The sequence below is a fragment of the Nicotiana tabacum genome, chromosome 2 (assembly GCF_000715075.1).
Source record: "Nicotiana tabacum cultivar K326 chromosome 2, ASM71507v2, whole genome shotgun sequence".
Taxonomy (NCBI): Eukaryota; Viridiplantae; Streptophyta; class Magnoliopsida; order Solanales; family Solanaceae; genus Nicotiana; species Nicotiana tabacum.
Window position 1 is genome coordinate 88,528,601 of NC_134081.1, and position 72,089 is coordinate 88,600,689.

The window sequence follows — 72,089 nt, forward strand, 5'->3', positions numbered from 1 at the left end:
AAAGAATGCAATTATTCTAGTCCATTAAAATGGATGATAAAAGTGTTGTTTCACACGTTTCTTCATTTAATGAAAAGCGGTTTTATACATGGATAATTTAATCCCTCACGTTTTGAGAAACTTGTTTTCGGGCAGGTTATGACTAGGGGTGACAAACGGATAAATCGAGTCGGATGTGGGCGAATGCTACCGTGCAACCCAAATTTGGGCAGTTCATTGTCAAAATGGGTCAGGTAAATATATAATTGTGCTTTACTTAGGTTAAACACGGGAAAACAATCGTGAGAATAACAAACTCTAGTTTGAATAATTTCCAATTCGCAAAGCTACTACCATCTGGCAAGGCCAAATACCAGAGCTGTCAATATGGGCGGGGCCGGGTTAGCTCAGCCCAACTCACATAGGCTTTAGCAATTGACGGGTTGGGCTGGACTAGCCCATTATTTTGATAGGTTTTATAATGGTCAGCCCATCCCAGCCCTATGTGGGTTGCGGGCTCCCACGGGTCGGCCCATTATTTTAAAAAAATATAATTTTTTATTTTTTATTTAAGTTCTAACCTAAAAAAGATAAATATTTAAAAGTTAAAAAAATCTTATTGGAAAAATTTTACAAAACTTAATAACTTTTTATACTGTTCCAATATATCACAATAAATACTAAAAAAAGTAAAAGACAAGACTTTATTTCATTCATTAAAAGTCAAAACTCAAAACAAATTATTCAAGAGAACGTCCATGACGCTTATGGGATATCTAACATATCATTTTCATCAAACACATTTGAATCCGCTTGTGAGAAGGTTGTCTTAATATCTTCACTTTCATCTACATCTACAATACGTATGCAATATTAATTAGTTAAATATTAAGAATAATTAAATTTTTAAAATTAATTAACGTTTTAAGACTTTGATCTTTTAATATGATGAGCTTAATAAACTTTAAGTTTCGGATACACTTCTTCTTATTTTTTGTGTCATATACTTTTTATATTTTATATATTTTAAATACGTATTTTTATTAGGCCCATGGACCGGCCCAACAGGGGCGGCTTAACAGTATTTGTGGCCTAAAGCCAATGTTGATAAGAGGCCCTACAAAGACACACACACACACACACACACACACACACACACACACACACACACACACACACACACACACACACACACACACACATATATATATATATATATATATATATATATATATATATATATATATATATATATATATATATATATATATTCTATTTTTCTAATATTTTGAGATACAAAATTATTAATAACTTTTTGTAATCGATCTCTCCTAAAAATATTTTGGACAATATTAAAATAGTTTTTAACTCTTTTATTTTAGTTTTGAACAACTTGATTCATATTTTTCGTGGCATATTTAAATTCTAATAAATGAATAAAAGACAATATATAACTATGAGGTAAGAATTAAATGAGATGATAATAACACTTGAAAGTTATAATAATAGAATTTAATTCAAGAAAAATGATGACTTGATTTCAAGATATCTTTTTGCTCCTTCGATAACACAAAATGCTTGAAACTTCTGGAAAAAAACAAAAAAGAATGCACGATATATGATATCAATAGTACTTTTAAGCTATGTGGGTTTTCGAATAATACTACTACTAAATTATCAGACTTAAACCCGAAAAAAGCAAGAAAGAGAATATATAAGAGTATAAAGTTATGCGAGCGATTAATTCTTGGACAAACCAAGAAAGAAAATGAATAGTGTAAAAATATGATTTAGTACTACATATTTTCTGATGAAAAAATAGGTAAAAAGTGGAATATAATAATTTCATTTGTTAGATTTTTTAATCATACAAAAAAGGTTTGAAAGAAATTCACATTTATAAAAAGTATTACGCTCACTTCAATTAGTTACACATCTATTCTTTCCTTTTATAAAAAAATATCTAATTTTCAAGGTAAAAATTACTCATTATTTTCCTAAAACACCATATAAACCTATTTTGGTATTAAAAAAATGGGGCCCCCCAAATTTGGGGGCCTCAAGCAAATGCTTCACAAACTTTACCCTATAGCCGGCCCTGCGGCCCAACCTAGCCTTAGTCAAGCCACATGGGCCACGAGCTTACTCGGGCCGGGCTTAAAAGCCTCATTTTTAAATGGGCTCCAAAAATTCTAGCCCAACCCTATTAAATCACGGGGTGGGGTGGAGTGGGGTGGGGTGGGTTGGCCAACGGGCCAAACCCATATTGACGGCTCTACCTAATACTAACTCTTGAAGTCTCGTTTTCTGCATTTTAGAGTGTCCACTTTGGTGATACCCCTCTTGATACTGAGGAGAAAGCTGCATATATGCAAAGCTACCAAAGCTCTCATTGTTTTTACAGTACTCTTTCTCATTAATAAATTTGCCACTACTGTGTATTTGAGCAGCGAAGTCGAAAAATTGTGGAAATGTTAAAGCAAGAATGCTTGGAGACAGAGGCAGAACGCTCGGAGGAGAGGAAATGACACCTCTTGGAGGAAAGGGAAAAAATATTGAGGGTAAAAGGAAGAATGTTATTACCTTGTGTATCTAGCTTGCCTTTAAACAAAAATTTCAACGATCTTTCCATAGTGCTATCCTCAAATTTGAACATAGTCCTAGTACCAGTTATTTTAGAAAATTTAAATGAGCCATGTTCAAAAACACGTAATTTTGATTCTTACATTTTATAATTATGGCAGGCAAAGCATCAAAAGCAGCAGAACATACCAGAAAGAGTGAGTTCAGGAAAGAAAAACCATTAGTGAAGGCAGTTAATGTAATGCTTGAAGAAGTAATCCTAAGGAAACTAAAGAGAGGATATGGATGTTACTGGTTGCCACTATATATTAACGTTACAATTTCTTTTTTCATGTTCATGTACACCGGAGGCGGCTCAAGTACATGTGCGGCCTAAAGCAAAAATTTAATGTGATGCCTAAAATTTTAGAAGACTGTTGAACACTTACTAATGAACTCTTGGAGAAAGAAGGTGAGTAATGAAATCTTGGATCGGAGAAAGAAGGTGAATAAGAATATCAAAGAGAAAGACAGAAAAATGTAGGGGTTTCTGAAATATGAAGAGCCCATTTGGACATAAGAATTTTTTCAATTTTTTTCGAAAAATTTTTACTTTTTTTCGAAATCAATGTTTGGCCATAAAATTTCCAATTTTCACTTGAAGATAAATTTTGGAATTTTTCAAAAATTTGAAAAACTCCAAAAAGTTATTTTTCAAAATTTTCACTCATAAAACTTCAAAAACAACCCAAAATTATATTCATGTCCAAACACAACTCTAATTTTCAAATACCATTTTCACTTGAAAAAAAAAATTATTTTTTTTTGGAATTTTACAACTTTTATGTCCAAACTCCCACGAAGAGATTAGGAAAAAGCAAAATTAACTTGGACCAATTAAGGAAGAAATTTTTTACACATTATCTAATAAAAGAGTAAAACCCGGGTGAGGACACAGGGAGGGGACTCAGACCACTTTTCAGTGTGATGGGGTTGCACCCGGGGTAAGTTCGTAGCTCGTTTTTATTTGCCTTGGCATAGGATACACTGACGCGTCACATTCAAGGGAGTGTATGTTATTTACGAATGATATTATACTGATTGACGAGATGCTACACGACGTTAACACGAGACTGGAGGTTTGTAGACAGACCCTAGAGTTTAACGTTTTCAAGTTAAGTAGGACCAAGACAGTATACTTAAAATGCAAGTTCAATGACGGGACCATTGAAGCGGACGTAGACGTAGACGTAAGGCTTGATACACAACTCATCCCCAAGAGAGATAGTGTCAAGTACTTGGGACTATTATCCAAGTAAATGGAGAGATTGGAGAGGATGTTACAAATCGTATTAGAGCGGGGTGAGTCAAATGGAGGCTCGCATTCAGTGTTTTATATGATAAGAATGTGCCACCAAAACTTAAAGGTAAGTTCTACAGAGTAGTAGTTAGACCGACTATGTTGTATGTGGCAGAGTGTTGGGTAGTTAAGAACTCCCATGTCCAGGAGATGAAAGTAACAGAAATGAGGAAGCTGAGATGGATGTACGAACATACCAGGATTGATAAGATTAGAAATTAAGATATTCGGGTTCGGGTAGGAGTGGCCCCCGTGGAGGACGAGATGGAGGAAGCTAGACTTAGATGGTTTGGACATATAAAGAGGAGAAACATGCATGCCCTAGTAAGGAGGTGAGAGGTTGATCTTAGTAGGTCTGAGGAGAGGTAAAGGTAGGCGAAAGAAGTAATGTGGAGAGGTGATTAGACAAGATATGTCATTTATTCAGCTGATCGAAGACATGATCCTTGATAGGAAAGTGTGGAGGACGATGATTAATGTAGAATGTTAGTAGGTAGTTGAGTGTATTTTTTGACAATCCATTATTATTAGAGTCAATCTTATATTCTATTATTGTTAGATTTCTATAACTATATGTTGTTCCTATCACCTTGTTTTCTTATTATCTTTTTCTCGTTACTGTTTGTTGCTATTGCTTTATTTTTATCTTCTTTCCTTATGCCGAGGGTTTATTGAAACAACCTCTTTATATTTACGGTAAGTGTAAGTTCTATGTACTCACTACCCTCCTCAGACCCTACTTATGAAAGTATACTAGATTTGTTGTTGTTGTTGTAAGCTTAGATACCCCTTTATCCTCTTACCCTTTTTCACTATCGGTTTTTCGACCTTGATAAACCTAATATTTGATATTTGAATATGTTGACTATAGATACTGCCATTTTTGGCATATTCAAATAGGTAGTATGTCATGACCCAAAATCCACTATAGGTCGTGATGGCACCTAACGCCGCCGTTAGGCAAGCCAACGGTGATCGATCAATTTAATTACTTATTTTACTACCTTCGAAATCACAAATTTTAATAAGAAAGGAAATTTACACTTTTAAATCCACGGAAATGTACAAAATTGTAGTTTATAAGAGAAATAAAAGGCGATGATAATATACAGAACCACAAGCATCAACTAGTATACCCCAAAACCCGGTATTACAAGTACATGAGCATTTACTAAGGAGTGCAATAATAATACAACATCTGTCTAGAATGTAAATGAGACAGGATAAATTAAATAATACGATTGAGACTCTGTGGACTGCGATGCGTAGCCTTGAATGCAGCTCACATAAAGTCTCCTCAACAGCTGCGCCTACGCGCCAAGATGATCACCAATGAACCTGTCAGATCCTGCACATTTAGTATAGAAGTGCAACATGAGTACGTAAATCAACGTGTATCTAGTAAGTATCTAGTCTAACCCCGGAGAAGTAGTGACGAGGGGTCGACATCGACACTTACTCTTACTAGTGGTCCAATAAATCAACGTGGTAAATCATAAACAGATAAGAGGCACACCAATAGTAGTGAGGTAAAATTGTAACTAACACAATCTTCCAAAATTTCTTTTAACGATATCAATTTCTCAATCTTGTATTCTATCTCAACAACTTGAAAATATCAAGTGCCAATAACAAACGGATAAGAAATACCATATAAAACGCAAGGCATCAGTGGAAGAAAAATCTCGCGAATATTCGGATTGCTAGCAATATGACGCACGATTATGCCGAGGTAGTACAGCCAGATCTCAGAAAGAGAATGATATTGTCGAGGCGATTCACATGATCCCATCATAACGTGTACATTGTCGAGGGTCGAGCGACACAAACTATAGATGCATCTATTATAATGCCGAGGCGAACTGCCCGTTCCCATGAGAGTGTGGTACATAATCCTGCCGAGTCGTTCGGCCCGCTCCACAAGAAAGGAAAGGAATTATCAAATTACGAGAAATGAGATTACGATACAGTATATGAACACAATGTGAGTATAACCTTTATTGTTTCTCAAATAACTTGCCAACGACTCAAGGTAATAAAGCTCGGCCTAATATATATGTATATATTTCTAAATCAAGTTTAATTAAAAATTCAATTAATTAAGCTGGCAGAATGAGTTCAAATATTTCAAATATTACATGGTGAGGTCCTAAGTCTACCCGGACATAATATGCTTTAGTTACGTACAAACTCTCGTCACCTTCCAATAGTCTTCCACTAACACATACTAATTCTAAGTAAATCTCAGGCAATTAAATAATTATAACCTCTAAATTCATGAAAATAATATCAAGTGTGTTCAGGCTCCAAGCATTAACATGCACGATTTATGTTGAGATCGTACGTACTGATCCAGAATAATGTATATACTACCGAGGGTCAAGCGGCATGAACCATAGATGCATCTATTATACTGCCGAGACGTTCGGCCCGCTCCACAAGAAGAGAGGATACTCTATGAACATCCGATTTAAAAGATATTAAAAGCGTAATACACAAGAAAACACAATTTCTATTAACAGTGAAGTAACCCGCCAAAACTCAAATTAAGTGAAATTCGGCCTTTACGAATCCTTTATCAAGTTTCAATATTATTTAGGCACTTAAATTAACAAGTGGAGTGCAAACAATATAAGTATTTCATGGTTTGGGTCCTAAAACTACCCGGACATAAGCAAAATTAGTAGCTACGCACGGACTCTCGTCACCTCGTGCGTGCATAGCCCCCACAATTAGAAGCAAATAATAATTTTAAACACCCGTAGGGTAAATTCCCTCTTACAAGGTTAGACAAGAGACTTACCTCGTCTCAAAGCTCACTTTCCGACCCACATATTCACTCTAAGGCCTCAACTTGGTGTCGAACAATCTGAAGCTAGCCAAATATTATATAAATTAGTCAATGTACACTCAAAAGTTAATAATTTAGCTATTAGAGTAGTTACCTAACCCAAATTGGAATATTCCTAATATTCACCCCGGGTCCACGTGCCCGTATTCCAAAATTTTCGAAGATAATTGTTACCAATAACCTCATAAACTCAAATATATAATTTTTACCCAATTCCATAATTATTTTCGTGGTTAAATCCCATTTTTATCAAAACTTAAGTTTTTAAACTAAACCCACAACTTTTACACTTTATATGCTAAGAATCTACCTAAAAATACATGTATTAAACTCATCTCACATAGAAATTACTTACCTCAAATAGCTAGGGGAAAACTCCTCTTCAAAGAGCTCCAAAATCGCCCAAGAGATGAAAGAAATGAGTTAAAATTGCCTAAGTCCCGACATTAAATGAACCTCACTGCCCCAACGATTTTCGCTTCTGCGAATCCTGGGGCGCATCTGCGGCGCTGCACCTGCGGAAAATCCATCGCAGGTGCGGTCCTAGCCCAGGCCACCTGCCTGTGCTTCTGCGGACGGTCTTCCACTTCTGCGGAGCTGCTTATGCGATCAAATGCTCGCACATGTGGCCAAAATCTCGCAGGTGCGGACGCACCAGAGCTGGTGCACCAGCAGTCCCCCAAGCCAATTCCAAATTCAATTTCCAATTTGATCCATACCTGGGGCCCCATCCAATAACACTCACACATACAACAACATAATACGGACCCGCTCGCTCGCTCGAAACAGAAAAATAACATCTAAAAGTATGAATCGGACGCCAAAACGCATGAATCAAATTATTAAACTCTAAAAACTTCTAGAAATACTTTCGCGCGTCCGATTCCTATCAAATTAACTCGGAATGACGTCAAATTTTGCGGGCAAGTCACAAATCACCACCCGGAATCATCTTCTGGGCTCAAAATTCCAAACGGACCTCGATAACACCAAAACCTACTCCAAACCAAATTTAAAGAAATTAAAAAAACCTTTAATGTGCCAACCTTCAATATTAAGCGTCGAAACACTCCCGGATCATCCAAAACCCGATCTGAACATACGCCCAAGTCGAAAATCATCATACGAACCTATTGGGACAGTCAAATCCCGATTCTGAGGTCGTTTACAATAAATGTTAAACAAAGTCAAACTTACCCCTTTTAAGCCAATATTAAGGAACTAAATGTTCCGATTTCAACTCGAGCCCTTTCAAACCCGAACTAACCATCCCCGCAAGTCATAAAACAGTAAAATCCATACAGAGAGTATTATTTAAGGGAACGAGGTTCTTGAAAGCAAAACGACCGGTCGGGTTGTTACACTCGATGGAGGGCAAGATGCGAGAGGCGAGGCTAAGATGGTTTGGGTATGTGAAGAGGAGAGGCACAAATACACCAGTAAGGAGGTGCGAGAGGCTGAACTTGGAGGGCCAACGCAGAGGTAGGGGCAGGCCGTAAAAGTATTGGGGGAGGTGATTAGGCAAGATATGGCGTTGTTCCAACTAACAAAGGACATGACCATGAATAGGAAAGTGCGGAGGTTGAGAATCAGGGTAGACAGTTAGGTAGTCGATCTTTGTCTTTGTTTTGTTACAACAGTTTTAGTACACCACTTAGTGTCGCGTGTGTTTTCGTTTTCCTAGACTTCTGCTATTACTTGTTGTTGCCTTCGTTTTGATTTTCTAATTGCACTACCTAGTGTTAGTTTTGTATTTTGACTTGGTTTTTAAATTGGTTTGCTTGTCATTTCTCCTCCCCTATTATCTTTCCGGAGCCGATGGTCTATCGGAAACAACCTCTCTATCTTTTAAAGGTAGGGGTAAGGTCTGCGTACACACTACCTTTCCTAGACCCCACTTGTGGGCATACACTAGGTTTGTTGTTATTGTTGACTTATTGTTGTACTATTCCTAGATAGTAGGAGATACGGGTAAACGCATGATTTCTATTTTGGTTGGATAATTCATAAAAGTTGTGATGGATTTACCGAAATCGAAACTTAGATAATCTTAACTAACAACTTGTTTGGATGGTTGTTACATGTTGTATTGTATCGTATTGTTACTTTAAATACAATGTTTGTTTTGATTGTTACTTAAATTTTATTATATCGTATCGTTAAATTCATCGTTACGTAACGATGAAAAGTGTCACTTTATGGAACAACGAATTTGGTGTGGTGGCGTCGTTTTCTTGCTTTTTTCTCTCATTTTGCCCTTCTTTATTATTAAATAATTATATTTTATCCTTTACCCTACTTTTTAATATAATAATTCTACTCTATATCTTATTTTTTCTTAGTAATGTTGCAAGTTTATTCTTCAAATAATTAGTGCATGACATCATGAAACGACGGCAAATGATACAGTCTATCCAAATGTTGTATTTATCAAACAATACAATACAAGGCAGTAAAATACAATACGATATATTATGAAACGACATGTAACAACAATCCAAACAAGCTGTAAGAGTTTTAGTACTTTTAATATAATTATAATATATAATTTTGTATATGAGTTAGAAAAAGTATAAGTAAATTATTGGGTTATTTATGTAAAGATCTTCTTTTTATGGGTAGGAAATTAAACAAACAATGGGGTCATTATTAATTATTAACTAAAAAAGAAACAGCCACGTAGCAGTTAAATAATTACAGAAGTTCACAGTTTCTCTTTCTCAAGAACAACATGTGTTAATGCTTCTCTCTTCAAGTTATCTAAGTTTTCTCTCTCTACTTTCCATTTGGAATCTCTTGATCAACCACTATTTGGTTAGTTTTTTTGGGTTATCGAATAATTAAATCTAAAGTTTCAGTTTTTATACTTATAAAAGAATATTGTAAATTTGATTGTTTAGAGCTTTCTCTTTTTAATTAATCTCGTGAAAGTGCATGCATTTAGTTCCCAGAAGGAATGCCTTTTTTGTGGGTTTTGCTGGATTTTATTTATATAATCATTGATCACCATTTTTTAATATCTGGCTCTAATTTAGGGTTTATTTTGGATATTTATGTAGGGATCTCCAGTTGGTGAAATTATATAACAAAAATTTGTGCTATAATTATCGGCGACACGGCGAAAGAATCGATTTTCCTGATGGTAAAAAGGTAAGCTTTTGGATTTATCATATACTCCATTTGTTCCAGTTTACGTGAAACTATTTTTTTTGGTCCGTTCCAAAAATAATGTACTTTACTAAATTTGGTAATAATTTAGCTTAAACTTACAATTCTAACCACAAAAATAATCTGGGCCTTTTTTTATTTGTTTAGGACCATAAATTCCAAAAGTCTTATTTTTTCTTAAACTATGTGCTCACTCAAACAATTTCACGTAAATTGGAACGGAGTTCTTCAATTAGTGAGTTGCATGTGTTTGTGTATCAGTTGCATGCTAATTTTCCCTCAATAATTCTTAAAGATTAGTTTTTTTATATGTCTATTTCTGGGTTTATGCACAAATTTAGTTTCCTTTTTGTCAATACCAAAGTTCCAATTTAGCTGTTCATATTATCGATGTTTCTAGCTGTTTGAGTGATTATAAAGGAACGTACTTCTCAATGGTGACCAGTATGGTAACCAGTTGGTCTCACATTAATGTTTCAGCTCTTTTTAATTTGTTGCTTAAAACTCTGTGGTCGCTTAAACAACATAGTCAAATTTTGCTTTAAGCTTTTTGTCCTTTTTATTTCGTAATTTTAAGTTGTTTGATGCTATATTTTTAGCCATTACAACAATTGCAAGATAGATTCTCAGCTGAGAAGAGTCTTTGTTCAACTGCTTTTGCTCGGAGATACTTAATTCCACTCCAGATTAAAAGTGGGGATTGTTGGATGATTGTCCCTGTTATCTGCATATGTACCTTACCTTCTCAGTCTTCTTTTTCTTAAGTAAATCCATATAAATCTTTGCGCGTTCCCATTCTAAACATGTTCTCTCACTGGCCACGATCGAGAGGTCTTTTCCTCATTGCTGCGTTCCCATTCTAAATATGTTCTCTCACTGGCCACGATCGAGAGGTCTTTTCCTCATTGCGTTGAGTGATATCAATTATCTTTTCAAGCAGTATCTGAGCTCCACTGGAATGATTCAATCATATTCTGAACCATGTTTGTTGTGGCAATGAGGAGACAGATGTTTGGACAGATTATTTTGGATCCAAAGGAAAATCTAATGTTCCACATCTATTCTCAAAAGCTAACTATCTTGACTTTGGACTGTGAGGACACATACTTTATAAAATGGTTCATCCATGTTTGTTGCCAAGAGCAACATTATGTAGATATAGGATTCGGCTTAATTTATGATCTTTACATTTAAGTCAATTAAGATTCTTCTCTTTTTGACAAAGTCCAAGGATAGATCACTTAAGATACTGTATGAGGATTGAAGTATTCAGGGTCGTTTGGGGGCAGGGGAATAGATTGAATATACTTAGAAGAGACAAATATTAAAAGTTCAATATTTTGCCCCCAGGTCTTAGTTCAAGTGGCAAAGGTTGAGGGGCTTGTGACTTAGGTCATAGGTTCGAGCCCTGCGCTATGCGAATTAGTATTTAAGTGGAGAAGTGTAGAGGGGCGGGCCCATTATCCCCGAGTTTCATAGGCTGCGGTGGTCCTAAGGGTTGGCCTTAGACAGATTTCCGGTCATCAAAAAAAAATGTTCAATGTTTTTCCTTATTTCTCGGGATCGTGGTTCTAATCTTGCTTACGACTATGCGGGAGAAGCCTGCTGTGCCGATTAGGAGTGGGGAAGTTAAGTCTTTTCTGCTTTCTATTACTTTTCTGTGAGTTTTCGTATCTGGTTTTTTAGTGCAGGTTGACTTTTGTAAATGATGTAAATGACATACTAGATATACTAAAAGATCTACACTATCTGTAATATCTTCTAGCACCTTCTTATTGCCGTTTTTTGTCAATATTGTCTTTCTTTAACTATAAAAACAATTCCTATCTGGTTGACTTTTCTAAAGCTTTTTGTTCAATGAGCTCAACTGGGAAAGAAAGACAAATCTTCATAGAGCTAGCTCAACTTCATGATAAAAGGTTTGAACTAAAAGACGGTCTGTATGCTACCATGGCAGCTCTTAAGCCTTTCTATGAGAGGTTGATGGAAGGAAGATAACTTTGGGGTTCCAAAGAAAGCCCTCAATGGGAGGATACTCACCTTTAGCTGACGAGTTTTTATCCCATGAATGATGGAGCACTCCTTACGTGGATGCTACTTGTTGGATCTTTTGCTACTATTTGTAGTGTTTATTAATAGCTTCGCAAATTCAGCTTAACTTGTAGAGGAGATGAGATATTTTTGGTAGCTGATAGGTACTCCTATCCTACCCAATGCTTTCTTATCACATCTGATTGATTATGCTAAAGTTTCTTATCTTCTCTTTGAGTATTTTTTTTAAGTGCAAAAGATTTTGCTGTGTGAATGCAAAGTTAGAAGTCTCCTTTTCCCTTGCTGGGGTCGCTCTCATCACTTCCATGTGGAATTTTGTAGACCTCAAGGCTCTATTAGGTTTTTGACTGGCTAAGGGAGTAAAGGTGGCCTTTTCGCAAATCGCAACGGTGAATGTGTGAAGTTTTATCTGGGTTGTCAATTTTTTCACAACTTCTACTCTAAAAGACATATGTAACCAATGAAAGAAGGTTACTCTTTCATGTTTACCTTTATCTAGTCCAGCAGGATGTCTTAAGGAAGGAGGTCTTGGCATGTTAACTTGTACTTAGGGAAAAATATCTGTCAAAAAGAGCCTATTTGCTATGAAACTTTTGCATAATATTTCGAAGTGTGATTAGGCAATAGACACTAATGTAGTTTCCATTTCTCTGTCTCTTCTTTCAGATAGATGGCAACATGTTTTGAGCGGAGACCTATATGAAATGTGTAGTTATTGACTTATTTCCCCTATTTGATTATGTTTCCTAGATCCGATTGTACTATTTTATTAAAGTATATTGCAGTTGGCTGTAAGTTAGGTATTTATGTTAGTAATTGTTGGCCATACTAGATGCATGAATGGCTGCTAATTATCGTCTCTGTAGTCTGTTTAAGGATGATACAAGTAATAATTAGTACTTTAAAAAACAAAGGATCGCAATGATTAGTATCATCTAGGCTTAGCTGGGAATTTATTGGAGATTACGTGCACATTATTTTGTCCGGAGAAAAAGCTATCTGTAGTTATTGGGGGCAGGCCGGTGCACAAAGTATCCCGCATTCACGCAGGGTCCGGGGAAGGACGCCACCCCAAGGGGTGTGATGTAGACAGCCTATTCTAATGCCAAGCATTAGTGGCTGCTTCCACGGCTCGAACCCGTGACTAATAAGTCACACAGAGATAATTTTACCGTTGCTCCAATGCTCCCCTTCATGATATGTAGTTATTGCGATGTAATAATGTCAATGATACGTTTCCAGGTCAGACATTTGGTTTCTGAGGAATTTGAATGCTTTAGAAATGTCATTCTATTCTTCTATATGACGTTACTAATAAATGCAGAATCTACACTTTTCTTTTTTTATCTGCACTCTTATTTTTGGTAAAACGGTATGATTAGTGGAAATCCTTTAATTGCATAGCTGCAAATGGGCTAGCCAGCCGTTTAAACTTTACAAGGATACTTTTTTGTAGCCACAAGGCTACATTTAGTTGAAGCCTTACGGCTGTTGCTTGAGAAATTATGCTTACTGTGATGCCATTAGTATCATGCAGCTACCTTTCCAGTTTCAATAAAATTGAAATATTTCGCCTCTAATGTAGGGGTGGCATGTGGGCCGGTACGGGCCCTAAACGGGCAAAGTGGGCCGGTCCAAATGGTACTGGTCCCGGTCCCTAACTAAACGGGCCAAACGGTCTTTTTCTAGGAACTGGCCCGAGACCGGGCCCACAAACTCATGGTCTCGGGCTAAACGGGCCGGGCCCGCGGGCTAAATGAGCCCAACGGCTAAAATATTAATTTTTTTTAAAAAAAATTAGAATTGAAATTAGAAACAAAAAGATGTAAAAAAAATATCTAAGGCAATGCCTTGTAAATTTTATTATAGAATTATGACCTAAACTTTTTAATTCAAAATTTAAAGACAAAAATATTGTAAAGAGATATTCAAAGCACCTTGTAATTTTATTATAGCATTAAAAAAATATGGCAATATCTTTCTTAGTCTTCCTCCCTTCTATGGAATGAGCACAACAAGGTGCTAATACCACCATTGAGAAGAAAAAGAAACTAATCAAGATGTGCCAAAATACAAGTTACATAATACATACTAATTTTTGTTCATACAAGTTACATGGTATCTCTTACAAACTTCATAAATCCTTCAAGGTTCGGAGGAATTTCCGTTGGTGGTGGCGGAAAAGTAGCTTGGTCATCGCCGCTTCCATTGTCGGGCGAAGCAGCATCCTCCGCAAGTTCAGCTAGCAGTTCTTCGTAAGCTTCGTCTTCCTCTGGTTGTGATTCAGCAAGTCCAAAATTTCTTCTTTCCGAACGGATCCAATCTCTAAAAAGTACTGATTTTTCCAAGCTCTCCCTCATAGACGCTCTATAATCACCGAGTTGAAGTCTTGCGTGATTGAAAACGTTCTCCGATTCCACTATTGAAGCTTGAATAGTTAAAATGTCTCGGGCCATCCTTAAAAGAACCGGAAAGTGTTTTTCTTTGTCCTTCCACCATTGCAAAAGATTAAAGGAGCCGTCGGGATTCACTTCCTCAATTTGGTGCGACAAATAAACTTCAAGCTCATTTAGTTGTGAAAAATCATTACTACTAGAACCTTGAGAACCCCTAAACCCCGCCCAAGCACTAAGTGCTCTTACTCCCGCAGTTCTTTTAGATGATTGAGAATCAGAAGGAGGAGTTGGAACATTTGGTCTAGCATGATTTAATGCAACTTGATAAGCATTATAAGTAGTTTGAGCATTTATTCTAATTGAGGCTATTGCTTACGGAAGTCCAGCCAACTCAGCATCTTCAAGTACTAAACCATTATATACAGTTTCATACCAAAATTGAGGATCTCCTAATTTCATACAAGGATTTAACAAAGCAGCAACACCATAAATAGGGGGAATAGGGAAAAAATATTTTTTAAACTTTTTTCTCATAGACTCAATAGCAAGTTTATAAATTTTTCCACCCTCTGAAAATGAGTAAACAAATTTGCAAGTTATGCAATATAAACTAAACAGTTAGAAATAGTAGGATAATATTGCCCAGAAAAATTCATTTGTAGCAATATGAAATTTTTCTAAAAAATCAACAAGCATTTTAACATTAGCCCAATCCCCATTCGTAAGATGCTCAATATCATCACTTACATGTGCATTAAACGTTGAGTTTATGGGGTTTCTATATTCATATGCAATAACCAAAACTTTCATACATGTAATTCCATCTAGTTGGACAAGGTTTAGGAACCTTTCTTTGTCTTAGGCCAAATTCATCGCATCTTTTAAAATATTCTCTAAGTCTACTTCTACGGTTTGAATAAAAAAGCCAGTTAAGAGTCATTTTAATCTTTTCAATTTCAATATTTAAAATTCTCATACCATCACCCACAATTAAATGGTAAATATGACAAATACATCTAACATGAAAAATGTTACTAAATGCAGGATTTAGCGTAGTGGTAAGCAAGTCTATATCATTTGTGTTATTAGTAGCATTATCCATTGAAACCGATATTATTTTATCACTAATGCAAAAATATCTGCAAATATCTGTAATTGTGCTAGCAATAAACTGTCATGTGTGACGTGAATTAATTATTCTATGAGCAATTATGCGCTTTTGCATTATCCATTCCTCATCAATCCAATGACTGGTAACAGTAAGGTAATCACAGTCATTGCCACTTCTACCAATATCAATTGTAATAGCAACACGACAATTTATATGAGTAAATAAATAGCGCAAATATTGTTCATATTCATGCTTATATTTATAAATATCGCTCTTTACGGTTGTGCGAGGAAAACCTTTATAAGTAAGATTAAAAACTTTTCTAATATAATGCACAAACGAAGGGTCAGAAGGAAAACTATAGGGTAAGCACATAACAGTTACCATTTTTGTTAATTCTTCCCGATCTTATTTTGGATCATAATATAAAATACCGCCAGTAACTGTTAATTCCTGGTTGAAATTGATTTGAACCGGTACTAGGGTCACCCTGACTAGGACTAGGTATACTTCTCCCCTCGGCCAAAGCTTTCAGACGTTCATATTTTATTCTATCTCTAGTATTAGAGTCTAATGGTTTACTATTGCAACAGAAACAACCTAATTGCTCTAATGAACTAAATTCCTTCTCTGACAAACGATTGCTTCTGCTCATTAGGTGCATTTTGCACATCTTCTTGTGCCTTTGCTTTCTGCCTTCCACCCATTTTATACTAGGGAAGTTGCGTAATTTAGCTACTTTAAGATTTAATCAGATTCGCGATGCATATCACTTTATCGGTGCTCACTCACCACCTTCACCCATGAAATTTCCATAACCACGTTTAACCCTCTCTCTCCTCACCACTTTCTTTTCCTCGCCATCATTCTTTTTCTCCATTTGTATCAGGTTGTAAGTATTGATCTTTGTGGCAGTGGGTACCTGAGTAGCTGTCCTGTGTATCTACCACCGGAATTTGGATTCTGTTTTCAACAAGCTGAAAATGTGGCTCTTTTACCTCAGCTTCTCTTAAGCATCCATAGAAGCGGTGTTGTACTTGATTTTGCGGAGAGAGGTTAAGTTGGGGTAGTAGATCCTCTCATTTTTGTGTTTTACTGCATCAATTGATCTCTCTCCCAGAGCCAGTTTGCTTGACCTGAATATGGATGGTTGGATTACTGTCTTTCAATGACGGGAGTGGATCTTCTTTTTCTCTTCCCCCTCCCCCCTTCCTAAAGTAAAAGAAAAGAGGGAAAGATAGTTTTCCATCTTGAAGATACTCCTTTCATGGCAAGTGAAATCGCGGTTCTTAAAACTGGAATAGTAGCTTGATGTCTATCCACGTGCCATATTCGCTTCAGTTAATTCCCGCTGCCCTTTCTCCATGGTCTGGTTGTTCTTTACCAAATGTAATAGCTGCATATTAAGAAAAAATTGATAGTGTCTGGCTCTGTGTTACTTGGTTTAATGTCTATTATGGATTGTGTTACAGAAGCAAACTCTGAATTAATGAGGTCTCTTAGTCGATGTATGTATTGGGATGTATGACAGGTTATTCTTCTCTGACCAGGCATTATCCACGACATTGTACTCGACGTCATGGGGCAAAGGAGTATGTCATACAGTAATCACATAATTGATTTGGGAGCAGATCAGCGGAGTCAAGAGTATATCCGTCCGGAGCCTTGTGTGTTGTACGGGAGCTTTACAGCTTTTCCACATCCAAATGTCCACACTATAGTACCAGCTCTAGGAAACAGTGGTAATTTCTATTTGCGCCATCTACCAGACCCTCGAGAAGGCGGTTTACTTTATGGGATGTCATCGTCCAATGGGGTTCAACCACGCCATCCTGCCACCAACATTGACGCAGCGATTGCAACATCATCAAATCACTATAACCCTTACGTGGCTATTCCATCTGCATCGACAGACTTTCCAGTTCCAGTAAATCATGGGTTACATGATCGGCGTCCATTCTCAAGCACTCATAGCATCCTTGGAATTAGTGCAGACAGTTTTGGTAGGAATGATCCTTATATAGACAGTGTCAGAGGCTCATTTAAGCAAAAGAATCATTCTGCTTTGGTGGGGCCTAGTACTTCCGTCGTCCCAGTGATCACAAGAGCACGTGAATCTGATGTTTCTTTGACGGATACTGTATCATTTACTCCATGCGCGTATGGAGGGAATGAGTCACCATCGTTCATTGAAGATGGAGTACAGAGAAGTGGTAGGAACAGATCTGCTAGTGGTCGAGATACTGTATCGCAAAACAACAACAATCACCTGCTTCAAGGAGACTATGTTGGCCAAGCCTATCAGTGTCCTGGCAATCCTTGGTTGGATCTGCCTTTCAATAGTGGTGATGGTGAGGCTGAAACTTGGGCCTGGAATCAGGCTGCTTCTTTACCATATCCACCCGGTAATTACTCCTTCCCTTTTTTTAACACACTTTTATGAGTTTTGAGTACCTACTTCAGCCTACTTTGTTGTTTGATAGGTTATCTTCTCCCCTTCATTAAAGTTTTCGACAAAGTCCTTGTTCTTCCAAGACTTGTTTTCTTATGAGCTATTAGCATGCTGCCAAGTTTAGCAATGCATCTTCAGTTGTTTTCTTTCTTCTTACATGTTTAAAAGGGACAATCCACTGGAAACACGTCTTGTTCTTTCCTTTATCCATTTTCATAGCATTATTTGTCTCTCTTATTCCAAGTTCTAAAAGTTAGCTTTTATAACCGATTGTTTGTCTCGCTTCTCTTTTTAATAATCCAGGAAAGCCTTTGTTTTTCCCTTTTCTCAAATTATCAGCAGCAATTCATGATCTTTATTCCAAGTACTAGAAGTCAACTTCATTAACTGATTGCATCTTTCTTCTGCTTTTTATCTATTACTTTAGGTGGCTGTATAGATGCTGGAAACATGGGTGTGCAAGGTTATCAAGTAACTGCCAGCAACGGAGGTTTGACTAGTTTTCTGCATCCACCCATTCCTCACGGACCACCCAACCATCATCATCTGCCACCTAATCCGCAATGTGTGGGAGGCTGCAGTATGAGTTTCTCTCCGCAGGTGACATCATCTTCACGCAGAAACCTACGAAATAGTTCGTCCAATAGCACTAATAATCCATTCCAAGGTGTTGTAGAGGGAGGGTCTAGATATATCAGACCCTTTCCACCGACTGGCTTTAGGTTTTACAGACCTCGTCGAAGGGAATTCATACTTGAAACAAATGCTCAACAGCGCAACCTCCCTGACATGAGAGTTTTGCCAGAAAATGTAAAATTTGTTCCATTTGACCGGCTCTTCTCATTCTCTTTGTTGTATTGTTGTTTCGTTCAGTTAAAGTAATGGGATTGGATGTTGATGGGTATCTCTTTCGTTGGTGATTTTACTAGGAAGTGGCAATGCTGGATGTTCCAGGGTACCATGAAGTTGGTGATGCTGTTGATCAGCACAGAGATATGCGTTTGGACATAGATCACATGTCTTATGAGGTGAGAAAGATTGTAGGTTAAGTGCATGCACCATCACATATTTTCCATGATGGTTGATGAGTAAAAGCTGTGGTAATCCTCGGTCAATTATCTGCCATAACTTCGGCTAACTTATCCTTCAATGTAAAATCCTATCCAGGAACTTCTTGCACTGGGGGAGCAAATTGGCGACGTGACAACTGGTTTATCAGAGGAAGCCATTGTTAGCAATTTGAAAACGAGAATATTTTTGTCTTCCGAGACTCCTTGCGCTCTGGAAAGTGCTACATGTTTAGATCACGAAACTGATTTCTGTGTCATATGCCAGGTATTACCCCTTTGCGGGCTTATATTCGATATAAGATTATTAAGATTTTTGTTAGGGGTCTAGTCAATTTGTGACCTATAGTTTCTATAAAATTCGAATTGATGCTATGTACTTGTTATATTTATATATTTTTAAAAATTTCCTTATTTGACTTATTCTTACAGAACTCTGCTTAATGTTTATGTTGCCATTCTCTTCGGAAATCTTAAATTCATCCAAACATTGTTGTGAATCTTTATAAGGGTTCCTTATCATGGGAATGAGATAAACTTTAGGTTGTCCGCCTGGTACAGTGCTGCCTCGGCTTCTAAGTTGTGGTCATATGATATCCTTGTACATTCTTTGAAGATTGCATCTTATTTGCTTCTGCATGATTATTATACAATTATATGATATTTAATTTGCCAAGCTTTACTTTCCAGTGGAGCTGTATCCCGTTTCTTTGAGATAGCTCTAACGGCCTGCATATGTTTAAACACGTTATTGCAGACTGATTATGGCGACCAAGAAAAGATTGGCATTCTTGAGTGCAGGCACGAGTGTCATGAAGAGTGCGTAAAGAAATGGTTGGTTGTGAAGAATACTTGTCCTATCTGCAAATCCAAAGCATTGTCTACAGAGAAACTGGGATTGTGAATACAGGGAGTCGGTTGATGGTGGTTCTATAAGTTAAAAAGAGCGGACACTTTGTTCTCTTGCTAAATATTTATTCTCCAAGAAGAGGAAAATGTTCTTGAAGCTGTATTATAAATTTGTACAGCAATCCACCTCTCCAAATACATTTATTTGTTGGCCTTATCTTTGTAGAGCTGAAGTTGTACAGACTTTGTAATTTTTGTTCAATCTTGCATGATTTCTGTATGGACCTTCTGTTAATATCTTATGTATCAAGGAATATCCACATAGTGGGATGCTAATTTCTCGTTTTTCATCTTCAAATTGACCAGCATAAAATAAATACTTACCAAAAATCGTCGTCTTAAAACCTCATTACAGGAACAGTTTTTTCTAGTACCAAAAATATACAGGCGATTGTGTTGCCTGATTTGATCAAACCATATTCATAACTAATATCAGTGTTTGGTTACTTAATAGTTTTGGGAGGCAGCAATTTTGTCGCCTGATTTAGTCAAACCATATTCATAATCGAGTATTAGTGTTTGGTGACCTCAGTTTTAGAGCTGCCTCCCGTTTGACTAACCTTTAGCACTCAGGTAAATCTATTGATTGAACGTTCCAACAAATGAATTGTCTTTGATAACCATATTATTAGCAGTAGAAAATTAGAAATGTTTTGTGCTAGATATTTTAATTGCATAATGCTAATGGAAATCTACTTATACACAAGGTTAACAATTTTCTCGAAAACAATAATAAATTCAGTATAATCTTACAAGTGGGGTCTGGGGAGGGTAGTATGTACGCAGACCTTACCCCTACCTTGAGAACGCAGAGAGGTTATTTCTGATAGACCAACAACAAGATAATAAAAAAATGAAACGAAAGAAATAACATGTTGTAATAGAATACAAGACTAACACTAATACTGCTGGTATGAAAAAGAAAAAGTCTGACTACCTATTAATCCTCTAGGCCTCTACCCTAATTCTCGACTTCCACACTCTCCTATCAAGTGTCATATCTTTGGTAAGGTAAAGCAATGTCATATCCTGCCTAATCACATCTCCCCAATACTTCCTTGTAGGGGGGAGTATCGGTCGATTCAGTTCGGTTGTAAATATTACCAGTTCCGCATATCGGTTATCGGTTTATAAATATGCCAAACCAATAACCGAAATTATAAGATATTGGTTATCGGGTATCGGTTACCATCCTTATCGGTTCAGTTATCGGTTTACCCGATAAGAATAAAAATATCCAAAATTTTATGTTTTTATTATAGAAATTGTGATTATACCGTTAAGAGAAAGGGACTAAATTTTTGTTCTTAACAAAAAAAAATGATTAAATTTCAACTTTAGAAAAGAAAACTTTCTTTGCATGTGAAAATCCCAACGAATTATCTCAATTTTCAAAGATATAATTTAGTAGGAGTAACTAATAAGATATTCAACAATTTAATTTACTAATTATTCAATACATGTGGGCATAATTTACAGAAGAGTAATAAAATCCTAATCTTATAAATGCTAAAGAATCATTATAACAAAAGAAACAAATAGAAAAAAAAATCTAAACAATTAAGTTTTTAAAGTTTAAATCTAAAAATCTTAGCCGAAGAATGAAGATGTGAAATTCAGAAAAGTTTAAAACTTACGCTAAGGATTAAGGTCTGAAGATGAAAGTAATTGTTAAGAGAATTAAGAGAATGAGAGAATGAATCCATAAGGTGGTTTATATACTTAATGGGTAAAATTATAATTTTGATAAAGTTTATTGGGTTATCGGTTAAACCGTTAATACAATTAGACAAACTGAGACCCAAACCAATAACTCAATAGTCAAATAATATTAAACTATTACTAAACCGTTTATCTAATAACCCGATATCAATAACCCAATAATATTTTATCGATTCGGGCTATCAGTTATACTCGATATATACCCAGCCATATTTCCTTGGACTACCTCTACCTCTCCTCAGACCCACCAAGGACAACCTTTCATATCTCCTTACTGGAGCAACTGTGCTTCTCCTCTTCATATGCCCTAACCATGTAAGCCTCGTTTTCCGCTTCTTGTCCTCTACCGGGCCCACTCTCTCTCCATTTTTCGAATATCTTCTTTCCTAATCTTATCAATCCTAATATGCTCTCACATCCATCTCAACATCCTCATTTGTGCTACTTCATCTTTTGGACATGGGAGTTCTTGACTGGCCCAACATTCTGAACCATACAACATAGTCGGTCTAACTAACACTCTGTAGAACTTACCCTTAAGTTGTGGTGGCACATTCTTATCACACAAAATACCGGATAGAAGCATCTATTTCACCCACCCTGCTCCAGTACAAAGTGTAACAACCTCGTCAATTTTTTCATTTTCTTGAATTATCGACCTAAGGTACTTGAAACTTTCTTTCTTGGGGATGACTTGTGTATCACGCCCTCACATCTATGCCCGCTTCATAAGTCACGTTACTGAACTTGCACTCCAAGTATTCTTTCTTGGTCCTGCTCAACTTGAAACCTTTAGACTCTCGCGTTAACACCACCTCGCGTCTCATCATTCAGTACTATGTCATCTGTAAATAATACGCACCATTTCATCTCCTTTTGAATGTGGCGTATCGGTGCATCCATCGCCAAGGCATATAAAAACGGGCTAAGAGCTAATTCTTGGTATAATATCACAACTGGAAAGTTGTTCGAGTCTCCTTCCACTATCCTAACCCCGTGTTAGCTCTATCATACATGTCCTTAATCACCATAGTATAAGCTACAAGAATACCTCTAGCCTCCAAACATCTCCGTAAAACTTCCCTTGAGACTTTCACATATGCTTTCTCTAGATCAATGAGCGCCATATGTAAGTGTCTCTTCTTCTCCCTATATTGCTCTATCAATCTACTTACAAGCTGAATGGCTTTTATAGTCGAACGTTCCGTCATGAATCCGGACTAGTTTATTACACGGCTAAAATATGTTGAAAACAGAGCTCGGCTACCTAATTATAAAAAAGATGAACATATTTTAGAGCTAACACCTAAAAGTTATTTGACACGCTTCAATTTATGCAATACTTTTTGCTTCTCGAGCAAGCAACATCTATTTAACCCACACTTCATGCGTTACACTCCTGTCATTAAATCAAAATTGAGGATGTAAAAAGAAGCGACCGAGGTCCATTTTCGACCTCCATTTTTCAATAAATAATCCCCGGGCTGCCAGAAAACAGTTATCTGCTCTATCCATATCTTCTTCAGAAAAACAATTCAGTTTCTTTAATTCAGAAAACAGGAGTTATGAGTGGTAGGCCGTGGTATATCACATTGTCTACCATAAGTTGACGAAGATGTGCTAAAGCAGGACCCGCTCTTTTAGTATTTACACATTTGCACCCCATGTTTTTTGAGTTCCCTCAACTATTCTCTCTCTTTTTGTTTAAAAGAAAAATATAATTGCAGTAAAAAGTTAATTGTTGGAATGGTCCTTCAACTCTTTGGGCTGCTCCGTTTGGTTATAATTTCTGATTGAAATGAACAAGTAGGGTCCTGCTGGCTCCTCCCACGTGCAATAATGCTACTTTGTGTCCTACTCCCCTTTTCTGTACGGACCCTTTGAGAATTTTTTGGGATTCCCAACTCTCCAAAAATTAGGATTTTTAGACAATTATGGAGAGCGACATCGACTAATATATTAGCCAAAAGAATCTTTGTTGCATATAGCATTTGGTATCTTCTTTCTCAATTTTCTTCTGGATTGCACATGCTAATTAATCCTCTTGGATTGCCATGACCCAACTATCTCTTTTTTTATAAACTTGATTCTTTGTTATATAATAATTCCATCATAATTCAAATTAAATTTTGTTTTTGTAATTTCAAGTGAAGGAGGTTTACAACTGCACATTCTTCGGTCTTCTGTACCTCTTTATTAAACATGCCAATTTTTTTTTTCATTCGGAAACTTTTTTTAACTACCTCAACTAACTCAAATTCGCGCCGTGAAAAATATACTATGGAGGATTGTAGTGCTCCCTACCACGAAAGAATTTTGTTCCGTAACTCGAGACTTCTAATTAAGAATAAAAATTTAATTTTTGTTTTGAAACATCATTGTTTTCATACCACAATGGGATAATATGAATTTGGTGAAAAGGAGATAATCCCATAAGACTCTGAACCGCGTTCGAATATCAAAAGTCGTGAACTTGAAACCAAGAATATGCTAATCCAAAGACTATTTATTTTTTTTATTATCTGAAGCAGGAAGAAAAAAGAAGATGGAAAAGAGAGCAAAGACGTCATATTCAAGTTAACTTGAACAAGGGGTTGGCTATTTTTTGTTTAATAATGCATGGCAAGGAGGGAATCAAAATTTTAAAATAAATAAATCAACAATCTCAAACTTTTTAAAAACAGAAGATAATACTAGTGTATTGATATATAGCAGGCACATGCAGTAGACAAGGTTTCTGCGTGACAGAGGTACTTAACATGCTTTTGAACTTATCACTAATCATTATTAGTGTCTCCCTATAGTTTTAATCTATTAAAAAAATAAGAAAAAGAAAAGAATCATAATAATTAATGCGATGGTGCAAGGAAGCTACATTCAAGAAATTAAACTACTAAGTATATAGTTTGGGATTTGGTTGAAGTCTTGAATTAATGTAAGAGGTGGGGATTCTTTATTTTATTTTATTTTTGTGTAAAAGTTACATTCACATAGTCTCCATGTGACTGTGATTTGAGGACAAAGGAAAGAGGAGAGAGGGGTTGCTATTACAAAACAGTTCACATGGGGGAAGAGGAAGACATGATTCTAACATCTCCTACTTTTTCTTCACAACTCATCTTCCCTACTATACCTTTATCCTTTAATTCAACCAATATAATACTACATATGATCTTTTATCCAATTTGTAGGGATTTCTCCTTTCTATGCCTTTCATTTTGATGTATTTAAACTATGCAAATATAATTTTTTTAAAAACAAATTTCACCCAATATTTGGTATCCGCTTTGGAGCTTACTAATTCGAATTCGCTCAGAGATATCTTACTTTGGGTTAAAATACTCTATACCAAAGACGATTATATTCTCAAGGCTTAGACCTTATATCTCTAGTTAAGGATGGAGTATTATCACTGCACCACTAACTTTGGTGGTAAATTCTGCAAATTGTTAAGGCAAGGGTCCCCAACGATTTAACCAGATCAACCAACTCAATAAAATTATTTTTCTTTGAACAAGTTATAAATTTCCCTAAATCATTGAACGACAATGAATGAGTCGAGTCATTCAAGCTTTTACCGAGATTGTAAAATAGAAAAATGAGAAGTAAACTTCTCTTGTTATCTAGTCATTTTTCCATTGATCTCACAAAATTAATTAGAGAAGATCCAACATAGTAACACGATTAGTATTCGTCACATTAGGTTCAAATAACATTTGATCTTGTGTTGTCCCTTAGAGACTTATTAATAGGTAGAGTTGTTGAGGTTTTGTTTTTAAGATGAAATATTCTTAAAATGAGGGTGAATGGGAAATGGAGGGAAAATGAAATTTTGAGTAAAATTTTAAGTTTCCCCCTCTTGACAATGAGACATTGTCCCATATTGGAAGAGGAAGACATTTTTGGTGGGTATATATATAATTGCTCTTCTTGTAGCTCTTAAAGAGTTAAGAAGAAAGCAAGCCTCGCGCCGTCGTCGTCGTCGCTCGCTCGGCTACGGCTACGGCTACGGCATTTTTTGGACCAAATTTATTTGTTAATAGTAAATATTAACGTAAGATTATCCGCAATTATAACGGATATTTTTCAATCCGTGTATTGACCATTTGGCAGCCGCCTAATGCTCTTCCCACCATGAATGTGCTTGCTCCACAAACATGAAGTGCTTGCTCCACAAACAAGCTAATGCTTGCTCCACCATGGAGGGTGGACGTTTGATCTTCTTCAACACTGGCTGCTATATATATGTGCAGCAGATGTTGAAGAAAGACACTCAACACACAACACACTATTCGCTCAACAAATTGGCTATACATTGCACTCCTTCCTCTCAGCATTTCCATACGATTTTCTGAGTTTATACTCCTTCGTTCTGCATTATTTTTAACTTCAAACAAAGCAACTGTAAGTGTGATTTGCTACCGAACTTTGTGTTCACTGAAACACTGGGGTTTGAAGTACCGCTACACCAGTGTGTTATTCGTTCTATCCTGGGAGGAAATAATCTATTACCTTGGGTACTAGGAGGGGATTAAATTCCTTAAGGAAACACTGTGAATTCAGTGGGATCGAATTTATTATTGTTTCATTACGTTAACTTATATTTTGCAGAATTGTTATTTACAAATACAGCAATATTGGCGGGAATAACAATCTTAAGAAATTTAATATTTATTTCTGTATTTGTGTTATTCTTATTATTCTGCAAACTAAAACCTTTGTGGTTTGTGTACTCCCGTTTTGGAGAGTTAAGCCTTCGTGGCGTTTTGTTGGATATTAAAATCTACGTGATTTTTACTCCAGTTTGAAAACGTGTATTAAACGTTTGTTTGTGTCATTCTTTTACAGAAAAAATGATGACTGAAAGCGAAAACCAAGCTGTGCCGATGGTAACTGCCAACGCATCGACAAGCCGAACACCGGCGTTGGCACCGGCAGAAAAACCCGAAAAATTTTTCGGGATTGATTTCAAGCGCTGGCAGCAGAAGATGTTCTTCTATCTAACTACGTTATGTCTACAGAAGTTCATCAAGGAAGATGTTCCTGATCTGCCAGATAAAACTCCAGAGAATGAACGCTTTCTCGTGATTGAAGCGTGGAAGCATTCTGATTTTTTATGCAAGAATTATATTCTTAGCGGACTGGATGATAATCTGTATAATGTATACAGTAGCGTGGAGACCTCAGAAGAATTATGGAATGCGCCTGAAAAGAAATATAAAACTGAAGATGCCGGGATGAAGAAATTCGTTGCCGCAAAATTTTTGGACTACAAAATGGTAGATAGCAAGTCTGTTATTACCCAAGTCCAGGAATTGCAAGTGATTATTCATGATCTACTTGCTGAAGGTCTTGTCATCAACGAAGCATTCCAAGTAGCAGCAATGATTAAGAAGTTGCCTCCGTTGTGGAAGGACTTCAAAAATTATTTGAAACACAAACGAAAGGAAATGTCCCTTGAAGATCTCATTGTTCGGTTGAGAATCGAAGAGGACAATAAAGCTGCTGAAAGGAGAGGCTGTGGAAATTCAACAATAATGGGAGCAAATATTGTTGAAGCTAACAAAAAGAGGAAGAAGGCTTCTGGTCCGAAATACAACCCAAGCAAGAAGCGGTTCAGTGGAAACTGCTACAACTGTGGAAAAACTGGACACAAGTCTACGGAGTGTCGTGCTCCGAAGAAAGACAAGAAAAGAGGTCAAGCAAACATGGTAGTAAACCATGATGATGTTGATAACTTGTGTGCCATGCTTTCTGAATGTAACTTGGTGGGAAATCCTAAACTGTGGTGGTTTGATTCAGGAGCCACTCGCCATGTTTGTGCAGTTAGAGAGGCTTTTGCTACTTATGCTCTTGCTGAACCCGGAGAGACAGTTTATATAGGAAATGCTTCAACAACAAAAGTTGAAGGATATGGGAAGATATTTCTGAAAATGACTTCTGGCAAGGTCATGACTTTGAACAATGTCCTTCATGTTCCCGAAATGAGAAAGAATTTAGTCTCTACTGGACTTCTTGTTAAGCACGGTTTTAAGTGCATTTTTGTATCCAACAAGGTTGTCATTAGTAAGAATAAAATATTTGTAGGAAAAGGTTACCTCACCGAGGGCCTTTTCAATCTAAATGTAATGGTTGTGGAAAATAATAATAATATTTCAGCTTCTTCTTACTTACTTGAGTCAAATAATTTATGGCATGTACGTTTGGGTCATGTCAATTATAAAACCTTACGGAAAATGATTAACTTGGAAGTACTGCCCAAGTTTGAATGCGAAAAATCAAAATGTCAAACATGTGTGGAATCTAAGTATGTTAAACATCCTTATAAGTCAGTTGAAAGGAATTCAAATCCTTTAGACTTAATTCACACAGATATTTGTGACATGAAGTCAATACCATCTCGCGGTAGAAAGAAGTATTTCATAACTTTTATTGACGATGATACTCGATATTGCTATGTTTACTTACTGAATAGTAAAGATGAAGTAATAGACGCATTCAGGCAATACAAAAATGAAGTTGAAACGCAACTTAACAAGAAAGTAAAAATGATAAGAAGTGATAGGGGTGGTGAATATGAATCTCCTTTTGAAGAAATATGTTTAGAATATGAAATTATTCATCAAACAACAGCCCCTTACACGCCCCAATCTAATGGGATTGCGGAAAGAAAGAATCGCACATTAAAGGAGATGATGAATGCGTTGTTGATAAGTTCTGGTTTGCCATAGAACTTGTGGGGGGAAGCCATTCTTACGGCTAATCGAATATTAAATCGAGTGCCCCATAGCAAAACACAATCCATTCCATATGAAAAATGGAAAGGAAGGAAGCCCAACTTGAATTACTTTAAAGTGTGGGGGTGTTTGGCAAAAGTGCAAGTTCCTAAACCCAAAAGGGTAAAGATAGGACCGAAAACCGTTGATTGTGTTTTCATAGGATATGCGACAAATAGTAAAGCATATCGATTTCTGGTTCATAAATCAGAAAATCCCGACATTCATAATAATACGGTTATAGAATCAGATAATGCTGAGTTTTTTGAAAATATATATCCGTATAAAAAGGAATGTGAGTCATTTGGTGAAGGATCTAAACGACCTCGGGAAGAAACAAAAGAAAGTACATGTAATCAGGAGAATCCAAGACGTAGTAAACGTCAAAGAACGTCTACTTCATTTGGACCAGATTTTGTGACTTTCTTATTAGAGAATGAGCCTCAAACATTTAAAGAAGCTATGACTTCTTCGAAATCATTGTTTTGGAAAGAGGCCGTCAATAGTGAAATAGAATCCATATTGAACAACCATACATGGGAATTGGTTGATCTTCCTCCTGGAAATAAACCTTTGGGTTCTAAATGGATTTTTAAGAGAAAAATCAAAGATGATGGCACTATTGATAAATTCAAGGCAAGGCTCGTAGTCAAAGGGTATAGACAACGAGAAGGTCTAGACTACTTTGATACATACTCTCCAGTTACAAGAATTACGTCCATACGGATGTTAGTAGCATTAGCTGCAGTGTATGGTCTTGAAATTCATCAAATGGATGTTAAGACGGCCTTCTTAAATGGAGAGTTGGAGGAAGAAATTTACATGGAACAACCTGAAGGGTTTGTGGTTCCAGGTAAAGAAAAGAAGGTATGTAGACTTGTTAAGTCTCTTTACGGACTAAAACAAGCACCCAAACAATGGCATGCGAAATTTGACCAAACAATGTTGTCAAATGGTTTTAAGATAAATGAATGTGATAAATGTGTGTACATTAAAAATGTTCCAAATCACATAGTCATTGTTTGCCTATATGTGGATGATATGCTGATAATGAGTAATGACATTGCCAACATAAATGCTACTAAGTGTATGCTCAATAGCAAGTTTGATATGAAAGACTTGGGAGTTGCTGATTTAATTCTGGGAATTAAGATCCATAAGACTCCTCAAGGTCTGGCATTGTCACAATCTCATTATATTAAGACAGTACTTGAAAAATTCAAGCACTTGGGCTTTAAAGTTGCAAAGACTCCAATTGACGTGAATCTTGCATTAGCAAAGAATAAAGGCCAAAGCATATCACAATTGGATTATGCTCGTGTGTTGGGATGCTTAATGTATATCATGAATTGTACACGACCAGATATATCTTGTGCTATAAGTAAACTGAGTCGATATACGAGCAATCCAGGCCAATCTCATTGGATGGCAATGAAACGAGTTTTGGGATATTTAGAACATACCCAGAACTTTGAATTGCACTACAATAATTTTCCTGCGGTGATTGAGGGATACTGTGATGCAAATTGGATCACCGGTTCAACTGATTCTAAGTCCACAAGTGGATATGTATTCACTATTGGTGGAGGAGCGGTATCTTGGAAGTCATCCAAACAAACATGTATTGCCCGCTCTACAATGGAGGCTGAATTCATAGCCTTAGATAAAGCCGGTGAAGAAGCTGAATGACTCCGGAATTTCTCGGAAGACATTCCGTTTTGGCCCAAATCGTTGGCACCAATATGCATACATTGTGATAGTCAAGCGGCAATTGGAAGGGCTGGGAGCGTTATGTATAACGGTAAATCTCGTCATATACGACGAAGACATAAAACCGTTAGGCAATTACTCTCTAGAGGAATTATCACGATTGACTATGTAAAGTCAAGTGATAATGTGTCAGATCCACTTACAAAAGGCCTAACTAGAGAGGTAGTTGAGAAATCATCAAGGGGAATGGGGCTATGGCCGAGAACAAGTCATTGTGGCGGTAACTCTACCTAGAAGACTGGAGATCCCAAGATCTAGGTTCAAGGAGATCAAACAAAGTCATTAATGACGGTTCAACATTGTCAAATAAAATTTTAGTCCGTTCTCGTGATGAGACAATGTTCAGTACCAAGGATAAAATATTAAGGCTTTTTAATGATTTCTAAATTTGATACGGGGTATATCAAATAGTGTATCTACAGGATGACACGTTTAGGAATCACCTATGTAAGTGTAAAGTGTTAGCCGCTTCAAGGAGAACTTTGTAAGGCCAGTTCTCTACGCACTTATGAAACCAGGCGGTGTTCATGGCTGAAACGAACACAACAATGAGAACCAAAGACGGTTAAGGGTTAATTGTGTGACTTATGGTTGTCTAGGTATACACCAAAGATCGACGGTTCAAAGATATCAAATCTACCGATTGACCGAGTATATCCGACATAAGTTTACTACGGAAAGTTCAAAGGGAAACCTACTTATCCAGATGCGATTAATCCTTGCTTGCAAATCACACAGTTTTTCCATGCATACTTCCGTGATATAACCATTCCCCATTCATGTGGGGGATTGTTGAGGTTTTATTTTAAAGATGAAATATTCTTAAAATGAGGGTGAATGGAAAATGGAGGAAAAATAAAATTTTGAGTAAAATTTTAAGTTTCCCCCTCTTGACAATGAGACATTATCCCATATTGGAAGAGGAAGACATTTTTGGTGGGTATATATATAATTGCTCTTCTTGTAGCTCTTAAAGAGTTAAGAAGAAAGCAAGCCTCGCGCCGTTGTCGTCACTCGTTCGCTCGGCTACGGCTACGGCTTCGGTTTCGGATTTGGATTTGAATTTGGTCAAATGATCGATTGATTGATTAATTTTTTGGACCAAATTTATTTGTTAATAGTAAATATTAACATAAGATTATCTGCAATTATAACGGATATTTTTCAATCCGTGTATTGACCATTTGGCAGCCGCCTAATGCTCTTTCCACCATGAATGTGCTTGCTCCACAAACATGAAGTGCTTGCTCCACAAACAAGCTAATGCTTGCTCCACCATGGAGGGTGGACGTTTGGTCTTCTTCAACACTGGCTGCTATATATATGTGCAGCAGATGTTGAAGAAAGACACTCAACACACAACACACAATTCGCTCAACAAATTGGCTATACATTGCACTCCTTCCTCTCAGCATTTCCATACGATTTTCTGAGTTTATACTCCTTCGTTCTGCATTGTTTTTAACTTCAAACAAAGCAACTGTAAGTGTGATTTGCTACCGAACTTTGTGTTCGCTGAAACACTGGGGTTTGAAGTACCGCTACACCAGTGTGTTATTCGTTCTATCCTGGGAGGAAATAATCCATTACCTTGGGTACTAGGAGGGGATTAAATTCCTTAAGGAAACACTGTGAATTCAGTGGGCTCGAATTTATTATTGTTTCATTACGTTAACTTATATTTTGCAGAATTATTATTTACAAATACAGCAATATTGGCGGGAATAACAAGAGTTTGCTTCAAATTGAAGAAGAATATTTGCTAAAATTTTCAGTTTTTCAACCAAATTACCAGAAAAGAACGTAAAACTTTTCATTCTTGGTTGTTTAGTTGAAAAAAAAAAGGTTTAAGAAAACATTGAAAAGACATTTGCAAAGGTTTTTCTTCAAAATTTTAAGCAAATACCTTATATATATATTACTTAGCAATTCAACACAACAACAACAACTAACCCAGTAAAATTTTATAAGTGAGGTCTGAGGAGGGTAGAGTGTACGACGGCCTTACCCCTACCCCGAGTAATAAAAATACTGTTTTCGATAGACTCTCGGCAAATTATTTTAGCAATTCCAAATTCATAATTTAGCCTGAGTACATCCTCCTCTACTGTGGGTTCAATTGAATATATCTATCAAGTTTAAAAAAAAATACATAGTAGAAAACATTATGCATAGCCTATTTTCGTTCTGGCTAGGGAGCGAAAACGAACACATCTCCTACCAATGATATTGGACCTTCGATCAGACATTCTATCTTTGTCCAATTGGAACCTAACATTACTGCATTGTGCTCGAACAATTGAACTGCCACCTGCCAGTAACAAGAAAAAGTTTTTAACTGTCAAAATGACAATAGGTGATAATTTACTTTACTACGTATAAAATTATTAGAGAGGAAAAGAGCAAAGGCGAAAAGCGTCACATCGAAGGGCACGTGGTGACTGATTCCGCCAGTTAATAAACCGTTGAAAGAAAGACTTATTTCCCTCTCTTCACAGCTGTTGCTAGCTGTCCTAATCCCCCCCATGTGACCCACTATTCCCTCTCCCTCCAAAAAATAAATAGAAAACAAACCCTTTAACTTTGGTCCCCTTAAAATTGCTAGTATTAACTCTTAACCAACTTAACCTCCTAAAATAGAGATACTCACATCACTCCATTTTTGCCATTCAATTATTACCCAAAATACACCTATTCTCACTTCTCCATTCTTCCCTTTTTATACTACCCAAAGCTCAATTCTTGAACCACAATAAAACCTTGCCATTTTAGTTTGTGCATGGCTCAACTACCACCAAAAGTTCCTACAATGGCACACAATTGGCCTTTTCAAACTATGCCCCCATTGCATAATAATAATAATAATAATAATAATTCTTGGGTTGATGATTTTCTTGATTTCTCATCAGCCAGGAGAAATTCTCACCGGAGATCAGTGAGCGATCCGATTGCGTTTGTGGAGGCCGCTCCGTTTCTGCAGCAATGCCACGGCGGCGCTAATTCTAATATTGGGTTTGATAAGTTGGATGATGAACAACTTACAACTATGTTTTCAGATGATAGCGGCGGTACTGCTGCATTTGCTGTTCCTACAGCGCCGTCTTCTAATCCGTCTAGTACGAATCCTTCTACACCGTCTGATCAAATCAGCGAAAATGAAGATCAGAAGTTGGTCCCACCGCTCGACGTTAACCAAGTAATTCAGCCGAAGAATGAACCTGGAGAAGTTGATAGTTTTTGTGATACTCAACCACTACCAGCTCCTGCTAATGATTCTTCAGATAACAATCCTATCGTGGATCCAAAGAGGATTAAGAGGTAAGCAATATGGCTAATCCAGTCGCTAAAGTATTAATCTTTAGGCATTTGAAGACGTAAATATTTAATTGTGTGATCAGATCTATCATCTAAAAGTTTAAATTGTTTGCCCGATTATTTTTCATGTGACAAGTACACGGAAACTCTTCTTGCTGTTTATACCTTATTTAATTGTGTGACAAATTTATCTATACAATTAAGGTGAATTTACTTTTATATACTTAGTTATATCTTCAACAGTAATTTCAAATAAAAAAGCAATTGAAACCAATATTGGGCACTTCCAAATATATTACTAGCAGAATAAAAGTTATGTTCAACAAATTGTTGTTAATGTGTTATTTAATAATGATTGGGTTTTGTTTGTATTCCAGAATTTTAGCTAACAGGCAATCAGCTCAGAGATCAAGAGTTAGAAAGCTACAGTACATTTCAGAACTGGAAAGAAGTGTAACCAGTCTTCAAGTAAGTGTATATTTTTAATATAATTTACTGACATCTTCATTAATTTATACTAATCATGTTCTTATAATAACTTGAAAAATGCTAAACTTCTATTGCTTTTTTAATTCTTCTCAGACTGAAGTATCAGCATTGTCACCAAGAGTTGCTTTTTTAGACCATCAAAGGCTGCTTCTGAACGTTGATAATAGTGCACTCAGGCAACGAATTGCAGCTTTGGCTCAAGATAAGATTTTTAAAGATGGTAAGAGCATATTCTTTAATTTAATCATTCTTAATTAGGTAAAATGATTTTAATTTGCTCTGCCTAATTAATCAATGTTATTTGATGACTTAACATAATGAACGAACGACATGCATGCAATTCATGATTTTTTTTGTACTAATTATGTTTTACACATGTCAACCACAATGCAATCAATTATTCACCTAAATTTCACGTGCCGTGAACAGAATCGTCCCTGTAGTAGTATTATGATTTCATTTTAACTTACTATTGTCATGGAAAAGTAATTGCGTGATTAATGCACTAATTACGCATACTTTTGACGAAAAAACAGGTCATATCATGACAATATTGTAGCGACATAACTTGTTCCGCCAAAATAATGTATCGTCTATTTAGTTTCAATCTTGTCATATACGTAATCATAGTATTTAACTATCGGAAAATTTCTAACCTTATCTAAAAGATAATTACAAATAATCCAGTACAACATAAAATTCTATATACTTTCAGTGTTTATAAATTTAATCTGTTATTTATTCGGCTCATGTTTTTTTTTTCATGTGAATTTGGAAGCACATCAAGAAGCACTGAAGAAGGAAATTGAGAGATTAAGACAGATTTATCATGAACAGAATATGAAGAAAATGGGCATAAACGGAACCGCCGATGCACCACCGTCAGCGGCGGAGCCACTATCCACATTTAACAAGATGAGTTGCACGGAAGAAGCGTAAGCTTCTCAATTCCAGTGTTACCCTCAGCTGACAACTGCGCTTTCACGTGATGTGTTCCCCAAATTTTTTTTCCAATTCTCTTGTGGACCCCGCCTGTGATAATTAACATGATTTTAGAATATTCCTACTTGATTTAAAATAGCGGTAGTAAAGAATTCATTTGAAATTTGAAAAACAAAAAAAAAAAAAACAAAAAAATGAAAGAAGCAAACCCAAAAGTTTGCTTGGTTTGTATTTTATTGTGACTATTTTCTTATTTGATTTATTGTAGCATTACTTTGGTGTTAGGGTTGAGATTGAGTCGATTTGGTGTCTGATTGTGAATCTTGTATTTTATTTGGATGTACAAGAAAAAGATTTGTTAATTAGGACCTGCCTATGGATGGTTCCATATGGTTTGGATTTTTAACATTGTAATTTGTAAGGGGTAGTAATTCAATTGTTTGATGAATTTTAACATTGTTAAATTCCTGAGTTCTGGTATGATAACTTGTATACCTTCTTATTTGTTCTTAAGGAATGTAAGGACAAATGAGGAAAGAGAATAAAAGGAAAAATTGAATGAAGAATTGTTGCAGATGTTTATGCACTTTTGTGGATTAAATATTCCTTTATGTTGATTTATTTTTTATATATCAGAGACACTGAGACCACTACTACGACAAATAATTGGACCTATAAACAGAGAGCGTAACCAGTAAAATGATAAGTTAAGGCAAGAGGTATAAAGTATAATGGAGTATATAATTGAAAAGCGACTAATATATTTCGGTAGACTTAATTTTTCTTTTTAAACGTATCAAGCTCAATGAAAAAAAAATCAAGTTAATCGCTTTTATTAACTATATAAAAAGATAAATTTAAGAAACGTTATAAGCTTATGAAAGAAAAGACTGAAATTGTGAAAATTTTCTCCTTGTAATTTTATTCACAATACTCTCCTCCTTATATACAAGTCTATGATGTAGATACAAAAGAATGTAAATAAATATTCCTATACACTTGTACTCTTTCCTATTGGCTAATTGTGTAACCACTAACATAAATTATTCTTTACAATGTGTGTGCATGTGTTATTCACTTGTGGAAGCTTCTAATTCTCTTTCCTCATATGAAATGAGAGCTGCTAAATGAATGGCAAGCATTTAGCCTTCTCTTCTCAAATCAACGTGCCAGATCTGATCTTAAGAAATTTGCGTCAGTGCTCATGATCTTGACACGTAGCACTTCATAAATTAAAATTAGTATCTCAGCAAGATTGCTTCAGACATAAACTCAAACCTCTCTTTGGAAACTCTAAAACCCTACACTTCTTCTTCTCTCTTGTATGCTTACCTTCTTCATCATCCTTTGAATTAATATGGGGGTTCTGATCTTCAACATCCCCCCTCAAGGTGGAGGGGGAGAGAATGGACCCCCAGCTTACATAATATACGGCAATGAGAACCCCCAGATAAGGGTTTGGTAAACAAATCAGCGAGTTGGCAATCCGATGGAACAAAAGAAAGAGAGATCAAACCAGAGAGAAATTGTTAACTGTTGATACCCAATTTTGCCCTCATATTTTTTCAAAAATATATATATACTTTCAAAACATCATTTTTACATCATTATTTAGTTTACAAATCTATACGACCATTTTTCTATAATTTCCTATTTAGAGCTTTAAAGTTAATTTTTTTGTATTTAAATTGCTTGAATATTTATTAATTACTCCTTCAAATTATTTTATGATGTATTAACTACTTAAAGTTATTATATTTGCACCTATAATACATGTTTCTAATATTTTACTTCCTTTTATGTAATTACATTAATATTTTAAAGTTATTTGCGCAATTTTACATTAATAGCCTATATCTGTACAAAAATGCTCTTTATTTATATTAGTTGTGTCAAAATAGCATTATATATTTTTATAATATAAAGTTATTATTTTTAATCATTTTAGTGTATAAATAATATTTTTATTTATTTATCAAGCATTTTTTATAAATTATTTTGATAAATTTTAGGTATTTAAATAATAGCCCAATTTAACCAATTTTCAGACCAGAATTAGCCCAAAACCAAACCACCCTTTTAAAAATAATCCAGCCGGTAACCCGTTTAAACGACCCGCCCAACCCCATTCTTTCATCTTGGCCGTTGATCTCAAATGATTAACGGCCCCTAATAAACTAACCCCTTCTCTTAAATCCGATCCCCTAATCCTAGAGATTCATTGTCTCTACCCAGCTGCCCTCAAACGCTCCTCCTCCCATAGGAAAACCCTAATCGCCGCCTTCTCCAAATCTTTTCCTAATCCCGTCGATAATGGGATTCTCCAATCATTCACTTACCATACGAGTGTTTCCCCGCTACTGGGTGTTTCTCCATGGTGTTACTTAGTACTTGCCTAAATATGGCAAGTACCATCTCTCCGATTCTGCCCATTCACTTCAACCGTTTGAATCTGGACAATATCTAGTCCATATACATTAAGACCATGGCTATATGGGTCCGATTAGCCAAGATTTCCGGCCAATCTTTGATTTCTGTCAACTAGGGTTTACCTATTTTTTTCCTAATCCGATTTTTATTGATTCTGCATGTTAATACTTCCTTATTTATGTTTGATTTTGTAGTTTTCCTTGTTTACTTGTTCGATTTTTGTCACTATATAAACCCCTCCCTATTCCCCTTAGAAAGAGGACTTAATCGATATAATCTCACTAAAATTTGAAGCTTTGCTCTGTTAATTCCTTCATTATCTTGTTCTGTATTGGCCGGCTGAAAGCCAAGGCCACTGAGAGTCTACTGTTCGAACTTTCTCTTGGTGCGAGCATTGCCCGGGGTTCTTTCGAAACTCTTGGGAACTTTGACGCATCGAGGTTTCTGGGTTCTTGTGGATCTTTTGTTCTTTATTGTTGTACGTTAACTAGTAAGCCACTTGACTTTTGCAATTTTATCCCTATGTGTCTTTGATTTATATGTGTTCTCACCTCTAAAATCCGTGGCTTAATATGTTTTCTGGATTACTTTTGTGCACGATTCTGTTAATTCTACTTTGTTCCAAGTCTCTTTAGCATTTAACTTCCTCCTAATGCTGCTAGTTATGAGATTGCCTAAGTCTAACTTGGATAATCTGACCCTCTTAAGTTCGTTTAGCCAGTGTATTGGTGCCTGAATGTTCCCTAAAACATGCTTATTTGCTTTGTCCTTAAACTCTATAATGAATGCTTTACACTTGTGCTAGAACTTCCTGTGTTAATTATGGCATGTTCCCCTGCTATTGTGTCACTCAGCATGATCCCCATACCCCATTAGTGATTGACTGAGATCTTAACTGTTACCTCAACTTGTTTTTCTTGCCCTGTTTGAACCGTTTTGTTTTATGGCATAACTTAGATCTTCTTTAGTTAATTAGTCTATTGTGTCAATCCCAGAATCCCTACATGTGCTATTTGATATGAATTTTCTATCTCACACTGCTCTGAATCTCTGCAATATTTGTCTTGCATGTGCAATGTATTTCAATTTGTATTAAGACCATTCTCTATGATCTTGCTTATGTGCTAATATGTTCCCCAGCATGTCTATGGTTCATCTGATATCTTGTTCTTTCAGTGATTATTTGGCTTGTCATAATGTGCATCCCCCATCATGTTTAAATACTAATTAGCATGATACTAGGATGTATGTCTAGCATAATCTCTTAGGTTTTAACTTGTTTGTATTGTGCATCTGTGACTGGAAACTTGTTTCTCCCCTGACCCTTCCCACATGTGGCTTTGTCATAATGTGTGCTCCCTATCATGTCTCAATGCAGTCTTGTTTCCTGATTAGAGTTAATATGTCTATCTTATGATACTAGGATGCATACTTAGCTTAATTTGGACCTTTTAGGTCTCAACTGGTTTAGTATCATGCATCTGTACATGATAATCTCTGTATACCCATGCAAACCTGTTTCCATTCTCCTCATTTGCTACTTATGCTATTCTGAACTTCTTATTCTTAACCGGCTGAAAGCCAAGGCTACCTAGATTTTACTGCTGGCCTCCTAGTGTGAGCACTGCTCGGAGGTCCATTTGAGGCCCTTGTGAACTCTGACACACTAGGATTTGGGCCCTTAGTCATTCCCTGAAACTTAAACTACCCCCATTCAACCCCTTTCTTCCTATTATCTGTTGTACATCTAAGTCGTTTGGTTTTAATGATGCAATGCTTGGCAATATGGTTATATGAATTGACTTTGGGCTCCTATATGTATTCTGGGGTTGTGTTGATGAATACGGCTCCTTGTTAGAGGTCTGGGTATGCTGTGTGAGAATTGCTGAAGGCCCAGACAGTGCTGGGTATTTCATTTTGGACCTGTTGTGGGCCTATTGTCATTATTTGTATAGCATTTGTATCTTATTCATTAATGGGCATGTAATAACTTTGTATAAACGATTGGGATGTTAGTGAAGTGGGGAATGGGTAGATTTCTAATATTTGCATACCAAATGGGTAGATAATATGCCTATAGGACTCAATGATTTACTTGTTATATATATATGCTATTCCATCACTATGTGCACTATAGAAATCATGCCATTAGGGAAAACACACACACACGGTCTGCTAGCAAACATGAATTCAAAGTGCTACAATTATGCCTACTGTTACATGCTACTAGAAAACCTGCCTATAGGAATAAATGTCATTGATTTCAATTCATTTCAGCATATTCATTAGAAATCATGCCTATAGGATTTTGATCACCTCATTTGCTATTATCTCGTACTGTTCACTAGAAACCATGCCTATAGGAGTTTAATCAACTCATTCGTTACTGCATCGCACTGTTCTCCTAGAAAATATATCTATAGGGTTGAGTGTAATGATAAAATCAGCTCCAAGTGCTAAACATTAGAGATCTTGTCTATAGGACAACACTGTTTCGTGTTAATAAGAGTCAATGATGCACCTCTCAATATGGTTTATTATGAACTTCTGGGATCTCCCTAATGGTCCTTTCATTATTCCATACTGCACGAGTCACCTAGACACAACAAGCTTAATAACCGAAAATCTACAATTTCATTAATCAACATACAACAATCGTATAATTTGGAGATAAGCAGCGCCTAGACTTTGAAACCTCTTGTGTGTTTTAATGCATAGTCACATAGAAATCATGTCTATAGGGCTTAAGGGTCTTAATTCTGAAATGGCCTAACATGAAAACCTGTTTTGCGTGCATTTGTTGCTTAAGTGTGGAGGCTAACTTGAACCTTAACTGCCTATATGTGAAGTCCAATATGTGTTTTGTTTGTCGCCTAGTTTTGTATTTTTGAGCAGCCTATATAAGGTATAGAACTACCTAAATAGAGGTCCAAAGCTTCCTGGACCATAGGTATGGGATGGGCAGTGTACGCATAGGGCATGGCTTGGAATTGAATTAGAGTGCTCTTAGATAAACAACTTTAACATAGTAATCAGGTAGCAGGAGATGATAGTCTGTGCCCGCTGGATAATATGAGTAACACCCTATCTCAAGGGAGTTATGAAATATTATTTATGTTACACAGAGTGATCCTTTAGGCTATAAAACTTAGGACCCCTCCCCCCTTTTTTTCTTTCTTTTCTATTAGAATGGAAAAATAGTTGCACCTCCCTATTCAAGATCTCTTTGTAATAAAATTCCTAGATTTTGTACTCTCTTTGGTTACTTGATCACATAGACTAATCCATATAATTTAAGTTCGGCCGGGACCCACAGTTCTGGACCTCGAGGAGTGCCTAACACCTTCTTTTTGAGGTAACTTGAGCCCTTACCCAATCTTTGGCGACGTTGACTAGTTAAAATAGAGTTATTTACAAATAGGTGCCCTAACGCATCTTAAAAACGTTAGGTGGCAACTCTCCTCTTTTAATACCTCCTTTAAAAGAGTTGTCACATGTCGAAGCCCGATTTCGCGAGAAAAAAAGGGGCGCGACAGCATGGCGACTCTATTGGGGACTTACACTTAGGCTCTTACCATAGCGAATTTGGCTTATATGGATTAGTCTTCTTTAATATAAACGTGCTTCCCTTTTCCGTTTTTATTTGCTACTACATACACATCCCTCTCCCATTTTCCTTTTATTTATTTAAATTCGTTTTAATATGCACATCCCTTCCCTGCTCCACCTTCCTTTGCTTAAATTGGTTATAACATGCATATCCCTTTCCTATTCACCTTTATTTGCTCTAAACTGCTCTTCATTTGTTTAAATATTGCTAAATCATGTCTCTCCCGTCCCTACTCCCTTGTTTGCTTTATTACATTCTCGCATATATTCCATGGACCAACTCCTTCCTTTGTCTTTCTTTTATGTTTTTCATGTTTTACCTTAATACTGTATTTACCGTTTTTACATATTTATTATGCAAATACTTGGAAATGTGTTATTATCTCTACATAAAGCATGCTCCACATCATATTCCACTCGTGCCAATTAGCGGCGCTTGATGAGTGTCCGCGCTCTTCCAAAATTACCCTTTTAAATCGAAAAGGCTTATTTGAGGTAGACTAGTCGATCAACGGTACAGTCGACGGTCCCGTGCCTTTCCCTCTCAAGTTGTCCATTTGGGAGTACCAGTCTAGGCCATTCTAGAAACCTCACTCCAACATTAAATGTACATGCATCATGTTAAACCTAGTACGGGTTAGAACATTGCTAACGTGATAGCCCGCTAAGATAAGCCTTGTCCAAAGTCCGACGGGATTTCCATAATCCCAATGGACACTGTCACGTTATGTGCATTACATGGAGAAAATGGGCCAATATGTTGATCATTAGTGTGTAAATAGTCGAATCTAGAGGGGGAAAAGGCTAACTCTATTTGTTTGCAGAAAATGAAGCACGAAGTCCCAGGTTCGGCATGGTCCAAAACATCCCACCTTTGCTGCTTGATTGGTAGAAGAACCTTTCACCTAGTGACAAGAATCATGTGAAAAAGGTCCTTTGTAATTTACCCTCCTTATTGGACATTCGGCCAAATAGGGCATTGATTGAGTCCGCCACTATGTTTTGGGATGAGAAAAGAGCTGTCTTCCACTTCAGTAACATAGAAATGACTCCTCTCTTAGAGGAAATAGGAGGTTTCGCTAAGCTGCTGTGGGATAGCTCAGGGTTGTTAGTGCCAGAGAATCGCACCCCTCGCGGTTTTTTGAAAATGATAGGTTTCAAGAAAAATGATGAGTTACTTTGTTTGAAGAAGTCATACATCCCATTTGAATTCCTTTACGAACGTTATGGGCATAGCAAGTCATATCGCCTTCATCATGATGAACTTGCCATCACTTCCTTAGGTTGGACACACCGCCGAGTTTTTGTGTTCATTGTCTGTTTCTTGGGATCGCTGATATTTCTGATGAAAGGGGGAAGGATCCACACTCGCTTAGCCATGGTCTCTAGGACTCTAATAGAAGGAATCGAGGGACAAACTTACACTATCATCCCCATTATCTTGGCCCAAATGTATCGCGCTTAGCCATGGTCTCTAGGACTCTAATAGAAGGAATCGAGGGACAAACTTACACTATCATCCCCATTATCTTGGCCCAAATGTATCGCGCTTTAGATCGATGCAAGCAGGGGTATGGATACTTCGAGGGCTGTAATATGTTGTTGCAGGTTTGGTTATTAGAGCATTTCCAGAGAGATGGATATTGCCAAGAGCTTCTGCGACGACCATTGAATGACTACATAACTTACCATCATCCAAAGAGAATGACATTTATCCCAGATAGGTTTGCACAACCTGGAAGTGCTGTGAACTGGGTGCGTTTCTTCAGAAATCCGACTGACGAAAAGATACATTGGATGTTTGAATGGTTCCCTAGCAGTGAGTTCATCATCAGATCAAGAGAAACTACTCATCAAGTATTGATCGGGTTAAGAGGGATCTATCCTTATGTTCCTATAAGGGTAATGAGGCAAGCGGGAAGAAAATAGGTTATACCTCGAGTTTCCAACATGGTCCAATACAAAGCAGATTTTAAAGGGAACATTATTCCGTTCAAGTTTGAGGCACAACATATGTGGAATCAAAAGGTCATTGTGGAGAAAGATACCATCGAGCCAGACAGGTATCATGTCAGCCATGTGTACTTCTACCCATCATGGTTGGTAGATGATATAGCGGGGGATGTCAAGCCAGGAATTAATCTGAAAAATAGGGTTATAGATGACGCTGCTGAAGCACAAGTCAAGTATAGGATGCTGCGCAAGAGGGTTTTCGAGTATGAAGCTAGGCATTTGGAACAACACAAAGTGGATATGGAAGCAATCAACGAATGGAGGGAAACCACCACTAAATCAACAGAAAGATTAGAATATTTGGAACAAGGGTTGATGGAGCTTGAGGGAAAGATTAGAAAGAGGCTTTCAGATTGTCAGAACACGGATGGAAATGAAGGGGGGCATCTAGCAAAGGCTTACCTGTTGTTGGATATGCGCGACCTGGGAAATCTGATTGATGGAGTCAAGAGAGACAAGCACGGGGAAGGTCCTTCTGGGACCAAGTAGATTAGGAAATGATGATCCTTACTACTTTTTAGCTTAGTTTTAGATTATGAATGTAATAAGGCAAATGCCATTAGTAACTTTCTTATTATTATCGTTTTAGTAAGGATTTGATTCATTTTTGCATTAATGAAATGACACAATTATTGGCATGAATTTTCTCTAAGTCTATATGTCGCTTAGGCCTACCTCAGGCACAACGGGGTCCCCCAAATTAGGACGCGATTCTGTTACATGATTTTGTAGAGCATGTTCAATATTGCAAGCATTCTTTCAATATCCCTTACTGACTTGGTTACCTTTTGTTTTTCTTTCTTTTGATTATTCCCATTCTCCAAGGTTGGTTCGTGCTTACTGGCATTATCCACATATCATACTAGATCCAGAGGTCCTCTACCAAGTGATCCTAAAGGCAAAAGCAAAGGGAAAGGAAAAATGGACGATTTAAGCGGTATCAGAAAGGACAATGCAGAGAACGTTGAAACTTCGGACAGTCGGAGTACTCCAGCACAAAATGAATTGGTCCTATGTCTGGAACAGAAAATATTGGAGCTACAAGGGGAACTTGAGCAGGTTCGGAACTTGGTAAATCTTTCCCTCACCCTAAACGTCCCTGATATCAACCAACAAAACACAAACGTCCAAAACTCGACACCTCTCCAAAACAAGCAGAATCAAAACCCACCACCGAATCCTCCCGCACCACATCAATACACCACACCTCCTCAGAACCACAACCCTCTATCGGTACCTACTCCTCAATAACACTATCGCCATCCAACTCAATACCCACAAACAACCACATACCACACCCCTCAGAATGCACCACAACCTACTCCTAACCTACAAAACTCAACCAATGACCACCATTACGCCCAGATTCCCGGAGTCTATAAAAGCAATCCCATATATGTGGAAACTTTACCCCATTCCCCACAAAAGACCCTATATATCCCCGAATCCACCGAGAAGTACCTGCTCATCAAGAACATGGCAGAAGAATTCAAGAAGCTTACTGGCAGAGTTCAAAGTGTCGAAGGTGGCAAAGGCATTGAGGATTTGAATTATGAGGATTTGTGTATTCAGCCAGATGTAGAACTGTCAGAGGGTTACAAACCTCCTAATTTCGAAATGTTCGACGGAACTGGTGATCCAAAGGTGCATTTAAGAACGTATTGTGACAAACTTGTAGGGGTTGGCAAAGATAAACGAATCCGTATGAAGCTGTTCATGAGGAGCCTCACCGGAGACGCCTTGTCTTGGTACATTATTAAGAACCCAAAGAAGTGGGTTAATTGGGTTAGCATGGCGTCGTATTTCATGGATCGATTCAAGTTCAACACAAAAAATACACCAAACATTTTCTATATTCAAAATCTCAAGAAGAAACCAACAAAAACCTTCCGCGAGTATGCTACTCGGTGGAAGTCTGAAGCCACAAAAGTAAGGCCAACACTTGAAGAAGAACATATGAATAAGTTCTTCGTTAGAGCTCAAGACCTGCAATTCTATGAAAGGTTGATGGTTATTGAAAACCTTAAGTTTTCTGACATCATCAAGATGGGAGAGAGAATAGAAGAAGGGATCAAAAGTGGAATGGTGACGAATTTCGAAGCACTCGAGGCCACAAATAAAGCTTTGCAGTCGGGAGGTATCTCTAAGAAGAAAGAAGTGGGTGCAGTAATGGTAGCCCAAGGTTCGAAGTCTCCTCTCACATATCAAATACCTCCACCCATATATCAGCCTTCACCTCCCAGATACTAACAACCTGCCGCCACTTACCATACCTATAACACCCAACCAACATACTACCACTCACCACCAGCCCGCCAAAATTACCAAAAACCAAGACCAAATTTCGACCGCAGACCACCCAGACAATACACTCAAATTGCTAAACCCATAGACCAACTATACGAGAGGCTAAAGGCTGCCGGCTATGTCACTCCCATTTTCGTTGTTGCTATGGAAAACTCTTCCCAGTGGATTAACCCAAATAAGATATATGCCTATCACTCAGGCATGAAAGGTCATACTATTGATGAGTGTCGTACTTTTAAGGATAAGATTCAGACATTAATTGACACCAAAGTCATACAGGCAAAGAGGGCTGCACCCAATATCCGTAACAATCCTCTACCGGATCACAGAGGTGAAGGGCTAAACGTGATAGAGATCGATGAAGAATGGAACTCGGAAGGGTCAATTGGACTCATTCGAGAAGCGAATAATCCTAAAACATCTCAAGTCACTCTCACACCTATCGTGGTACAAACTCAGCCACCAATTGAAGTTGAGGTAGTCGCACCAACTCCGTTTGAGGGTGAAGTAACAACATCCTTCACCGTGATCGTAGCACCTACGCCATCTTATAAGTCTAATGCTATACCATAGAATTATGTTGCAGAAGAAAGAAGGAAAGGAAAAGCAAAAATGAAAGAAACAGGTGCAACGCAAGGCATGACCAGAACCGGTAGGGTCTATACACCCGAGCATTTGGGAGGAACAAGTGAAGAAGCTGCATCTAAGCTGCCTATCATTGAGACTGGACCGGATGGCCTTTGGAGAAAGGTACAAGTAAGAGAATATTCTGTGGTTGATCATCTGAACAAAACCCCAGCTCAAATATCCATTTTATCACTGCTACAAAACTCCGAGGCACGTAGGAATGCTCTGATGAAGGTGTTGAATAAAGCCTATGTACCCAATAACATCACCAGTGGAGAAATGGACAACGTGGTAGGGCAAGTGTTGGAATACCACAAGATCACTTTTCATGAAGACGAGCTGCCACCAGAAGGACTAAGTCACAACAGGGCATTGCATATCACAGTGCAGTTTGAGGACAAATTCATTGCCAGAGTCCTGATAGATGGGGGTTTGAGTCTCAACATATGTCCACTAACTACTCTAAAAAGATTCGGTAAAGCCTGCACGAGATACGAGCAGGAAGTATGAATGTGAAAGCATTTGATGGGTCTCAAAGGGCCACAATTGGGGAGACCAACCTCAGCCTACAGATGGGACCAACTTGGTTTGATGTAGAGTTTCAAGTGTTGGACATATCTACTACCTACAACCTATTATTGGGACAACCTTGGATAAATGCCGATGGGGCCGTAGCTTCTACTCTACATCAGGCCGTGAAGTATGAGTGGAACCATCAGGAAGTGATCTGTAATGACTCGGCTAGTTGTTCCGAGAGTTATAGCCCTGTTTTCCCATTCCTACTTCTTTATGTGTTGTTCAGTGGTGTTGAGTTGTATCGAGTTGGTACGTTTGAATCCGGAGTAGTTTTGGAGTGAAATAAGCACTTAGTCTCTTAGTTAGAAAGTTAAGTTAGAAAAATCAATCGAAAGTTGACTTTTGAGTAAACGAATTTGGATATGGATTTCTATGATTCTATTAGCTTCGTTGGGTTATTTTAGAATTATGAGTGTGTCCGGAATGTAATTTGGAGGTCCGTGGTAGAATTAGGCTTGAATTGGCGAAAGTTGGAAGTTTAGAAGTTCTTAGGCTTGAATCCGAGGTTGATTTCGTGTTTTGGTGTTATTTTGGGTGTTCTGAAGGTTCGACTAAGTTCGGGTAGTGATATATGACTTGTTATAATTATTGGTTGAGGCCCCGAGGGCCTCGGGAGTTTCGGATAGGTTTGGGTTGTGTTGCGCTCGTTTTGTTTTTTATGTTTCGACGTCGTTTCTTCAAGCATAAATGATATCATATTGAACAAATGAGCTCTGATTTCTTTTTTTGATTAAAGTATTAGATCCGTATCGTAATTATGGACCCGTAGCAAAAAGAATCATCGAATTTGGACATCGTATGAGGATTTTATGGTCATTTTACTAAGAATTAGGTTGCCCGATTTTTCAGATTAATTACGATATTGGCACTGACAGTGTATTTAAAAATCTGCACGATTTGCAATTATTAAAACCTACATATCTCCTTCATTATAAGGTTGAGTGATTCAAAAGCCTAACTTGACTAAAATTTCACAAGGAATCCATTGGAGGCATAAAAAGCGAGTTTTGGGATCGTTTGGCATGAGAAACGAGGCAGAATATCTGGCAGAAAAATATATAAAATGAGGGTTTGTTCATTCGGTCATATTTTGAGTTGGGAGCTCGGATTTGGGCGATTTTGGGGGCAATTTTCACCATAAGGATTGGGGTAAGTGTTCTCTACTCAGTTTTGGTTATATTTCATGAATCTATCTTCGTTTTTGGGATTTGATTGATGATTTCAAAGTGAAATTGGGGGAGTTAGGGTTTGAGTTTTGGAGAGTTTAAGTGAGGATTTGAGGGACCAAACGGAGTTCGATTTTGATGAATTTTATATGGTTAGACTCGGGAGAGGATGAGGTTTATTATTCTGCCATTTTGATTGATTTCGAGACGTGGGCCCGGGGGCCGGGTTTTGGCCGGTTTCATATTTTTGGCATATTTTGTAGTTTTTATTGTGAAATTCGATTTGTTAGCCTATGTTGATGGTATTAATCTAATTATGGTTAGATTTGGAGCTTTTGGAGACCGAGTCCAGAGACAAGGGCATCCCGGAGTAGGATGTTACGCTGTTAAGGTAAGTAACAATTTTAACTCTGGCTTTGAGGGTATAAACCCGGAGAATTTGATATCGTGTAACTGTTTGGAGGTGATACGCACACTAGGTGACGGGCGTGTGGGTGTATACCTAGAGGGATTGAGACTTGGTCCATCCCGTGAGGCCTCATGGCCATCATCTTGTTGAACTTGTCTGCCTTCATGTTAGAGATTATGCTTAGGCTTTATTCATGCTCACATTATTTGTACTCAGTCATAGAAATTATTGTACACGTTTACCTCAGTCTCTATTATTTGCTAATATGCTGTGATACTTGATGTAGGTTGTGTTCCCTTATTTGTTGATGATGGTGAGGCTAGTGAGGTACATGATTGAGTGAGGCTGAGGGCCTGGTTGTGAGGATATTAATACCATAGTGCGTGAGTTGTCCATGTAGCACGTGAGTTGCCCGTGCGGGTCCATGTATTTATACCATAGCGTGTGAGTTGTCCGTGTAACACGTGAGTTGACCATGCAGATCCAGGTATTAATATGATGGCACGTAAGTTGTCCGTGCTTAGCGCTTGGGCTTTGGGAGCCACACCCCTAGTGAGCGCAGAGTGTTTACTGTTTTGAGTGTTGAGGTCTGAGTGTGAGTGATGAGTGATGGAGTGACACTGTTGTGAGGTTGTATTTATTTGTGTTGTTGGTGCATTTATCTGTTAAACTTCTTTGTGGCATTTACTGAGTTATGAAATTTACCTATTTATTTCTATTTATTTTTAAATTGTAAAAATAAATAATAGGTCTGTTTTACTTAGCTCGTCACTACTGCTCAGTTACTTAGTTATTTCTGTTACTACTGAGTCGGTTGTACTCATACTACACCCTGCACTTTATGTGCAAATCCAGGTGAGTTAGAGTGCGACGATCGTTGAGTTCAGGTCGGCTATCTGTGGAGATTGCAAGGTAGCTGCTAGCGTCCGCAGGACTTTGTTACTCCTTTTGTCATTTCTTCTTTTGGACAGTTAGGCAGTTTATATATCTTAGTTTATAGTTTTAGACACTCATGACTTAGTGACACCTCGATGTTTGGGGCTCGTTTTCGTATTTTTCTATATTATATTTAGAGTTGATTTAGTTTATTAAAAATTTAAATGTTGAAATGTTTTATTAAATTCTTATAATCGATTTAGTAGTAATATTTTGGGAAGTAGGCTTGACTTGTAGCACGATAGGCGCCATCCCGACCATGGTTAGATTTGGGGTCGTGACAAGTTGGTATTAGAGTCTGGGTTACATAGGTCTCACGAGTCATGAACGGGTTTAGTAGAGTCTTGCGGATCGGTACCGAGACATCTGTACTTATCTTCGAGAGGATGCAGAACCTTTAGGAAAATTTCACATTCCTGAATTCTTTTTGTGCGGTATTGATTCAGCTTGAAGTGTAACTCTTTGAATTCCTTCCACGCATTCGTATACGCACATGGGCGCTCGGTATCAGTTGTGCATCGACGGCTTGTGATTCTCTGGATTAGGTAATGAGTTCTATAGGTGTTTTATGGCAATGTCCTTGGGTTTTCTGTTGTCTGCGTAGCTTGGTTGAGTTAGAAGGATTCAGTCCTGACGGATGGGTTTTGTGCCATTGGGGTCCGGAGAGAGTTCTTGATTGTTTTGAGAACAACTCTTGGCACGTTCGAGGACGAACATTTGTTTAAGAGGGGGGGAGGATGTAACGACCCGGCCAGTCGTTTTGAGAGTTATAGCCTTGTTTCCCCATTCCTTCTTCTTTATATGTTGTTTAGCGGTGTTGAGTTGTATCGAGTTGGTAGGTTTGGGTCCGGAGTAGTTTTGGAGTGAAATGAACATTTAGTCTCTTAGTTAGAAAGTTAAGTTAGAAAAGTCAACCGGAAGTTGACTTATGAGTAAACGAATTCGGATGTGGATTTTTATGATTCGATTAGCTTTGTTGGATGATTTTAGACTTAGGAATGTGTCCGGAATGTAATTTGGAGGTCCGTGGTAGAATTAGACTTGAATTGGCGAAAGTTGGAAGTTTAGAAGTTCTTAGGCTTGAATCCGAGGTTGATTTGGTGTTTTGGGTATTCCGAAGGTTAGACTAAGTTCGGGTAGCGATATATGACTTGTTGGAATTATTGGTTGAGGTCCCGCGGGCCTCGGGTGAGTTTCGGATAGGTTTGGATTATGTTGCGCTCGTTTTTCTTATGTTTCGACGTTGTTTCTTCAAGCATAAATGATATCATATTGAACAAATGAGCTCCGATTTCTTTTTTTGATTGAAGCATTAGATCCGTATCGTAATTACGGACCCGTAGCAAAAAGAATCATCGAATTTGGATATCGTATGAGGATTTTATGGTCATTTTACTAAGAATTAGGTTGCCAGATTTTTTCAGATTAATTACGAAATTGCCACTGACGGTGTATTTAAAAATCTACACGATTTGCAAATATTAAAACCTACATATCTCCTTCATCATAAGGTTGAGTGATTCAAAAGTCTAACTTGACTAAAATTTCACAAAGAATCCATTGGAGGCATAAAAAATGAGTTTCAGGATCATTTGGCACGAGAAACGAGGCAGAATAGCTGGCAGAAAAATATATAAAATGAGGGTTTGTTCATTCGGTCATATTTTGAGTTAGGGAGCTCGGATTTGGGCGATTTTCACCATAAAGATTAGGGTAAGTGTTCTCTACTCAGTTTTGATTTTATTTCATGAATCCATCTTCGTTTTTGGGATTTGATTGATAATTTCAAAGTGAAATTAGGGGAGTTAGGGTTTGAGTTTTGGAGAGTTTAAGTGAGGATTTGAGGGACCAAACAGAGTCCAATTTTGATGAATTTTATATGGTTAGACTCGGGAGAGGATGAGGTTTATTATTCTCTCATTTTTGACTGATTTCGAGACGTGGGCCCGGGGCCCGGGTTTTGGCCGGTTTCGGATTTTTGGCATATTTTGTAGTTTTTATTGTGAAATTTGATTCGTTAGCCTATGTTGATGGTATTAATCTATGGTTAGATTTGGAGCTTTTGGAGACCGAGTCCAGAGACGAGGGCATCCCGGAGAAGGATGTTACGCTGTTAAGGTAAGTAATAGTTTTAACTCTAGCTTTGAGGGTATAAACCCGGAGAATTTGATATCATGTGAATGTTTGGAGGTGATACCCATGCTAGGTGACGGGCGTGTGGGTGTATACCTCGAGGGATTGAGACTTGGTCCGTCCCGTGAGGCCTCACGGGCATCATCTGTGTTTACGTAGTTACTTGTTGAACATGTGTGCCTTCATGTTAGAGATCATGCTCAGGATTTATTCATGCTCACATTATTTGTACTCAGTCATAGAAATTATTATACACGTTTACCTCAGTCTCTATTATTTGCTAATATGCTGTGATACTTGATGTGGGTTGTGTTCCCTTATTTGTTAATGATGGTGAGGCTAGTGAGGTACATGATTGAGTGAGGCCGAGGGCCTAGTTGTGAGGATATTAATACCATAGCGCGTGAGTTGTCCGCGTAGCACGTGAGTTGACCGTGCGGGTCCAGGTATTGATACCATAGCACGTGAGTTGTCCGCGTAGCACTCGAGTTGACCGTGCGGATCCAGGTATTGATATGATGGCACGTGAGTTGTCCGTGCTTAGCGCTTGGGCTTTGGGAGCCCCTACGGAGTCTGTACACACCCCCAGTGAGCGCAGAGTGTTGAGTTTTTTTAGTGTTGAGTGCTGAGTGTGAGTGATGAGTGATGGAGTGACACTGTTGTGAGGTTGTATTTATTTGTGTTGTTACTGCATTTATCTGTTAAACTTCTTTGTGGCATTTACTGAGTTATGAAATTTACCTGTTTATTTCTGTTTATTTTTAAATTGTGAAAATAAATAATTGGACTGTTTTACTTAGCTCGTCACTACTACTCAGTTCCTTAGTTATTTCTGTTACTACTGAGTCGGTTGTACTCATACTACACCCTGCACTTTATGTGCAGATCCGGGTGAGTTAGCGGGCGACGATCGTTGAGTTCAGGCCAGCTATCTGTGGAGATTGCAAGGTAGCTGCTAGCGTCCGTAGGACCTTGTTAATCCTTTTGTCATTTCTTCTTTTGGACAGTTAGACAGTTTATATATCTTAGTTTATAGTTTTAGACGCTCATGACTTAGTGACACCTCGATGTTTGGGGCTCGTTTCCGTATTTTTCTATATTATATTTAGAGTTGATTTAGTTTATGAAAAATTTAAATGTTGAAATATTTTATTAAATTCTTATAATCGGTTTAGTAGTAATATTTTGGGAAGTAGGCTTTCCTTGTAACACGATAGGCGCCATCACGACCATGGTTAGATTTTGGGTCGTGACATGATCATCCATGGAGATGGAAGTAATCCCATTTATACCAATCAGACTATTCCAGTCGTCGAGAATAGAAGGAAATTGGGTGGAGAAACATACCATCGCATCGAGCGCGTCAACGGAATGGAGAAAGATAAATGGTGGAGTAGTAAGATAGAAAGCATACTGTCATGGACAGGGTATGAACCCGACAAGGGTCTCGGCAAGAATCTCCAGGGGATCACCAAACCGATACAGCTAAAGCGTCATGGCACAACTTTTTGGCTCAGGTATGAATACACCTGGCAAGAGTGTCAGAATTGGTCGCCCCCATGGCGTGGTCCTTATTACCCTCTAGAACAGCCAGTACCCCATTTGCACCAGTCATTTCATCAAGCTGACATGATGTGGGGGTCCGAAGAAGATGAAGTTTTAGCTGGCATAAGGAATTTGTTTTTGGATGATGAAGACATGGATTACAGTGTGATAGTTGAAGAGGAGGAGGAAGACTTTATTATTCAAACCATGAAGAAGGGAGCTGTTCTCAAGAACTGGACTGCTGCACCATCAAGGGCCCGTTGAGTTCCTGAGTAGCCTGGCAATTAGCATCATTTATTTTTGAAAGCAATTTTATGAGCATCTAAGACATTTTCAGTACTTTGTTTTAAGCATATTTTGTTTGAAATAATTGCTCGAGTCATCGAGCCGTACTTGTTTGACGTTTTCAAGATTTATCTAATGCGTTGTTATTTTTAGTATTTATTATTATTCTTTACATTTTTTCTCTACATTATTATTACCTATCCCGACGAACCTAGGACTGTGACATATAATGAAACAACGCAACATAAGGATAGTGATTTAGAGGATCTGGAAGAGGATGTAATACCCGAGGAAATTGTGAGAGAAGTGAAATTTTTTGGAAACAAGCCTAAGTCCAATTTGGATGAGACTGAAACAGTTAATTTGGGAGACTCTGAAATAGTCAAGGAAACGCGTGTAAGCATTCATCTATCGCCGTTAGAGAAGGAAGACTACATATAATTTTTGAAAGAGTATGAGGATATTTTTGCATGGTCCTACGATGATATGACCGGTTTGAGCACGTCCATAGTGGCTCATAAACTACCTATCGACCCTATGTGTCCACCAGTAAAGCAGAAACTCAGAAAGTTTAAGCCAGATATGAGTTTGAAAATAAAAGAGGAAGTCACCAAGCAAATCAAAGCCAAGGTTCTCAGAGTGGTTGAATATCCGACCTGGTTGGCTAACATTGTGCCGGTTCCAACGAAATATGGGAAGGTCAGAGTGTGTGTCGACTATTGGGATTTAAACAAAGCAAGTTCAAAAGATGATTTCCCTTTGCCCAATATACACATACGGATTGACAACTGTGCCAAGCATGAACTTCAATCCTTTGTGGATTGCTTCGCGGGATATCATCAGATCTGGATGGATGAAGAAGATGCCCAAAAGACAACCTTTATTACACCACGGGGAGTATAGTTTTACAAAATTATGCCGTTTGGCCTAAAGAATGCTGGAGCCACTTATATGAGGGCCATGACATCCATTTTCCATGACATGATACACAAGGAGATAGAGGTGTACGTGGACGACGTCATCATCAAATCTAAAAAGGGTACAGATCACATAGTGGATTTGAGGAGAGTTTTTGATCGACTTCGAAGGTACAACCTGAAACTGAACCCCCAAAGTGTGCCTTCGGAGTCTCTGCTGGAAAACTGCTAGGGTTGATCGTCAGCCACCGAGGAATTGAGCTAGACCCGTCAAAGGTCAAGGCTATCCAAGATTTGCCACCTCCGAAGAACAAGAAAGATGTGATGAGTTTCTTAGGGACTCTCAATTACATCAGCCGTTTCGTAGCACAATCAACTGTGATCTGTGAACCGATTTTCAAAATGTTGAAGAAAGATGCTGCAACAAGTTGGACCAAAGAGTGCCAGAAAGTCTTTGACAAGATCAAGGAATATTTATCCAAACCACCTGTTCTGGTCCCACCGAAACCTGGGAGACCTTTGCTACTCTATTTATCTGTACTAGATGGGGCTTTCGGTTGTGTCTTAGGACAACACAATGAGACCGGAAGAAAGGAGCAGACCATATATTATCTGAGTAAAATATTCACACCCTATGAAGCACGGTACTCTTTGCTGGAGCGCACCTGCTGCACTTTGACATGGATAGCTCAAAAGTTGAGGCACTACTTTTGTGCCTACACCACATATCTCATATCAAGGATGGATCCGCTAAAATACATCTTCCAGAAACCCATGCCTACGGGAAAGTTAGCAAAATGGCAGATACTACTAAGCGAGTTTGACATCATCTATGTAACTCAGAAGGCAGTCAAATGGCAAGCATTGGCGGATCTGGCAGAAAATCCTGTAGACGGAGAGTACGAACCACTGAAAATGTATTTTCCCGATGAAGAGGTACCATTCGTAGGAGAAGACATCACCGAAGCCTATGTTGGTTGGAGAATGTTCTTCGATGGGGCTGTGAATTTCAAAGGAGCGGGTATTGGAGCAGTCTTAGTGTCAGAAATAGGTCAACACTATCCAGTATCCACAAAACTCAGGTTTCCATATACTAACAACATGACGGAATACGAGGCCTGCATCTTAGGACTCAGGTTAGCCATCGACATGAATGTTCAGGAATTACTGGTAATTGGAGATTTAGACCTTCTGGTACATCGGGTTCTTGGAAAATGGGCCACGAAGAACACTAAGATATTACCATATATGTACTGTGTACAAGAGTTGATGAAGAGATTCACAAAAATAGAGTTCAAACATGTTCCGAGAATCCAGAATAAGTTCGCAGATGCATTGGCCGCTTTATCTTCCATGATACAACACCCAGACAAGAATTTTATCGATCTTATCCAGTAGAGATTCATAATCAGCCAGCTTATTGTGCTCATGTTGAAGAGGAAATGGATGGAAATCCATGGTTCCACGACATCAAAGAATATTTGGCAAAAGGAGAGTACCCGGAGCACGAAAATCATACTCAGAAACGCACACTCCGAAGATTATCCAACCACTTCTTCCAAAGCGGAGGAATTCTATACAGAAGGACTCCAGATCTGGGATTATCATGGTGTGTCGATGCCAAGGAAGCATCCAAATTACTCAAAGAGATACATGCCAGAACGTGCAGACCTCACATAAATGGCTTTGACTTAGCTAAGAAGATATCAAGAGCAGGATATTTTTGGATGACTATGGAAACAGACTGCATCAGGTATGTCCAAAAGTGTCATCAATGCCAAGTACATGCTGATATGATACGAGCGCCACCCAATGAACTTAATGTAACAAGTGCACCTTGGCCTTTCTCCGCATGGGGGATGGATGTCATCGGTCCAATCGAACCCGTCGCTTCAAATGGGCACAGGTTCATTCTAGTGGCCATAGACTATTTCACAAAATGGGTTGAAGCCGTATCTTACAAGGCTGTAACTAAGAAGGTCATCGCAGATTTCGTTTAGGAACCGTATTGTTTGTCGGTTTGGGGTGCCGGAATCAACCATCACCGATAACGCTGCCAACCTTAACAGTGATTTGATGAGATCCATGTGTGAAACCTTCAAGATCAAGCATAAGAATTCCACAGCATACATGCCGAAAATTAATGGAGTTGTATAAGCCGCCAATAAGAACATCAAGAAGATATTGAGGAAGATGGTAGATAATTACAAATAATGGCACGAGAAGCTACCGTTTGCTTTTCTCGGATATCGTACCATGGTTCACATATCAACTGGGGCAACTCCTTATTTGTTGGTTTATAGTACTGAGGCGGTTATCCCTGCCGAAGTAGAAATCCCTTCTCTGAGAATAATACAAGAAGCCGAGCTCAGCGATGCAGAATGAGTACAGAGCCTATATGAGCAACTGGCCTTCATTGATGGAAAAAGTATGTCACGGTCAACTCTACCTAAATAGAATAGCCAGAGCTTTCAACAAAAGGGTCAGGCCTAGATAATTCACACCGGGGCAGTTGGTGCTAAAGAGGATCTTCCCTCATCAAGATGAAGCCAAAGGGAAATTTTCACCCAATTGGCAAGGGCCCTACATGGTTCATCAAGTACTAACAGGAGGGGCACTTATACTTGCAGAAATGGGTGGAGAAATTTGGCCAAAACCTATCAACTCAGACGCAGTTAAGAGATACTATGTTTAGGATTGTTTACATTTCTTCATCTGATGTAACTGAACTATGCTTGACCTGATTCCCGTTTAAGAGGGGATACGTAGGCAACCCTATGGGTTCGGTCACATCTTAATAAAATCTTCATTTTTCCATGATCAAAAAACTGGGGCAGAATTTTGAGGAGGACCCTCAAAATTCTAAAGCAAGTTCAGCCAACATCGTTATACACAGAACAACCGAAGTATTGCATTTAAACTGGGGTGATTGTGAGACATTGTCTCTAAAATGCAATACTTCGGTTGTTCTGTCTCACAATCACCCTCAAAATTTTAGAGGTCGCAATGTCTCTAAAATATGTCACAATCACCGGTTCATCTAAATTATTTGAAATCGCATACTACTACATTTCAAACAACTATATTTATCAAATGCATGCATATTTTTCGAAAACTTTATTTCTATGACAACCAGATTCTACCCAGGGTAACTCAAACAGGACCTCAAGAAAGGAGCAAAGGCAAAACAGAAGACAAAAGTGCAAACCAACCTTCCCCCAAAAAACTCACAATTTTTCTTTGGATGCAGGCACGATAAGACAACAATACCCGCAGATACATCAAATCACTACCTTCATGACGACAAGTTACCAAACGCAAACACTTCCAGCTAAGAAATACTTTACTTTCTCACTGTCACTCATCGTTTTTATTGCATAAGGCTAAACACTGCCTTTCCCTGCATGAGACTAAGCATTGTCTCCTATTTGCATGAGGCTAAGCGTTGCCTCTCTAATTGCATAAGGCTAAGCATTGCCTTTCCTTGCATGAGACTAAGCAGTGTCTCCTATTTGCATGAGGCTAAGCATTGCCTCTTTAACTGTATAAGGCTAAGAATTACCTTTTCCGCACGAGACTAAGCATTGTCTCCCATTTACATGAAGCTAAGCATTGCCTCCTTAACTGTATAAGGCTAAGCACTGTCATTCTTTGCATGAGACTAAGCAGTGTCTCCTATTTGCATGAGGCTAAGCATTGCCTCCTTAACTTCATAAGGCTAAGCATTGCCTTTTTCGCATGAGACTAAGCATTGTCTCCTATTTGCATGAGGCTAAGCATTGCCTCCTTAATTGTATAAGGCTAAGCACTGCCTTTCTTTGCATGAGACTAAGCATCGTCTCCTATTTGCATGAGGCTAAGCACTGCCTCTTTAACTGCATAAGGCTAAGCACTGCCTTTCTTTGCATGAGACTAAGCATTGTCTCGTATTTGCATGAGGCTAAGCCCTGCCTCCCTATTTGTATGAGGCTAAGCCCTGCCTCCTTAATTGCATAAGGCTAAGCACTGCCTTTCCTGCATGAAGCTAAGCACCGCTTCCCATACTTGCATGAGACTAAGCATTGTCTCCTCTTCCTGCATGAGGCTAAGCATTGCCTCCCTAATTCCACAAGGCTAAGCATTGCCTTTTCCTCATGATTAAATGCTATCTCCATTACTCTATCTAAGACCTAGCATTATCCTCTACTCATCCAGGGCTAAGCATTGTCCTAATCTTACCCAAGACTAATCCTTGTCTTATCTCATCTTCGCATACGGCCAAACATCATATTTTGCATTTCATGGGCTGAAATATCATCATTTTGTCCAAAGGCATCATGGTCTGAAGGCATCATCCTCATAGCCAGAAGACACCATTCCATCGCCCGAGGATCTCTTAAAAGTGCACATCATTATTCAAAGGCATCATGGTTCGGAATCACCATTATCATGGCCCGAGGACATCATTTCAAGTTCTCATGGCCCGAGGACATCATTTCAAGGCCTGCGAATCCCTTATCACATGATTCATGGCCCAGGACGTCATGGTCTAAGGACACCATCCTCACTGTCCAAAGACAACTCTCATGGTCCGAAGGGAATCTGCATCATGTTTAAATTCTCGCAATAATCCATATATACGTGCACACATCGTGTTTTAAGTTTTGCACGTAATCCAGGAAGTAACCGTTCTCCTAACGGGAGAAATCTTCGCTCTGGTTTCCGTTCAATGTTCACATCTTGTAATTATTTCAAACATAACCGACCACCATCAATTACCCGCCTTTACTCTATGACCATTCAGATATTTGCTCAGTGATACATCCATAACGTTTCAAATTCACATTCATGACTTCGCATAAATTCATCCGATACTATCCTACCCAAAGGAACCCTTTCCGAAACATACGACCATTCCTATAACAACTCCATCGGTTTCGTTCACCGTTGGATCCAGAACTACACACGACCTGATTCTCGTAACACCAGGGATATGTAGGCAACTCAGGAACCAGGGTTCGGTCCCCATTTTTGCCAAATCACATCATCCCTCATTTAATTCGGCCAAAATTGGTCATCAGTTTCTTTACCCGACAACTCTTTCATCATTCCCGGGTAAAAAAGAGCAGTTGTTGATACCCAATTTTGCCTTCATAATTTCCCAAAAATATACATATATACTTTAAAAATATCATTTTTACATCATTATTTAGTTTACAAATCTATACAATCATTTTTCTATAATTTCCTATAATTTTTAGAGCTTTAAAATTGATTTTTCTGTATTTAAATTGCTTGAATATTTATTAATTACTCCTTCAAATTATTTTATGATTACTTAGCTACTTAAAGTTATTATTTTTGCACCTATAATACCTGTTTCAAATATTTTACTTCATTTTATGTAATTACATTAATAGTTTTAAGCTATTTGCATAATTTTGCAATAATAGCCTATATCTGTACAGAAATGCTCTTTATTTATATTAGTTGTGTCAAAATAGCATTTTATATTTTTATAATACAAATTTATTATTTTTAATCATTTTAGAGTATAAATAATATTTTTATTTATTTATCAAGCATTTTTTATAAATTGTTTTGATAATATTTGGGTATTTAAATAATAGCCCAATTTTAACCAATTTTCGGACCAGAATTAGCCCAATTACCCCAAGCCCAAAACCAAACCACCTTTTTAAAAATAATCCAGCCGGTAACCTGTTTAAACGACCCGCCCAACCCCATTATTTCATCTTGGCCGTTAATCTCAAATGATCAATGGCCCATGATAAACTAACCCCTTTTCTTAAATTCGACCCCCTAATCCTAGAGACTCATTGTCTCTACCTAGCCGCCCTCAAATGCTCCTCCTCCCACCAGAAAACCCTAATCGCTGCCTTCTCCAAATCTTTCCCTAATCCCGTCGATAATGGGATTCTCCCATCATTCACTTACCATACTAGTGTTTCCCCGCGACTGGGTGTTTCTCCATGATATTACTTAGTACTTGCCTAAATATGGCAAGTACCATCTCTCCCATTCTGCCCATTCACTTCAACCGTTTGAATCTAGACAATATCTAATCCATATACATCAAGACCATGGCTATATGGGTCTGATTAGCCAATATTTTCGGCCAATCTTTGATTTCTGTTAACAAGGGTTTACCTATTTTTTCCCTAATCCAATTTTTATTGATTCTTCATGTTAATACTTCCTTATTTATGTTTGATTTTTGCAGTTTTCCTTGTTTACTTGTTCGATTTCTGTCACTATATAAACCCCTCCCCATTCCCCTTTGAAAGAGGACCTAATCGATATAATCTCATTAAAATTTGAAGCTTTGCTCTGTTAATTCCTTCATTATCTTGTTCTGTGTTTTGTGTTGGTCGGTTGAAAGCCAAGACACTGAGAGTCTACTGTTCGAACTTTCTCTTGGTGCGAGCATTGCCCGGGGTTCTTTCGAAGCTCTTGGGAACTTTGACGCATCGAGGTTTCTGGGTTCTTGTGGATCTTTTGTTCTTAATTGTTGTCCGTTTACTGGTAAGCCACTTGACTTTTGCAATTTCATCCCTACGTGTCTTTGATTTACATGTGTTCTCACCTCTGAAATCCATGGCTTAATATTTTCTGGATTGCTTTTGTGCACGATTCTGTTAATTCTACTTTGTTCTAAGTCTCTTTAGCATTTAATTTCCTCCTAATGCTGCTAGTTCTGAGATTGCCTAAGTCTAACTTGGATAATCTGACCCTTTTAAGTTCGTTTATCCAGTGTATTGGTGCCTGAATGTTCCCTAAAACATACTTATTTGCTTTGTCCTTAATCTCTATAATGAGTGTTTCACACTTGTGCTAGAACTTCCTGTGTTAATTATGACATGTTCCCCTGCTATTGTGTCACTCAGCATGATCCCCATACCCCATTAGTGATTGACTGAGATCTTAACAGTTACCTCAACTTGTTTTCCCTGCCCTGTTTGAACCATTTTGTTTTATGGCATAACTTAGATCTTCTTTAGTTAATTAGTCTATTGTGTCAATCCCAGAATCCCTACATGTGCTATTTGGTATGAACTTGCTATCTCACACTGCTCTGAATCTCTGCAATATTTGTCTTGCATGTGCAATGTGTTACAATTTGTATTAATACCATTCTCTATGATCTTGCTTCTGAGTTAATATGTTCCCCATCATGTCTATGGTTCATCTGATATCCTGTTCTTTCAGTGATTATTTGTCTTGTCACAATGTTCATCCCCCATCATGTCTAAATACTAATTAGCATGACACTAGGATGTATGTCTAGCATAATCTCTTAGGTTTTAACTTGTTTGTATTGTGCATCTGTGACTGCAAACTTGTTTCTCCCCTGACCCTTCCCACATGTGGTTTTGTCATAATGTGTGCTCCCTATTATGTCTAATGCAGTCCTGTTTCCTGATGAGAGTTAATATATCTATCTTATGATACTAGGATGCATACTTAGCTTAATTTGGACCTTTTAGGTCTCAACTGGTTTAGTATCATGCATCTGTACATGATAATCTCTTTATACCCATGCAAACCTATTTCTTCCCCAACTCTTTCAAAATGTGGTTGCCTATGTGATACTTTGCTATGTATGGAAATCTTGCCGAACCTACTGGCCTTCTTAATGAGTTGCTCTGTATGCTCAACTTGGCTATATCTACTTTAGGTTATAAGTGTACCCCCAGTTCTGTCCCAGTCATTGTCCATTCTCCTCATTTGCTATTTATGCTATTCTGAACTTCTTATTCTTAGTTGGCTGAAAGCCAAGGCTACCTAGGTTTTACTGCTGACCTCCTAGTGTGAGCACTGCTCGGGGTCCATTTGAGGCCCTTGTGAACTCTGACACACTAGGATTTGGGTCATTAGTCATTCCCTGAAACTTAAACTACCCTCATTCAACCCATTTCTTCCTATTTTCTATTGTACATCTAAGTCGTTTGGTTTAAATGATGCAATGCTTGGCAATATGGTTATATGAATTGACTTTGGGCTCCTCTATGGATTCTGGGGTTATGTTGATGAATACGCCTCCTTGGTAGAAGTCTGGGTATGCTGTGTGAGAATTGCTGAAGGCCCAGACAGTGTTGGGTATTTCATTTCGGGCCTGTTGTGAGCCTATTGTCATTATTTGTATAACATTTGTATCTTACTCATTAATAGGCATGTAATAACTTTGTATAAACGATTGGGATGTTAGTGAAGTGGGGAATGGGTAGATTTCTAATATTTGTATACCAAATGGGAAGATAATATACCTATAGGACTCAATGATTTACTTCTTATATATATATATATATATATATATGCTATTCCATCACTATGTGCATTATAGAAATCATGCCATTAGGGAAAACACACATACGATCTGCTAGCAAACATGAATTAAAAGTGCTGCAATTATGCCTACTGCTACGTGCTACTAGAAAACCTGCCTATAGGAATAAATGTCATTGATTTCAATTCATTTCAGCATATTCATTAGAAATCATGCCTATAGGATTTTGATCACCTCATTTGTTATTATCTCGTACTGTTCACTAAAAACAATGCCTATAGGAGTTTAATCAACTCATTCGTTACTGCATCGCAGTGTTCACCTAGAAAACATGTCTATAGGGTTGAGTGTAATGATAAAATCAGCTCCTAGTGCTAAACATTAGAGATCATGTCTATAGGAAAACACAGTTTCGTCTTAATAATAGTCAATGTTGCACCTCTCAATATGGTTTATTATGCACTTCTGGGATCTCCCCAATGGTCCTTTCATTATTCCTTACTGCACTAGTCACCTAGACATAACAGGCTTAATAACCGGAAATCTACAATTTCATTAATTAGCATGCGACAATCGTATAATTTGGAGATAAGCAGTGCCTAGCCTTTGAAACCTCTTGTATGTTTTAATGCATAGTCACATAGAAATCATGTCTATAGAGCTTAAGGTTCTTAATTCTAAAACAAGCTAACATGAAAACCTGTTTCGCGTGCATTTGTTGCTTAAGTGTGGAGTCTAACTTGAACCTTAACTGCCTATATGTGAAGTCCAATATGTGTTTTGTTTATCGCCTAGTTTTGCATTTTGAGCAGCCTATATAAGGTCTAGAACTACCTAAATATAGGTCCAAAGCCTCCTGGACCATAGGTATAGGACGGGCAGTGCACGCATAGGGCACGCCTTAGAATTGAATTAGAGCGCTCTTAGGTAAATAACTTTAACATAGTAATCGGGTAGCAGGAGATGATAGTCTGTGCCCGCTGGATAATATGAGTAACACCCTATCTCAAGGGAGTTATGAAATATTATTTATGTTGCACGGGGTGATCCTTTAGGCTAAAAAACTTAGGACCCCCCCCCCCCCCCCCTTTTTTTCTTTCTTTTCTATTAGAATGGAAAAATAGTTGCACCTCCCTATTCAAGATCTCTTTGTAATAAAATTCCTAGATTTTGTGGACCTCGAGGAGTGCCTAACACCTTTTCTTTGAACTAACTTGAGCCCTTACCCGATCTTTGGTGGCGTTGACTAGTTAAAATAAAGTTATTTGCAAATAGGTGCCCTAACGCACCTTAAAAATCATTAGGTGGTGACTCTCCTATTTTAATACCTCCTTTAAAAGAGTTGTCACATATCGAAACCCGATTTCGCGAGAAAACAAGGGGTGCGACATTGACGAACAAAACGACAATCCAGTTCCACATGTTTGGTGCGTTCATGTAAGACTGGGTTGCGAGCTATGTGAATCGCCACCTGGCTATCGGAATAAATAGGTGTCATGTCCCAAAACACGAGGAGCGCGACCGGCGCTCAACCGAGTGAACCCGGCCGAGCAAGCCTGTTAGATTCCCTTCTACCCAAACTCATCCATGAATAAGGAGGAGATGTACTCCATTAATCAAACATTTAAAATATTTTATTAACAACTCCCGTTTCATATCCATTAGCAACTTCATTCATAATTTCCAAAGTATTACAAGTTTATAGATATAATGAAAATGTGTTTGCCAAATACCAACATTTCTAGTTCAATTCTCACATTAAACACCACCCCACAACCTGTCTACTGAGCCTCTAATTACAATAGAAGAGTAATATGAAAATGTCGGCAACAAGGCCCCGGCTATACCTCAAAACACAGTATATGAGAAACAAAATATACATGACCCCGAAATGAAGTGGGCTCACCAAATCAGCTGAAAAGAGTGTACTGCTATCACTGATAAATGCCACCAACTGTAGAACCACCTGCATCCATTAAAGATGCAGCGCCCAGGCAAAAGGGACGTTAGTACTGTCGAATAGTACTAGTATGTAAAGCTAAAAGTCCTCTTTCAAAATAGCATGACCATGTAAGAAAAGACAACACATAGAAACGTCAAGTCACAATCAACAATATCCAAATGTCCATTTAAAACATAATAATTTTCAAAATACGAACTTCATATACAATTTTTGGTTGGGAGATCATTAGCACCGATATACCACTGTCTTTGTTAGCACGGAGTCCGATCAAGTCTGATCGGCTAGGCTATCTCCCCACGGACAATGTGGTTTGATAGGTGATGCGAAAGAAAGTTGTTACCAAGAGTAGTACCACCATGTGCACAACATAGAGTCCGATCTCCACCCGATCAGCTATGCCGTCTTCCCACATATGTCGTGTGGGTTGACTTTTCCAATCCACAATTATTACCAATTTCATCCCAATTAAGGGGAATAATATCACAATTTCATCCCAAATAAGGGGAATAATCACCATCCATCCCTACACCGGCACGTTTAGTTTCAGGTGTGGGCCTTATGACCCACCCTTCCTCGGTTTTGCTAATGATGCTCCCAAAAATATTTTTTTTATTTGATTTGCACACAGAGGTAACATAATTATAATTGTACTCACCTCAACATCTTTCACATTGTATAAATTCTTATTAGTATTTCCAGTCATTCATAACGACAATATTTCCTTGGCTCATTTGGCCATTGACAAGATTCTTTATTCCTGACACGATGGCCGTATTTCATATTCCACACTTTCACCCCTTTCAATTCCAAGGATCACCATCAAATATCAACATATAGAATATTTCAGCAATCATATGCCTCAAATTTATTAGTAATGGAAACTTTAAACACAAAAGGTTTCTTCCCAAAGAATGGGGTATACCTACAAGTAATAGAAACACACATCAAAATCATACACAATCAACACATCATTTATTCTTGCAATACTCTTTCCCAGAAATGACAATATACAATTTCAACGCCTGAGTATGTGAGAACTCGAGTCACACTGGATATATTTATAAAGCAAAACATTAGTTAAAATATCCACTTATGGGCATGAATTAAGTACAAGAACTTTTAGGCAATTCTATTTTCGTAATCAATTTTAAAGAGTTGAGTCGAGGCTCATTTCATATTCTTTATCGCATCCTCTCATTTTATTTGCACTACTAGCCACAATCATAACTTAAATTCTTGGCACGTTGGCCACACTCTATATCCCCAATTCACTTATTTCATTTCAAGCATCTTTATAGATTATCAACAACAAGATATTTTCAATCAAGACTTTAGGTACATATTTGGGCAATTTAGAGTCTTAAGCACATCGAGTTTTTCACGCTTAATTGATATACTAGTTTTCATTTAAAACACAACTCAAAGTCATAACATTTAAAGACGCAAACCATACTTTGAACATATATCTTTCAACATAAGGCTCATTCAGAATAGCCAAGTTTATAGGAGATAACCCGGAATATAGAAATTAGAAATCTTGAGCCAACAATACTTGAACTTACGAGAACATTATGGAATTCGATTCTAAGAGAGAAAGTTTAGCCAACATACCTCAAATTCGTTCCTTAATGATACTACAATGATCCACTACACTAAGAAACTTCAATCTACAATAACAGCATCCAATGGAACCAATATTAGTAACAAATTCCTTAGTTTCGGCCATTTAGGTATTTTATCAAATACCTAGTAGGCATGAATCTCTACATCTCTTACCCATAGAATTAGTTCATCCAACTACTACCATTTACCAATAATTTATCCTACCATCATTCTTAAATAATTCATAACTTCCAACATCACATATATGACCATCCATCCACACCCAACCAACAAAATTTCATCAAATAATCACCTTTCAATCTCTACAATGGTTATGTATTTAAATTGGGAATTTATAGCTTCCAATCACCATACCATAAGTTCCAATACTTAATTCATACCCATATTCCCATAATATATTCATATATATAAGTCTAAGGGTGTAGAATTATCTTTTGGAAGGAATCTTGAAAAACCCTCTTTTGAGTTCTTGAAGAAATTTCTTGAAGATTTAAGGATCTCATGGCGGATTGAGTTAGTTCTAGAGTGGAATTGATGGAATGAAACACCAAATTAGTAGGTATTAAACACCAAAATACCTCGCACTTGCGATGGCTGGGCAGGCTCCTCTCCTTCGCACCTGCGATTGGTGACTCGCACCTGCAAGCTCGCACCTGCGGCTGTCCAAGCGCAAGCGTAGGTGCGATTATGACAGTAGCTGGGAGCTTCAGTCCTTGCTCCATTTCCCAAAATTGGTCCGATCCTCGTCCGGTTAATACTCGGGACCCCTGGGGTCCCGCCCGAACATACCAACAGGTTTGAAATCATAAAACGGACTCGCACGAACTCTCAGAACGCGTAAAACAACATCAAATCTAAGAATCATACCCTAAACCAAATTGATTCAAAGTTAAGAATTTCAAGTTCTGCAATTTACTTCCAATGCGCTGAAATATACTTTAACTACTCGGAATTAACTACTCGGAATGACACGAAAATTTGCGTGCAAGTCTTAAATCACTACACGGAACTATTCCCAAACTCGGAATTCCAAATGGACTTTAACTACTCAAAGTCCTACTCCAAACCAAATTTAAAGAATTTTAAACCTTCAAATAGTTGATTTTTACTATTAAGCGTCAAAACGCTCCCGGGTTATCCAAAACCCAATTCGGACATACGCCCAAGTCCAAAATCATCATACGAACCTATTGGAACCGTCAAATCCCGATTCTGGGGTTGTTTTCTCAAACTGTTGACCGAAGTCAAACTTGTCCATTTAAAGCTAACTTAAGGAACCAAGTGTTCCGATTTCAACCCACACACTTCCAAATCCCGAACCAACCATCCCCGTGAGTCATAAATTAATAAAAGCAAGTTCAGGGAGTTTTATTTTAGGGAACAAGTTTATAAAAGTTAAAATGACCGGTTGGGTCATTACATTCTCCACCTCTTAAACAAACGTTCGTCCTCGAACGGGTTTAGAATAATACCTGGAGTGCTAAATAAGTGTGGATTTTTGCTCCGCATGTCCTCCTCGGCCTCCCAAGTCGCTTCCTCGATTGGTTGGCCCCTCCACTGGACCTTTACTGCAGAAATCCTCTTGGACCTCAACTAGCGAACTTGTTTATCAACAATGGCAAATGGCTCTTCTTCATAACCCAAACTATTATCTAGCTGAACTGTGCTGAAGTCCAACACATGTGATAGGTCAGCATGATACTTCCGGAGCATAGATACATGTAAAACCAGATGAACTCCCGATAGACTGGGAGGCAATGCAAGCTCATAAGCAACCTCCCAACTCGTCTCAACACCTCAAAATGGGCCTATAAACCTTGGGCTCAACTTTTCCTTCTTCCTGAATCTCATAATTCCCTTCATCGGCGAAACCTTCAAGAGAACTTTTTCACCTACGATAAATGATAAATCACGCGCTTTCTAATTCGCGTAACTCTTCTGTCTGGACTGTGCTGTACGAATTCGCTCTTGAATCAACTTTACCTTTTCCAAGGCATCCTTTACCAAATCAGTACCATATAACTTAGCCTCACCTGGCTCAAACCATTCGATAGGTGAACGGCATAGACGGCCATATAAAGCCTCAAATGGAGCCATCTTGATGCTGGATTGGTAACTGTTATTATAAGCAAACTCGGCTAAAGGCAGTAAACGATCCCACTGACCTCCAAAGTCAATCACACATGCCCTGAGCATATCCTCCCAAATCTGAACTGTCCGCTCTGACTGCCCGTCGGTCTGCGGATGAAAGGCTGTGCTAAGCTCTACATGGATCCCTAATTCACTCTGTGCTGCTCTCCAGAAATGTGAAGTAAACCGAGGGCCTCTATCTGATATGATGGAAATTGGCACAGGAATAAAATGTGCTGACTTGGTCAACCTATCAACAATCACCCAAACTGCATCAAACTTCCTCAAGGTCCGCGGCAACCCAACTACAAAGTCTATAATAATTCGTTACCATTTCCACTCTGGTATGGTCATCTGCTGACTCTGGTGCTCCTATTTAACTTGCTGGCAATTTAGACACATAGCTACATACTCAACTATGTCCTTTTTCATTCGTCGCCACCAATAATGCTGCCTCAAGTCACGATACATCTTCGTAGCACCTGGATGAATAGAATACCGAGAACTGTGTGCTTCCTCCAGGATCTTTTTCCTCAGTTCATCCACATTAGGAACACATAGACGATCCTGGAGTCGCAGAACACCATCCGCACCAATAGTAACTTTCTTGGCACCACCTCATAGTACCATTTCTCGAAGAACCATTAAGTGTGGGTCATCATACTGGCGAGCCTTGATCTTCTCAAATAGTGAAGACTGAGCTACGACACATGCAAGAACTCGGCTGGGCTTTGAAATATCTAGTCGCACAAGTCTGTTGGCCAAGGACTGGATATCCAAAGCTAATGGCCTCTCTTCTGTTGAAATGAAAGCCAAACTACCTATACTCTCCGCCTTTCTACTCAAGGCATCTGCAACTACATTTGCTTTACCTGGATGATATAGGATAGTAATATCATAATCTTTCAGTAATTCCAGCCATCTGCGCTGCCTCAAATTTAGGTCCCTCTGCTTGAACAAATGCTGCAAACTGCGATGATCAGTATAAACTTCACAAGACACCCCATAATGATAATGCCACCAAATCTTAAGGGCATGAACAATCGCAGCTAATTCCAAATCATGTACCGGATAATTCTGCTCGTGGGGCTTCAACTGACGTGAAGCATATGTAATAACTCGCCCTTCCTGCATTAATACACAACCAAACCAATGCGTGAAGCGTCGCAATACACTGTATACATTCTCAAACCGGAAGGTAACACTAACACTGTTATTGTAGTCAATGCTGTCTTGAGCTTCTGAAAGCTTGACTCACAATCATCGGACCATTGGAACTGGACACCCTTCTGGGTTAATTTGGTCAAAGGTGATGCAATAGATGAAAAACCTTCCACAAACCGACGATAATAACCTGCTAAACCCAGAAAACTCCTGATCTCAGTCGCCGAAGTGGGTTGATGCCAATTCTGAACTGCCTCAATATATTTGGGATCAACTTTAATACCTTCGCCCGATATAATATGTCCCAAAAATGCTACAGACTCTAGCCAAAACTTACATTTAGAGAACTTAGCATATAGCTTTTGTTCCCGCAATGTCTGAAGCACTACTCTCATATGCTACTCATGTTCCTCCTTACTGCGTGAGTAGATCAAAATGTCATCATTGAAGACAATGACAAACGAATCAATATCTGGCCTGAATACCTTGTTCATCAGATCCATAAACGATGTCGGGGCATTAGTTAAACCGAAAGACATTACCAAAAACTCATAATGACCATATCTAGTACGGAAAGCAGTTTTCGGAACATCCGAATCTCGAATCTTCAACTGATGATACCCCGACTTCAAGTCGATATTAGAGAACACCCTAGCACCCTGCAACTAGTCAAATAGGTCATCAATACGAGGCAACGGGTACTTGTTCTTAATAGTAACTTTGTTTAATTGGCGATAGTCAATACACATTCGCATTGTGCCATATTTCTTCTTCACAAATAATACTGGTATACCCCAAGGCGATACACTCGGTCTGACGAACCCTTTGGCTAGTAACTCTTCAAGTTGTTCTTTCAACTCTTTCAATTCTTTCGGAGCCATGCGATACGGTGGAATAGATATAGGTTGAGTATCTGGAGCAAAGTCAAGACAGAAATCAATATCCCGATCAGGTGGCATACCTGGAAGATCTGAAGGAAATACATCGGAGAACTACCGAACTACTGGCACTGAATCAATAGCCGGAGTCTCTGCAGTAGTATCCCGAACATAGGCTAGATAAGCCAAACAACCCTTCTCAACCATGTGTTGAGCCTTTATAAAAGAAATAACCCGATTAAATGAACTAACCGACGAACCCTTCCACTCCAGCCTAGGCAAAGATGGAATAGCCAAGGTAACAGTTTTGGCATGACAATCTAGAATAGCATGATATGGAGATAACCAGTCCATACCCAGAATAATTTCAAAATCGGTCATCTCGAGCAATAAGAGATCTGCTCTAGTTTCATAACCACAGAATGTAATAATACAAGACCGGTAGATCCGGTTCACAATAACAGAATCGCCTACAGGAGTGGACACATAAACAAGAGTACTCAAGGACTCACGAGAAACATCCAGGAATTGAGCAAATAGAGATGACACATATGAATACGTGGATCCTCAATCAAATAATACTAAGGCATCTTTTCCGCAAACAAAAATAATACCTGTAATCACAGCATCTGAGGCCTCTATATCTGGTCTAGCCAAAAAACATAGAACCGAGCTAGAGTGCCAACTAGCTGGCCTCCGCCTGGCTGACCTCTACCTCTAGGACGGCCCCTACCCACCTGTCCTTCACCTCTTGGTGGTCGGACAACTGGTGGAGCAACTGGTCCGGTAAGCATAGGCTGCTAACCCTGCTGTACTGGTCTACCCCAAAGCCTGGGGCAAAACCTCTGCATATGACTGGGATCCCCGTACTCATAACAACTCTTCGGTGCGATGAGCTACTGACTAAGTGTCTGGCCCTGGGGAACTGAATACCTACTGGGAGGACCCTAAATAGCTGGTGGGCAGTAAGAACTCTCTGGTATAGCACTAAGATAAGGTCGCACTGGAGTACCCCCGAGGAGGTGGTGGTGCTGGAAATGGGGGTCTGCTGGACTGCCCCCTCACAAACTGACCTCTGCCCCCAGACGGAGCACCTTTGAACTCTCCAGAGTACCTGAACCGCTTATCTCTCATAATCTGCTCTCGGCTCCGCTGACGCACACCCTCAATCCTCCGGGCTATCTCCACAACTAATTCATAAACAGTACCCATCTCAACCTCTCGAGCCATAGTGGCCTGAATGCCAGTATGTAAACCGGCTACAAACCTCCGCACTCTCTCCGCCTCAGTAGGGAGTATCATAAGTGTATGGCGAGATAATTTAGAAAACCTCGCCTCATAATCGGTCACTGATATCTGACCCTGCTGGAGCTGCTCAAACTGAAACCGCAACTATTCCCTCTAGGAGGGTGGAATATATCTATCCAAGAAGATACATGTGAACCCGTCCCAAGTCAAGGGAGGAGAATCTGCTGGTCTGCCAAGAACATAAGACTGCCACCATCTACGGGCCCTGCCCTCTAGTTGAAAAGTAGCGAAGTCAACCCCATGAGATTCCAATATCCTCATGTTGTGCAGTCTATCCCTGCAACGATCAATGAAGTCCTGTGGATCCTCATGTCGCTCACCCCCGAAGACAGGAGGATGTAGTCTAGTCTATCGGTCCAATAGTTTTTGAGGATCGGCGGCTACAGCTAGCCTAGGCTCAGGTGTAGCTGCTGCTACTGGCTGGGCTCCACCCACGGGTAGTGCACCCTAGGTCTGATATACAGCAGTTGCATGTGCATGAGCCTGCGCGGTAGGGGTCTGTACTCCCCCGCCCTTTTGAGATGTGGCTGGGTCTACCGGAAATAAATCGGCCTGAGTGATATTGTCCATGAACCGCAGCATACGACCCATGACATCCTGAAATCCTGGTGCAGATGTGAAATCCACCGGAGCTGGCTCTGCCACAGGCACCTCATCCTGTTCCTCAACAATGGGGTTCTTTGCTGGACCCACTGGCGGCATAACTGGAACAGTCCTAGGGCGTTCTCGCCCTCTACCACGGGCTGGAGCCCTCCCTCGGCATCTAGCAACTGGGGGAGTAGCTCTTCCCTGGCCTGGAACCTCATTCGAGTGCGTCCTCGCCATCTGAGAGAGAATAAGAGAAGGATATTTAGAACTACAT

At 38.4% G+C, this 72,089-nt stretch overlaps 2 protein-coding genes across 5 annotated transcripts; both read left to right on the plus strand.

Moving 5' to 3' along the window:
• Positions 1-9,386: 9,386 nt before the first annotated feature.
• Positions 9,387-20,183, plus strand: LOC107774089 (putative E3 ubiquitin-protein ligase ZFP1). 4 transcript variants are annotated; one of them, XM_075235940.1, is made up of 8 exons: positions 9,431-9,566; positions 9,812-9,902; positions 11,878-12,115; positions 17,030-17,884; positions 18,359-18,741; positions 18,861-18,959; positions 19,099-19,266; positions 19,756-20,183. In XM_075235940.1, the coding sequence occupies exons 4-8, from the start codon at positions 17,059-17,061 to the stop codon at positions 19,900-19,902; spliced, it is 1,623 nt and encodes a 540-aa protein (XP_075092041.1). In that variant the 5' UTR covers positions 9,431-9,566; positions 9,812-9,902; positions 11,878-12,115; positions 17,030-17,058; the 3' UTR covers positions 19,903-20,183. The 4 variants fall into 4 exon arrangements, with proteins under 4 accessions (XP_075092036.1, XP_075092043.1, XP_075092041.1 ...); XM_075235935.1 differs by lacking the exon at positions 11,878-12,115 and having other exon boundaries at positions 9,387-9,566; XM_075235942.1 differs by lacking the exon at positions 11,878-12,115 and having other exon boundaries at positions 9,392-9,566; positions 18,359-18,531.
• Positions 20,184-32,813: 12,630 nt separating this feature from the next.
• On the plus strand, positions 32,814-35,068 carry LOC107800850 (basic leucine zipper 34-like). Its single transcript, XM_016624091.2, has 4 exons — positions 32,814-33,493; positions 33,868-33,958; positions 34,073-34,199; positions 34,758-35,068. The coding sequence occupies exons 1-4, from the start codon at positions 32,955-32,957 to the stop codon at positions 34,916-34,918; spliced, it is 918 nt and encodes a 305-aa protein (XP_016479577.1). The 5' UTR covers positions 32,814-32,954; the 3' UTR covers positions 34,919-35,068.
• Positions 35,069-72,089: the final 37,021 nt, after the last annotated feature.

Excerpts from the sequence above, each read along its gene's own strand:
- LOC107800850 (XM_016624091.2), top strand. The coding sequence starts at position 32,955 with ATGGCTCAACTACCACCAAAAGTTCCTACAATGGCACACAATTGGCCT. Across the intron at positions 33,494-33,867 it reads GATCCAAAGAGGATTAAGAG|AATTTTAGCTAACAGGCAAT; the intron begins GTAAGCAATATG and ends TTTGTATTCCAG. Across the intron at positions 34,200-34,757 it reads AGATAAGATTTTTAAAGATG|CACATCAAGAAGCACTGAAG; the intron begins GTAAGAGCATAT and ends TGAATTTGGAAG.
- LOC107774089 (XM_075235935.1), top strand. The coding sequence starts at position 17,059 with ATGGGGCAAAGGAGTATGTCATACAGTAATCACATAATTGATTTGGGA. Across the intron at positions 18,742-18,860 it reads TGAGAGTTTTGCCAGAAAAT|GAAGTGGCAATGCTGGATGT; the intron begins GTAAAATTTGTT and ends TGATTTTACTAG. Across the intron at positions 18,960-19,098 it reads TAGATCACATGTCTTATGAG|GAACTTCTTGCACTGGGGGA; the intron begins GTGAGAAAGATT and ends AATCCTATCCAG.